This window comes from Triticum urartu, chromosome 5A, assembly GCF_056163025.1.
Source record: "Triticum urartu cultivar PI428250 chromosome 5A, HENAU_Tu73, whole genome shotgun sequence".
Classification (NCBI taxonomy): Eukaryota; Viridiplantae; Streptophyta; class Magnoliopsida; order Poales; family Poaceae; genus Triticum; species Triticum urartu.
In genome coordinates this window covers 19,577,591-19,638,538 of record NC_141877.1, presented here as the reverse complement: position 1 = coordinate 19,638,538, position 60,948 = coordinate 19,577,591, and the positions used below count along the sequence as shown (strand labels likewise).

At 44.1% G+C, this 60,948-nt stretch overlaps 1 protein-coding gene across 2 annotated transcripts; it reads left to right on the top strand.

Moving 5' to 3' along the window:
• Positions 1 to 7,435: 7,435 nt before the first annotated feature.
• Positions 7,436 to 11,452, top strand: LOC125507047 (dihydroceramide fatty acyl 2-hydroxylase FAH1). 2 transcript variants are annotated; one of them, XM_048671744.2, is made up of 8 exons: positions 7,436 to 7,592; positions 9,069 to 9,143; positions 9,822 to 9,914; positions 9,994 to 10,190; positions 10,271 to 10,376; positions 10,640 to 10,786; positions 10,872 to 11,025; positions 11,153 to 11,452. In XM_048671744.2, exons 2-7 carry the CDS (start codon positions 9,093 to 9,095, stop codon positions 10,989 to 10,991), a joined length of 714 nt encoding a protein of 237 aa, XP_048527701.1. In that variant the 5' UTR covers positions 7,436 to 7,592; positions 9,069 to 9,092; the 3' UTR covers positions 10,992 to 11,025; positions 11,153 to 11,452. The 2 variants fall into 2 exon arrangements, with proteins under 2 accessions (XP_048527701.1, XP_048527702.1); XM_048671745.2 differs by having other exon boundaries at positions 7,446 to 7,592; positions 9,075 to 9,143.
• Positions 11,453 to 60,948: the final 49,496 nt, after the last annotated feature.

The window sequence follows — 60,948 nt, the reverse complement described above, 5'->3', positions numbered from 1 at the left end:
CTCATGGTGATCTTTTAGTATCCCATAATGAGCTAAAGATAGCTCATGAGGCCATGATTTCTAAGGTAATATCTAGTGAGCCTCATGTGGATACTAGCACTACTTCTAGTCAAAATGCTATATTGCCATGTGCTAGTCCTTGTAATTCATCTACTCACAATGTTGGTACATCTTGTGATGAATTACTTTCCTTGCCTTGTTGCTCTAACAATGAAGCTTATACTTCCTCTAGTACTTGTGTTGAGACTAACCATGTAGAGGAAATCAAAGAACTCAAGGCCCAAGTCACTTCTTTGAAGAAAGACTTGGAAAAGAGTCATGAAGGGAAATCCACACTCAACAATATCTTGAGTGTGCAAAAATCCCCCAATGACAAAGGTGGACTTGGATTCAACTCCAACAAGAAGAAGAAGTCCAAGGTGAAAAAAAGAAGGGCCAAGAACAAGTCAAGAATTCGGCCAAGATTGTTTGCTTCAAGTGCAAAGTAGAAGGGCATCATGTTAGATCTTGCCCATTGAAGAAGAAGCCCATTAGTGACAAGCAACAAGGGAAGCGGCCACAAGTGCATTCGCATGCTCAACCTCAAGTTGAAGAAAGGCATCTTCCCAAGAAGACTCAAGCTAATGCTTCTCAAGTTGAGAAATCAAGTGAGAAGAAAGTGAAGAGTAGACGTTGCTACCTATGTCGTGAGAAAGGTCACCTCGCTTCTTCATGCACTAGTGGTAACTTATCCAACCCAATTATTATTGAGGATGTCTATTCTCTTGGGAAGGATAAGGTTGGCAATGTGGTTGCCAAGTTTGTTGGTACTCAAAGTGGTTTGAAGCAAAGAACCATTTGGGTAGCCAAGCCTATTGTGACTAACCTCTTAGGACCCAACTTGGTTGGGGACCAAATAGCTCATAATTGATCAATAGGTGTTGTTGGAGGTCATTGGAGACTTGGCTACATTATGAAGAATTAAGGGGACTTCATCATTCTTATTGTCTCAAGCCAAGTCATTCGGATTATCAAGTTTCTATCTTATATCCAATGGTCCTCCTTGTGGTAACTCGTGCTTAAATTGTTTACATTTAAAGTTACTTGCCCCTTTGCATGTTTGGCTTTGTTCCTTGCATGTGTTTGTATATGTTGTGCTTCCAACTTGATTATCTTGAGCAATCAAGTATGTGTGTGTTGGTTTGCACATCATGTACATGTGTGTCGTTAGTTGAGCCTTTGTGCATCTTGGTCATATCTTAGTTGGCTCTTGTGAGAGATTAATGCAATATCCCATTGTGGGGGAGTGATGTGCTTTGTGCACCTCACAATCCTATAAATGTGTGTACATGAGGAATACCATCTAGTATTGATATTACAAGATTATCTAGTCGCTATGTGGTATGTCTTCTCATGAGAAATTCAAATTCTAAGTAGTTCATTAATTATCTCTTGTTGGATCCTTTAATTGCCTCTTGTCTATCTTTAATTGATATCACATTATGGGGGAGTAATATGCTATGTGTATATTACTAGCCTAGAAAATTTGTATATTTGAGATATTGTCACCTAGAATTGATATTGTAAATTATCTTGTTCCTAGGTGGCATCTTAGCTCTACAAGATGCAATTTGCTTTTTGTTTGGTGTGAAGATGATGTCAGATGTCCTTGCTATCTACCACTGGGAACTATTTCCTTTTACTTCTTGTCTTTTGACAATTGGTACTCACTTTTGTGGTAGAATTTTTTGATCATCTTTACATTGGCTTTTGCTTTTTATTTGCCCTTTCTCTTGCCAAGGATTGTTTCAACTTCCTTTTGTCTTTCATTCCACTTGTGGATCTTGTTAATTTCTTGACCTTGTCTAGTGTTTTCTAGATATAGTGAAAGTGATGATCCCACCTCGTGCATTTTGTATTCAAATGCAATTTCTTTTTAATGCACTAGTCTTGGGGGAGCTATCCTATTCTCTATAAAACATTCATCTTGTGATCCTTATCAAGTGTGTGTTTGTGGAAGGCAAGCCGTTTCTTTTTGGTACTTTGTGCCATCATGAAACTTTGTAGAGGGCTTGGTTTGTTTGGAACCATTCTCTCTTTTGGGAGTTTGACATCCTTCTTTTAGTGTGTATCAATGGACATCCCAGTCCTTGATGTATCTTTTTGGATATCCTCCAAGTGATGATTTATTCATTTCGTATCTTTTCTTCGCTTGGTATTTCTTTCTCTTTTGATCTCGGTTCTTGAAATTCTTGAGCATGCATATTAACTTCATGTAGTATCTTTGGCATGCTTTCTTTCTTCGACCCAATATATAGGGGAAACTCCACCAAGTCTCAAATTGGATGAGATGTGCATGAATTTCATTTCCTTTTCTATATGCACATATTTATGTGGAGTTTGTCCTATGTATTGTTGGTGTTTCTAACTCTTTGGTCCCAATGAGTTTGGGTACCATTTTGTTTGTGTTGTTGTTCTAGGAACAATTGGAGATACATTGGATGCCCGGCTCACTCACAAGGAAGGTGTTGTCATCATGTGCTTATTGGAGTCGAGCTAGGATGATCAATGAACTACTATCTACCTCCAATTGGTATCTACTACATCCTTCCAATGTTAACTCGGTAACAAGTATCTTCATATTCTTCATGCACACATTTCTTGCATCAACCTCGTGTAGGTTGTATCATGGCATGTTATTCATTCTCTTTTGTGTTACTTGTTTCCTTTCTCAAAGCATCCCAACAATCATGTCTTGTTGCTAGTTGTGATGTCTTTGATGTTCGTGTGGTTGGAATTCATTTATATGCAATAAGACCATATCTAGCCTTGTGCCATGCTCTCAAGCAAATATCTTATTGGTATATGTATGACTTCCTTTTGGATATCTTGTTCCTTCATGTTGTAACTATTTCGGGTGTACATCCTTCTTTGTAGATATATATCATCATGATTTCGTCTACTTAGAACCTTATACACTTGAGAGAAATTACATCTCTAGATGATATCCTTTATTTCACGTCCACCTTGTCTTTCTTATGTTTTTTCTTTGGTGGCTTCGTGAAAGCTTTTCCCTTGAGTGCGTGTCTTATCTCGTTGCATCTTGATGCACTCTTGTGTGGTGAAGATTACTTTCCTCATGCTTATCTTTATGAGGCTTTTGCCATCTTAATTGGTATCCCTCGTCTTGATGAGGCTTTCATCTTCTATCTTCACCGCGGGTTGTCACAAGCATAGGTTCTCTATATGCTTATTAGTAAGCTTGTGAACCCATTTGCTAGTTGTGTGTGGGAATGATAGGCCTTGCACCGTGTGCCTCATTCTTTCAAGACTTTATTGATGCTTAATGCTCATCCGTACATTAGTCTTCTCAAGTGCATTGCCTTGACTCTCACACATCATTTTGGTTGAGCCCATTCTTAAGTTGCCTCTTTCACTTGTTGCTCAACCATGTGTTAGTTGCAAGTACTAGGCTTAGTTTCCTATATGCTCACTTGCTCTTGTTGTAAGTTTCTATTGATTTTGGGGGAGCTATGATCCTATTTTGTGCACTTTGTATCCAAATACAAAAATTCTTGATGTGCACAAATCATGGGGAGCTTCTCTAGGTTCTTTAGAACACTCCTCTGCTCATATCATAATATCTTTCTTTCTTGTGGCTCGTAGGATCATTGGCCTAGTTGGTTCAATTGGTATCTTTTGATAGCTTGCTTCAATTGGTATCTTTTGATCGCTTGATTGCTTGTGTCTCTGTCGATTATGTCTTTGTGGCATATCTTCCTTTAGCAATCTTTGGGCCTCAATATAGTTTGTCTTCCTCCAAGTATTTACCGTTGGTTTATGTGTATTGCTTTCCACTCTCTTGTTGAGAAATACACAACTTCTGGAGAAACTCAATCTATATTGGCGTTCTAAGTTTTTCGCCCATTTTGGCAATCGATGCCAATGGGGGAGAAGTTTCAGAGAGTTTTGTGGAGGTTTCAGAGAGTTTTGTGGAGAAGTCTTTAGAGTTTTCTCCTTGCTTTGGTTTTGTTCCTAAGCATTTGCATCTCATACGCATGCATTATTGGTTGTTACATTGCATGGTGATGCATAATTCCTTGTATTAAACTCTCTTGAAAGTAATTGTCATCAATTACCAAAATGGAGAAGATTGAAAGAACATGCGGTGCCCCCATGTTTGGTTTTGGTCATTGATGACAATCTCTATGGACTAATGGTTGCCTTGAGTTATATTTGAAGGTTTTTGTTCATAGGCTTTTCTTGGAGTACATGTGTTGGTTTCAAGGAGAGTTTATGTCGACCAAGGTGCTATTCAAGGAATTACCTAAAGAGTGGTCTTGTGAGAAGTTGATCAAGACTAAATCAAAGAGTGAATCAAGTTGACCAACCCACAAAGCATAGAGGATGTACCGAGAGGGATCAAGTGATCCCATGGTATGGTAAGTATTGTCAATTACGCTTTGTGTACTAACCCATGGTCTTCGTGAGGGTTCTTTGTGGGGTTAGGTTACGGTGTGCAAGTTCAAGTGGAGCATCACAAAGAGATCAAATACTTGAAGCTTGCCGTCCTTTGTGGTAACAATGGACTTGTGAAGATGTGCGGAAGAGTGGCTCACCCATAGTGGAGTATGTGGGAGCAATCAACTAGTCTTCATCAAGTCAACACAATCAAGAAAGGTTGCGGTGTGCAAGTTCAAGTGGAGCATCACGAAGGGATCAAATGCTTGAAGCTTGTCGTCCTTTGTGGTGACAATGGACTTGTGAAGATGTGCGAAAGAGTGGCTCACCCATAGTGGAGTATGGGGGAGCAATCAACTAGTCTTCATCGAGTCAACCCAATCAAGAAAGGTGGTCCAACTTGAGGGAGTCAAGATCGTCATCATCTAGCTCAAGTGGACCATGTGCAAGGCAAATGTTTGCCCTTGATAGGTTTTCTATTTTACCGGTCTCATGATGGTAGTTGGGAGACCGGGTTATAGGATCGATTGCCATACTATCAAGGGGGGCTCTCGATGAGTAGCTTGATCGTATCGTTCGCTGAGAGCTCAAACCATTGCATCCTTGCATCATATTTCTTGGTTCTTGTTTGGTTCTCTTTGAGAGTCTTAGAGCTTATGGTCATCTTGTTGACAAGCTTGAGTTCACCGAAAACGGAGTTCGCATGCTTCTTCTATGATGTTTTCGTTGTTAGAGGTTTTGCCGATTCTTCTCGGTTGGAGGTTTCTCTCCTTTTTTTGTTAGGCATACTTCCCCTGCCTCTTCTTACTATAACCAGTCGCTGTTTTGACGCTACTCGTCATCTTGTTTCCAACAAGTTTGAGTTTGCTCAATTCGGAGCTCATATGCAGAAGTTATGGCAGTTCTTGTTTTCTTGAGTGTGGTTTTGTCAGGGTCCCAGCGGTAGTACCGTGGTATCCAGCGGTAGTACCGCTGAGGGGTCACAAGCGGCAGTACCGCTCCGCAGCGGTAGTACCGGCGGTGACTCCGCAGCAGTACTACCGCTGGCTTATCAGATCCCTACCGCGTCGATTTGAGGGGTCTTTTTCTGTGTCGGATTGTGCGGTACCTCACTGCGGCAGTAGTGCGGCAGTACCGCCCTTCCTCCGCGGTAGTACCGCCCGGTTCCCTCTTTCTCTTTACCCTTCGTTCTGCGCAGCAGTACCGCCGAAGGGAGCGGTAGTACCGCTTAACCCATCGGTAGTACCGCTGTCTCCTGCGGTACTACCGCCCTAAGGTTCATGTTTTGTTGCTCCTTTTCCCTGTTTCTTCCACCTAAGCGGTAGTACCGCTCGTGTGCGGGCTGAGCACATAACGGTTGGATTTTTCCCCACCTATAAAAGGGGGTCTTCTTCCCCAATGAACCTTATCCTTTGAGCTCGTGTTCTTCCCCCATTGTTGACCTTCTTCGAGCTTGCTAACTCTCAATCCCTACATGGATTCTTGCTAGTTTTTGAGGGAGAAGAGAGAGGAGATGTAGATCCACATTTCCACCAATCACTTTCTCCTCTATGTGAGGGGAACCCCTTGGATCTAGATATTGGAGTTCTTGGTGTTCTCTTTCTTGTTCTTCCTCTCATTTTCCTCTCTGGCGTTAGTTGCTTGAGTGGGATTTGAGAGAGAAGGACTTGGGCACTCCGTGTGCCCTTGCCATTGCATTTGGTGCATCGATTTGAGTTCTCCACGGTGATACATGGAAGTTACAAGTTGAGAATCTTATTACTCTTGGGTGCTTGGTACCCTTGAGCTTGTTCCTCTTGGGTGCTTGGGCGCCCTAGACGGTTGTTGGTGTTCGGAGCTCAATCATTGTGGTGCAAAGCTCTGGGCAAGCGTCGGGGTCTCCAATTAGGTTGTGGAGATCGCCCCGAGCAATTTGACGGGTTTCGGTGACCGCCCCCAAGGGTTGCCAAAGTGTACGGGTTCGGTGACCGCCCCCAAGGGTTGCCATTTGTACGGGTTTGGTGACCGCCCTCAAGGGTCCCTTAGTGGAATCACGGCATCTTGCATTGTGCGAGGGCGTGAGGAGATTACGGTGGCCCTAGTGGCTTCTTGGGGAGCATTGTGCCTCCACACCGCTTCAAACGGAGATTAGCATCCGCAAGGGTGTGAACTTCGGGATACATCGTCGTCTCCGCGTGCCTCGGTTATCTCTTACCCGAACTCTTTACTTATGCACTTTACTTTGTGATAGCCATATTGTTTCTTGTCATATATCTTGCTATCACCTAGTAGTTTATCTTGCTTAGCATAAGTTGTTGGTGCACATAGGTGAGCCTAGTTGTTGTAGGTTTTGTGCTTGACAAATTAACCGCTAGGTTTATTCCGCATTTGTTCAAGCCTAAACCGTAATTATTTTAAAAGCGCCTATTCATCCCCCCTCTAGGCGACATCCACGATCTTTCAGTTGTGCTTTCGCGAGACGCACGGCCGTGCCTCCTTGGAAACGGAAAAAATATGCGTTTTCTTTTTTTCTTATTTCGTGAAAGGCATGATTTGCTTTCGCAAGAGGCACGGTTGTGATTTCGCGAGAGGCACGTCGTGCCTTTTTCGGAAAGGGGAAAAACACGTGCTCCCGGTTCGGTTTTTTTTTGAAAAAATTTCATCGAAATCTATCAATATGGGATTTAGTTTTGAAGACTCGACGCGAGAAATCCAACGATGAAAGCGATTTAAGATTTGAACGCACGGTTTAAGAAATGAAATATTTTGAATAAACAAATGTATAAAAAAAGAGAAAACTCTCAGATTACAATGAGTACTCGAAACTTATGGATTAACTAATTTTAAGAGCGGGCCAGCTCCGCCCAGCCCCAGCGGACCACCATGACGACAGGACCAACCTACAAAACCGCTAAAGCCCAGGGAGCGATCTACAAAAAGCCAAACACCAGCAGCAGACCAGCACACCACACCATGCCAAGTCGTCTCCGCTATAACTAAAGCGCATCCCGCCTTCGGCCTTCCTCCCCTCCCCTCCGAGCGAGCTCCCGAGCAGCAGCGGCGGCCGGCCTCCCTCCCCCCTCCCTCGCGCGCGCCCCAGCCGCTCGCGCCGGTCCGCCCCCCGCCGCCCCTCCCCCTCCAGCGGCGTCGGCGGAAGGCATTTCGCCGAGCAGGTTCGTTCGTCCCCCCTGTCCCGCCGTCTCTTTCTTGGACTTCCACTAGGCGCTAGATCCGGGCGTAAACGGCGGTTAGATCCGCCGCATTACTCGGCCGGCCGCCCTTCGCCGGAAAGCCAGCGTCTTTAGCGGCCTCTCCGAGCCTAGTAGGGCGCGCGTCCAGTGCGGAGCTGCTGACGCATCTGGGAATTTTCTTTTCGGCCGACAGCGCCTGGCCGCGGGCAAGAATCTGTCTGTTCATGCTTGCTTTGGCTGTAGACGACGGCGACGGTGGTTTAGCATTGGGAGCTCTCGAGCATAGCATATTTCTCTTTGCGTGTGTGTGGCTGTGGCCGGATAGCGACCTCTGATTCTTTGCTTCGCCCCTAAGCTTATAACAGTCAAAGGGCCCGTCGGCATTCAGATTCTCGTGAAATTCGCAATGGGCGGCCGACGACCCATCATTGCTACGACGAGTGTCCACTCTTGGGAAATTTACGTTGGGTGAGCGAGGACCAGCCAGGCAGAGAGTTGCCCAAATCATGCTTGCCGTAGTCCGGGATGATGCGTGCGTGAGCATGACCACATTTTTTGTACAAGCCACGGAATCGATGCGGCGACAATTAATCTCGGTCGCGTAGTGAGATGCCTGCTTGATTATGCTCTTTATTTAGCTGGCCAACTGTTGGAACGAGCGATGTCACGTCCCAGTTTAGGCTAAACTGGCCACCCATCATAAGTTTTCTAATTATGGGGGTTGTGATTAAGCAATCCCCCAGCCGGCACACAGCTTTTCCCCTTGGATTCCAGTGGGGGCGTGAGATGCCATACAGCCGGGTTCTGAGCTGTGCCTCTCTTGTATTCTTGCACAGCTTTATTAGAATATGCCCTGGAGTCAAATTGCCATGAATTTTTGTAACATGGCAAAAAGGCTTGGCCCCCATGTGCACCTGTCTCTGAACTGGAATTTCAGTTTTCTTTTTTCCTTTTTTTGTAATGAATGGACTCAAAAAACCAGATCATGTGATCTGGACGATCTGAGGATATTCTCAGTCTGTGGTGCTGTGCCACGCCCTGAGACCAAGGCCTGATTCGGCCCTTGGGCCCAAGGTCCTCATAGAATAGTGATGCCAGGGCGGCATGGCCACTTGCTCCTCTGTTTGTTTAAATGTTCAATCGGTTGGCTGAGAACAGCTGCTCAAATTGTTAAATATCGGGGGCACTGAGAGCTGGCTGGTGGGTCCATATCATGAAAGAAATGTGGGAGCATGGTGGTATGCTGTCACTCGAGTGTCAATTAAAAATTACCCAACTTAGACAGTAAAAATTCAGAAGATAGTACAGACTGCGAACGTTGCACAGTAGCAGTCACACACCGGTAGTGATCCCATTAGTTCATCTTGCCCTGCATGGATTTGTAATATCATTTATTTGTTCGACATTTCATGACCTTTTGTATGAAATACCTCTATTCTTACTTTTTCTTATGTACAGTAACAGTCATCACAGTCCAAGACAATGGTTGCACAAGCCTTTACCGTCGATTTGGACAAGCCTCTTGTATTTCAGGTAAATGTGCCCATATTTAATTTTGCACTGTTTTTTCAACTCTGAGTGCCTATTTGGCATATTGGCTTTATGTTTTAATAAAAGAATTGTGGTATAAGTGGATTTTCCAATGGAATAAGTCAGTGTAGAGTACAGATGACCAAGAGTTTGTAGCTACAGGTGCTGTTAGTTCTTAAAGCACATTATTTGCTCATCCCCAAGATGTAGAGTACATATTTTTATGTATTAGTAAATGTAATTTATGATAGTTAAATTGGGATGCTGTAGAATTCCTTTGCTCATCCCCAAGATGTAGAGTACATATTTTTATGCATTAGTAAATGTAATTTATGATAGGTAAATTGGAATGCTGTAGAATTCCTTTGCTCATCCCCAGGATGTAGAGTACATATTTTTATGTATTAGTAAATGTAATTTATGATAGTTAAATTGGGATGCTGTAGAATTCCTTTGCTCATCCCCAAGATGTAGAGTAAATATTTTTATGTAGTACTAAATGTAATTTATGATAGTTAAATTGGGATGCTGTAGAATTCCTTTGCTCATCCCCAAATGTATCAGTAATCTTTATCATGACTGTTGCCTAATTCTTCTGTTCAAGCTTTGGTGTTTGGGTGCAGTTGAAATCCAGGCCTGCTCTTTGATTCTGTATTCAAATATTTGGGTGTCATTTTTCAGGTTGGTCATCTGGAGGAACAGTATCAAGACTGGGTTCACCAGCCAATTGTTAGCAAGGAGGGGCCACGGTTTTTTGCCAATGATGTATTGGAGGTGAACATTCTGTTTTTTCTGTTGCACTTCATCTATCTGAAATTTCGGACATTATGTTCTGATGAATGGCTCATTTCAGTTCTTAACACGTACGAAATGGTGGGCAGTTCCTCTCATTTGGTTGCCTGTTGTTTGCTGGTGCCTGAATACATCGATCCAAATGGGCCACACAGTTCCAGAAGTAGCGCTGATGGTTGTGGCAGGAATATTTATCTGGACACTGGTTGAATACGTGCTACATCGGTACCTGTTCCACATAGATACTAAAAGTTACTGGTAAGTTGTGCTCCCATTTACTGCTTAAGTCTAACAGATGAGACGACCATCTCCTGATCATAGCTGTTTTGGCATGGCAGGACAAACACGGCTCATTATCTTCTGCATGGATGCCATCACAAGCATCCAATGGATGGGCTTCGACTTGTATTTCCACCAACTGCCGCAGCCATCTTGTGCTATCCGGTAAATATAATCTTCCTTATTGTTAAAATATCAGGACTACACTGTTAGTGGCACCCAACAACTGAAGCATGGCAACACTTTTCCACGCTTGTTCTATACCGCTTTAGCCTTTTAGTTCCTGCCTGTACATGAAAGAGTGTTAGCCATTTGAACCGAGTTGGATGCCCTCTGTAGGATTGTGAAAGAACATGTATTTAACTTGCCATTTTGTTCTACCATGCTGTATTTATTTTTAATGTTGTTCTTGTGCTCTGTCCATCCAGTTCTGGAATTTTGTCAAGCTCTTCACAACTACAACTACCACTCCTGGCGTGTTTGGAGGTGGCCTGTTGGGTTACGTGATCTATGATTGCACACACTACTACCTGCATCACGCCCACCCTTCATTCGATCCAGCAAAATATCTCAAGGTGCTTATTATCTCATCCTGAAGCTTATCAAAGCACTCCCATCTCTTTGTACACTGACTAACATATTGTTTGTGCTGCACATCAGAAATACCATCTGAACCATCACTTCAGAATCCAAAACAAGGGCTTTGGAATAACATCGACCCTGTGGGACCATGTGTTTGGAACGCTGCCTTCAACGAAAACCGCCGGCAAGAGCTCTTGAGTTGTTGTACCGCCTTGCAGTGCCAGATATCAAGGTCAGGCTCGCACCCCATTCCCATGTTTCTACTCCCCTCATGCTACATTCCCATTCCATCACCGACCTCAGCCCGTGTGTCGACACAAGGTAGAGGAAGACTAATAAATACCACGTTGCTCATGCAGACTGTCCAATGGTTGATGACGGATTGAACGGACGGATGAACAAACAATTAATCGGAGACGTCACTGAAGTGCTTACATCCTTGATGATGTGTCGCGAATAGAGTGGTTCCAGACTTGAGCATATGTTGTCATGTGTACAGAGGTTTTTCTATCTAAATAGTATAGCACCAGCGTCGTTCATTTGTGGCTGTTGGTGGCCAGTATAATTTTTGGGACAAATTAAGTAATTGCATTGCTTGATATATTTGTAAGTTTCACCAGCTTTGCTAGTATTCAGCGAACCATTCGGTTTTCTTTCCATTGCCGGCCTTGTCTCGGTAGGGTTAGTTTGTTCTGTTACATTTCCCTCGGTTAAATTTTGTCTGAATTCAAACGGTTCAAGTGACTTGGTTAAACTTCGCACCTTCTTTTCAAGCACTGGAGGGTGTAACCGAGATCTTTTAGTCTATGTGAGCCGTTGGGTCTCTACTGAACCGGACCATTTAAAATGAAAAATTTAACTGAAACTCATCGATGAGAATGAACAAGAGCTCCAACACAGCAAACCAAACTCGGCAGGAATGATCGAGGAGTGGCATTGGTGGCTGGACAAGGTCATCTTCAGGCAGGAAGTACACTTCAAGCTGAAGCTTGAGCTCTTCTCCAGGTGGTGCAAATCACCTCAACAATGGGCTGTAAGTAAGGCGGTGCAAATCACCCCAACAAATGGAGTGTAAACAGGTGATTTTCGGAGATAGATTCAATGACGGTTCTGAAGAAATGTATTACATCAAGTGATTATGATCTAGCGCCGCTAGCTGTTTTATTTAAGAAATAAAGGCCGTCAGGGGTAGCTTTTGAAAACTTCAGAATATCCGTTGTATCAACATCATGTAGCACATGAACTAGCTGCGCGTGACACCATAGGTGATGGCGGTCGTCAGGGGGTGCCCGTTAGTTGCTTTTGGAAAAGGGAGCACAACCCCCCCCCCCCCCCCCCACCCCCACCCCCTCCCCACTCCCCGCTAGCCCGGCCCAATTTACCCATTTTTCTATTCAAATGAAAAAAATGGTCGAGAGATGTGATTTGAACCAAAGACTTCATCATTCAGTGCAAGCTGCACTAATCAACCAACCAGCTCAATTGGTGTGATTACTTGCATCTGTTTTTTCTTTCTTCTTTCTTCTTTCTTCTTTCTTCTTTTCTTTTCTCTCTGCTCCTTTTTTCTTTTTTTCCCTTCAAAATGCGTGAACCTTTTCTTTTCAAATTTATGGATTTTTTCTTCAAAATATATGAACTTTTTCCAATTTTGTGTTTTTTTTCAAAATTGATGAACTTTTTCCAATTCTGTGAATTTTTTACAAATTTAATGAATCTTTCTTAAAAAAGTGATGAACTTTTTTTCAAAATTGACATTTTCTAAAAAAACACAATGACCTTTTTTAAAAATTTGCGAACTTTTTAAAAAATTTGATGATTTTTTAAATCGTTAAACTTTTTTTTATTCTGTGAACTTTTTTGAATTCATTAATTTTTAGAAATTTTTTATATTTTTTGTAAAAGTTTTATTCAAAAAGTAAATGGTCCGCGATGAACCGGTCAACCGCAACTAGCAAACCAGGTCCCGATCAAGCGTTCGGCTCATTCTGTGGGCCGCCGGCCCATGAGAGGGTTCACGTGAGCACCATAGTCCTTAACTTTGTCTGAAAAAAAAGAGGTCCCAGTATTTATGCTAACTAGGTGGATGGATACCCAGCGGGACATGTAGTAGGATTCTACGAAGTGCTAAATGGCTCGGTCTCAACTGTTAAACACACGTGATAGGAGGTCACGCACCCACGCACGGTCGATCAAGTCTTGCACCGAAGGTAGCTAGCTAGGTTGTTAGGATTCCTATCTATCTCTATAACTTGAATATCTTTCCCTAGCTTATCCCTTGTTTTGCAAGATGTAATTTGAACCGATGTACGCGATCAGGGAGTCGCGCCCCTGTGCTATAAACTCGTAGCCGTCGCCCAGGAAGGGGTACGACGTTCGAACCCTAATTCTCACATGGTATATGGAGTCTAACTCTTCCATTTTATCTAGCCACCACCAGCCTTTCGCCGTGGCTTCATCCTTCACCTCCAACACCGCCCTCTCTGGCCAAATTACCGAGAAACTCACCCGCACCAACTTCATCCTCTGGCGGGCACATATCATGCCACAGCTTTGCGGTGCAGGCTCCTTCGGCTATGTTGATGGCAAAATACCGGAGCCGGCCAGGGTCGTCGTCACCAAGGACAAAGACGGGAAGGAGGAGACCACACCCAATCCCCTTCATCCGATCTGGTTCCGGGAAGATCAACAGGTACTTGGCTACCTTCTAAATAATCTTTCCAAGGAGGTGCTCATGCAGGTGACATCGATCGCCCATGCTTAGAAGCTGTGGACGGCAGTGGCGAACATGTTCTCGTCACAATCGCCGTCACGCATCAACAACATCCGTATCGCGCTCACTAATACGCAGAAGGGGACTTAGTCTATCGCGGAATACTTCACGCATATGCGCTCCCTCCTCGACGAGCTGGTCGCGGCGGGCAAGCCGCTCCAGGAAGACGAGCTCATCTCCCACATCCTCGTCGGCCTCGACATGGAGTACCAACCTCTCGTCTCCGCCCTCGACGCCCGCACTCAACTAGTCACCCTTGACGAACTCTTTGATTAGATAAGTAATTTTGATCAAAGGGTGGCCTTGTTCCAGGGAGCGAACTTTGGCGGCGGTTTCAGATCCTCCGCCAACACCGCCATGCATATCCGCAATGGTGGCTCATGCCATCGAGGGCTACCGCGCGGCAAGGGAAAAGGCACTGGCGGTGGCAACAACAACACCAACACCCGCGGTGATGCTCGCGGGAACAGCGGCAACAACGGCGACGGCGGTCGGCCCTCCTACTACAACAGGGGCCGCCGCTCCAACTCCAACAAGTGACTCGATGCCATCCGATGCCAAATCTGTGGCAAGCCTGGCCACTCGGCTAAGGATTGCTGGTATCGTTTTGATGGTGATCACGAATCATCTCAAGACGAGAGGGTGGCGGGCGTAGCTAATGGCTCATACGGCGTGGACACAAACTGGTATGTGGACAATGGTGCCACGAACCATATCACCGGTGAGCTCGAGAAGGTTACCATGTGGGAAAAATACCGCGGGCAAGGTCACATCCACACTGCTAGTGGAGAAGGTATGAAGATCAGTCATATCGGTCACAGAGTTATTAAAACTCCTCATAGAAAAATCCATCTTCAATTTGTTTTGCATGTCCCTAGTGCTTCAAAGGATCTTCTCTTTGTTCATCGTATTGCCATTGATAACCATGTCTTTCTTGAGTTTCGCCCTTTCTTCTATTTGATCAAGGATCATGCAACAAAGAATGTGCTGTATCGAGGTAGATGCGTTCGTGGGCTTTACCCTTTGATCCTGGAGATTAGAAGATTCAATAAACAAATTTTTAGTGCCACCAAACTATGGCCTACACGGTGGCATGATCATTTAGGCCATGCATCCTTCTCATTAGTTGAGAAATTGCTTAGGAAAAATAAGCTCCCTTATGTTCGGGAGCGTGATGTTGAAGCAATTTATGATTCATGTCAGAAAGCTAAGAGTCATCAATTACTTTATCCCGTGTCTACTAGTATTTCTACCAAGCCATTGCAACTCATTTTTTCTGATGTTTGGGGACCTGCACCCTCTTCTGTTGGTAGGCATACATATTACGTGAGTTTTATTGATGACTATAGCAAGTACTCATGAATCTATCTTCTCAAGAAGCGATTCGGTGTATTCCAAGTTTTTCGCAATTTCCAAGCTCTCGTTGAACGCAAGTTTGATAGCAAAATCATAGCCCTCCAATTGGATTAGGGAGGTGAGTATGAAAAATTAAATTCCTTTTTTCAAGAACTTGGCGTCTCTCACCATGTTTCTTGTCCTAATGCTCACCAGCAAAACGGGTCTGCTGAGCGCAAACACAGACACATCGTAGAAGTTGGTCTTGCTCTTTTGGCTGGTTCATCTATGTCTCTTAAGTTTTGGGATGAGGTGTTTCTCACCGTAGTTCACCTCATAAACATTCTTCCCAGTCGTGTTATCAACAATGAAACACCAACTGAAAGACTTCTCCAGGTTAAACCAGACTACCACTGGTACGCGTCAGTTCTATACAAACGGTTTTTAACCCTTTTGCACGACGACATTTGGAACCGCCGCCTAGTGAGCGACGTCTATAGAGGGGTCCTTCCCACATGACCCAGAAACTATCGGGGATATGCCCTCCTGGTATACACGCTCGGCAAAATGAATTCGTGTGTGACCGCGAGCGCTCAAATACGGAAATATGTACAATAAAGCTAAAAAAATACAATTATACTGGCGAAATTGTTTCTGGTCGCAAGTACATCCCACACAGTCAGTCCCCGCTAAACGTTTTCGTTCGTATGTACATCCCACACAGTCACTCTAAGGAAAACGTTTCCGTTCACAGTTACATCACACACAATTTTTCCTGTCAAATCGTTTGTGATAGCGTTGTCATTGCAGACGATATTAACAATTTTATCGTTTGCGTTATTGAATGCATCACGCATGGTCCGTACAAGAAACTGTGTGACAAAAGTTGTCCATCACACACAATTTCTATGTGGTAAACTTTTGCGCAAGGTGGGCTAGCGCAAACAGTTTTTAAGAGAAAGTCTTATGTGATTGTTCATTGATCCAACACGGTTTATTCCTTGAAATTGTGTGCGTTGCCTGAGGTCATCGCCCACGGTATTTTTCAATAACTGTTTGCAATAGCAAAACCCAATTAGCAGGCTAATTGCCCTATCATTAATAATCCATTTATTAATCTAATTACCATTCATATTAAGCACATAATATATTTCATTTCCATATTAAGGAAGCAAAATTTTATAATTGAAATACATCAGAGTTCAACATGATATAATTTCAGCACTCAGCTACCCCATTACACAACTGCAACAGCACTAAGTTTCACATGCAACATGTAGAACCTTTTGAAATTAGCATCATAGACGGTATATAGACAGATGCATCTCATCTGGAAAACTGCTGAAGCGGAAGGCGAATATTGATCCTTCATTCATGTTGAAGGTCTTTGCAACTTTAGGCCAGTGCCTGTGGAATTGACCGTCCATCCTTCGTCCTCTTCATAAACACTTCAATATTGAACCATGGGTGTTGTATGAAAACCTTCCCCGCCTCCTGACCATAGAGGTGGTTTGAGAGGTAATCATCAGTGAACTACTTTGGAAAGGCCTAAAAACAAGGATGTGCATAAATTTCTTCTCTATATTGGAAATGAGGCAAAGGAATAAAAAAAGGCAAGGTATAATAGTTAGTACCATCTTGTAGTGAACTGATGTATTCCTCATTGTGCAGACAAAGATCTTGTTGTTTTTTGTCGCTAATTTCATTATCCTAACAATCTTTCTGAGTTTCTTGACTTGATTGATATTCATGGACAACTCATTTCCCCATATGCAAAAATGATCGAACAGTGGGTCAATACCTCTGACAGTAGGACCTACATGTGCACGACCAAATTGTTAAAAACCTAAATATTAGAATGGTTCCTGCAAGTGCACAATAATGTGCTATTAGATAGCGGGCCATGCACGTGCAGTTAACTAAACACCACAACAAATGAACCAAACGTTAACTGAACACCACATTGCATAATATAACATACTCCTAATAGAAAATCAGACAGTTAACCAAATCAAGCATGCTTAACAACTTGGAATTATAGCAATTGTATTTGTTTCTCATGTATTTAGTATAGCCAAATTCGATTTATTTCTCACATGGTATACAATAACAGAATGCACCCACAACAATTCAACATCGCATTGCAGAATTGAACCAAACAGTTAACTAAACACCACAATAAATGAACCAAAAGTTAACTGAGCACCACATTGCATAATATAACATACTCCTAACAGAAGATCGGACAGTTAAGCAAACCAAGCATGCTGGACAACTTGGAAAATTGCACCCTGAAGAATTGAACATCACATTTGCAGAATTGAACCAAATAGTTAACTGAACACCATATTGCATGACATATAGAACATATACTCTAGAGCAGAAGATTGCATGATAAAAGTAGATAGCACAATTCACTACAATTTCTTAAGGAAAGGCAGTAGCTAGCAAACTGAACATGAGTCCTTATAGTGAGCTAATAAGACAAGCTACTCCTCATTGTTAGAGATATTGATGATGATTGGCTCCTTGGACATGGAAGAGGGCGATGCCTCCGCTTCATGGGTGCCCTCGTCGTAGTGGTGAGTTGCCTGAGCCGCTCCGGGAACCAACCCGCTGGCTCTCGAGATGAGGCAAGCACGTGCATGCTGAGAAAACACCTCGTAGTCTTTGTCGAAGGCACCGACGATGGCCTCGAGAAAACATCACGGACTATCATTCAAAGCAGCCAACCGCGTCGCGGCGTCGGCGCGCGAGGTGTCGACGGTGGCCTCGATGGCGAGGTGCTCCTCCAAGATCTGGGGGTCAGCACGAATGGCAGCCATCGCGACCTCATCCGCGCGTGTGGCTGCGATTTGCTTCTCCGCTGCCAAATGCTCCTTGAGATCCTGGCTATACTGCGTGCACCATGGCTTAGGGCGGCACCATAAATATCTCATTGAATGTGTTCAAGGAAATCAAGTGGCTCATCCTTTAATTTCACATAAGATGGCCTTGTGATCAATTTCCCAGTTGCACATGTCGTGCATACAAAATCCGATGATTTTGTGAACTTTCTATCCATTATGTTGTGTCCAACAGAACCATCAATAATTTTTCTCATCATCCCAATACCAGGATGACCTAGGTGACCATGCCAAATCTTGAACTTATCAAGATCCCGAAAAACTATCTTGTACGCCATATGTGTCTCTGGTTTAATGTATGTATAATACAACCCAGAAGATAGAGAAGGAAAATTCTCAAGGACTTCTTTTCGAAATCCCTTTTGCTGAGTTATGAGTAGGCATTCAACCCCACTCTCTTCATTAGTTTCCACATGGAAACCATTTTTGCAGATATCCTTAAAACTCAGCATGGTACGAGTAGAATCAAGATATAGTAGAGCATCTGAAATTATTAATTTAGTACCCATAGGGAGTGTAATTGTGGCTTGGCTAGAACCAACAATTATGGTGTATCGACCAGCAATTGCCATGAAAGTTCCATTACTTTTTTTGAGTGTCTGAAAATACTTCATCTCCCTAAGTATTGTGTTAGTAGATCCACTATCCACTGAACACATTTTCTTAGATATGAGTCTACTTAACACGAACATGATGCCTATATTCATGATCATTGCCTTAGATATCGTCATAACTTTGCGCTTTTCTATCAATTGCTCGGCAGTAATTTGTTCACCCACCATAATATTTTCTATCTTGAGAGAAGCCTCTAGTGAAACCTATGGCCCCTGGGTCTATTTTCCATCATACAAGTTTCCGATCTACAATTCTAGTTTCCAATTTACTTCCTTTGCAATCTTTTACTTTCCGATCTATAAACCAAAAATACCAAAAATATTTACTTTACCGTTTATCTATCTCTATCAGATCTCACTTTTGCAAGTAACCGTGAAGAGATTGACAACCCCTTTATCACGTTGGGTGCAAGTCGTTGTTTGTTTGTGCAGGTATTCGGTGACTTGTGCGTTGTCTCCTACTATATTGATACCTTGGTTCTCAAAACCAAGGGAAATACTTACTCTACTTTGCTGCATCACCCTTTCCTCTTCAAGGGAAAAACCAACGCAAGCTCAAGAGGTAGCACCGGCCACGTGGATGGGATTTAGTCCTGGGTCGTGGCAAACTAGGACTGAAGGGTGGGGGCCTTTAGTCCCGATTTATTAGTCCAGGTTGGTGACCCGGGACTAAAGGCCTTTCCCAACCGTAACTAATGCCCGATCGTCTACTAGTGTACATCTCCAAGAACATCGAGGAGAACGTTGTATTGAAGATCAAAGAGAGAAAAGAAGTCATCTAGCTACTAGCTGTGGACCCATAAGTCGGTAAAATATGCACGCACCATCGAAAGGGCAGCAAGATTGACGTAGAAGCCCTTCGTGATCGATTCTCCCTCCGGCAGAGTACCGAAGAAGGACTCCAGAAGGGATCATGGAAGAATAGAGGCTTGCGGCGGTGGAAAAGGTGTTTCGGGTGGCTCTCTGATGTATTGGAATATTTGGGAATTTATAGAGCTAGAATTAGTTCAATATGTGCCACGAGGGGCCCACAAGCCTAGGGGTGCCCCTGGCAGCCTTGTCGCTCCCTCGTGACTCTTTAGGTCTTCTCCCAAAGCTTCTAGGTTCCCTTCTGGTCTAGGATAAATCGTCAAAAAGTTTCATAGCGTTTGGACTCCATTTGGTACAGATTTTCTGAAAAGGCAAAAACAAGCAACAAAACAGCAATTGACACTAGGTACAAGGTTAATATGTGAGTCCCAAAAAATGATATATAATTGCATAATAAACATCCAAGATTGATACTATAATAGCATTATACAATGAAAAATTATAAATACATTGGAGACATATCAGCCTCCCTCATCCCTCTAACCTATATATACATGAGGATTTGTGCTCTTTTGATATACAAGTTTTGGAGCTTCCTCTAGTTCTTCGAGTTCTAATTTTAGTTCTAATTGGTCCTAGTTAATTAATTAGTTCTAAGCTAATCCTCTTATCCTCATAATTAGAAGCCCTATGTGGTTCTAATCTTATCCCTCTAATTCTCGAGCGACGATTAGCTCTGGACAGCGAAGAGTTGCCGGATCGTTAAGGTTGCACGCTCGCAACCAAGTAGAGAGGCCGTGCTTTCGATCTTCGGTTTGTGGGTGGTACAAGGGATCGTTCATCGACGGTTCGAGAGACTCGTACGATCCACACCGACACGTTCTTCCTACAAACTTTTCTGTCGACTGGAGCAACTCATCAATTTTAAAATCTGAAATAATGCATCGCGGAATGGGGTTATCATTTACAAGCAAGTATAATTGTGGCTAGTGAAAATAATATATGTTCTTATAAATGAATTATTATTATAGAACATATTCCCGTGCGTTGCAATGGGAGAGATAATTGACGTGTCCACTAAAATATCCGTTAGCACGGCCCAACAGCATCTGAATTGAGCCCGGCCATGCCAAAGAGGCGCACACTGAGGTCTAGCAGAAATTAATATCAGTAGTGCATTAAGAAGCATGCATGCAATATTTTTAGCACGGTTTTTATGACTGATCTGACATTAAAGAGCCTAATTTTCAACAAAATTCATACCTAGGCATTATTTTACACTCCTATATGTTCATTGAAACTTATCAGCCATACTCCCTGCGATTAATATATATATATATATATATATATATATATATATATATATATATATATATATATAGGCCCTCCTAACATACTATATATATATATAAGATATATTGTGTGTTAGCATTTTCCAAAATACACCATAGCTATTAATTAGGTTAATTAAGGTTATGCCCTAAACACAGTTTTAGAGTGGTTCACAAGAAAGTCCATGCAAGGCAACTGCACCAAGCCACCACACGACCGAGACGGCCAAGAGGCTCATTCCGTCGACGAGGCGCCCATGAAGGCGGGTACACTAGCATCCTTTATAGGAGTAACTTTTGTTTAACTATAACTAGAAACCACCATTAAGATATTTGTGAAATCATACGATAAAGAGATATATAGCATGATATTTGACAATATAAAATATCATGAACACATTCACAAAATAAAAATCACATTGCAAAATGTATACAATTATCACAGGCTAATGCATGGATGACTTTGTTACAACATAGATTTTCTAATTTTGAGCAATCCAAATAATTCAGTGATAGACATTATAATTCTATATCAAATAACAATATAATTAACATTTAGCAGCATCCATATGTAGTTATCTATGCTTAGAAAGTAACAGAAAAATATATTTCTTAAGGTTGTAGTATCATAGAATATAGTTTTTAAATAAGTAAAAAAGTTTCGTATAAATTGTATTTAGCATGTAGACATATATATATGCTTATAGTGAGTTAGTTTGAGATGTGCTCTTTCAACAGGGAACAAAAAGAAATAGCTTATAATGGTTTGTAATGGACAAAAACAAAAGCGGAGGGCTGGAAATCAAGAAGGAAGGTGAGAAAATTTACAATTTTGGATCCTGACGAGCATGAAGATAGTGCTCAATAGCATGTTCTGCCTCCTGTAGGTTCTGAAATAGCCCACCAACATGAGGAGAAGCATATTAGTATCTCGCATTGTCGATCCTGATATAGAAGTCAATACCCCACTCACATTGTTTCCGGCACAGGAAAGGTGGCCTAGAGGTGGGATAAGACGGTGCCCTAGTGGCCTCTGAGGGTACTGGGAATGTTGCCAGGCAGGATGGGAAGGGCAGGGTCATGGTGGTATCTACTGAGGGCACCATGGTTGGTGCAGAGAGGGTGATTAGTAAGAGGCAGCGATAGGCGATTCCCCGCATGTTGCAAAGCCAGGCATATCAGGTTAGAGGACAAGACATCCTGTTGTGCCACTACCGATGTGTTAGGGGGCACATGCTCCTTCTCCACATACCCGAAACAGAATAAGCATGCTGATGAGTAGAACTGTATAGTTTGTCTTATCATATATTTTAGGAGATGAATGAAATAATCAACATTTGCATGGTGCTATGGCAAGTTGATGTGGAAGAAGGAAGCTTTTCATTTATTCTTTTGGTGTTAGAAAATTTGTAATTAAATTTATGGACTAAAATATTACACTCTGTCTATAGTAGGTTTATGATTAATAAACCCAAAGGAGGAAACTCAGTCCTACGAAAAGCAAAAATTCAGAATACACTATACAGATTGTCCAGTTCATTCCGATGCCCAACCAATGGACATGACTAACATGAAGCAGTTATGATATTAGATAAGAAATAAACTTCTTCAACAGACACTTTTTTCATTTTTCTTTTTATTGTGAGGATGTCAGTGTCCCTGCCTGGTGTATAAGAAGATGTCCCTGCCTAGTGTATAAGAAGATCAACAATTATGGCAACAAAAGTGCAAAGAGGTGGGAGTTGGCTTGTGCGGCTCTAACTGCATGGCAAATTGAATTAATGAGAGAAAATAAGATTTTAGGAAATCAAAGTGCTATAGCTGCTTGCTACTACTGTCTGGGAATTAGTGAGTGCTAATTTTAGCCTCCTGATGATGGAGTCTTTTCATGAGTATTCTTAAATCTTTTTTTGTACAGGCGATGTGTTGTTGACACTATCGGATTTCCCCTTTTTCATTTGCTCTTTGTTTATGCAACAGCTGAACACCTGCTACTTAGAGTAAAAAAAGTTGATTTTGAGGAAGAAGAACCAACAGATCAAGTTCCAGCAGTCAGGTCAAGCAAGCAACCTACTTTATGTTAATAATGTGGCTGATCTACAGTTAGATCATATATACATAACCCAAGGGAAAGGATTGATGCAGGAGCATCATAGATCGATACACAAACCAACTCGATTTCCACCATGCCCCTATCTATCTATCTATCTATCCGTCAGTAGAAGAAACAACAAAGGAAGCGACAGCGGTGCTCATACCCTGGCGGCAGTGGAGGCTGGTGGGGGGAGAATTCCACGACGCTCCCGGGCGGGACGAAATCGCCTATCGTGGTTCCTTCCTCGGGAACATAGACGTAGGGGATGTGCCGATGGATGGTGGGTACTTGGGTAGGGGGCGGCACCTTGGGAGACCAGGGTCGCCGATGACCTGCGGATACATGGGTGGCTGGTGTCGCCTCCGGCGACGGCGACGAGGGTTTGCTGCGGGTGCGAGAGGAGAAGGGGGGAAGAAACGATGCGGCTTGTGTGTGTTTCGTGGCCTTCGCCTTTTCTTTTCCTTTCTAAAGCAAACAAACTCTACGCTGCACCTTGGTAACGTCGGTTTGCATCGTGTTGGGACTTCAACCGTTGGATGCGTCCCCCCGCCACATCTTGACCGTTGGCTTTCGCTATTTCTATCTCTCCCTTGGTTTTCCACATGCTCCTTTCTTTTCCTCCTCAAACCAGGTTGTTCTTGTGTTAAATGCAGCTTCCTTACCACAAGTTCCAAAATCATATTGTCAGAGCTCAGAACAAATGACGAGTTTATCAAAGTCTAGCATATTTTTCAGTCCTAATACACCAGCTACTTCTAGGACTGAAATATGTCAACTCTTACACATTGACACGGAGGCACTGTCTCGGTCTCCCTTCTATGTTGGGAGCAGGCATGAGTGATTACTTTAGACACTTCTGTGAAAGAATAAAAGAAAAGATACTTTTGTGAAAGAATGAAAGAAAGACTCACGGGTTGTTCATGGGTGGTACGGAGATCTTATTAAAATCTGTGGCTCATGCTATTCCAACTTTTTACATTCCAATTTTCAGCTTACCAGTGAGAATTTGCAAGGAAATCACCCATTGAATTCAACAGTTTTAGTGTGAAGACGGTGAGGAAAACAAAAAAAATGCATTAGATATATTGGTGGAAGTTATGGTATTTGAAAAGTGAAGGTGGCATGGGGTTTAGGGATTTTCAATCCTTCAACCTAGCAATGCTTGCGAAACAATGTTAGAGTTTCAAGTCATTCTGAAATGTTAAAATATTTGTTTATTTTGACATTGCTCAATTTAATGTTGTTGGTTCTGTTCTAATGATGTTAAGGGCATTTTAATAGTTCATTGACGCTGGTTCCATCATGACAATTAATTAGGCAATATTTACAATAACACCAACAATTTTTATTGTTTTTAACTATAATAATTTGACTTACAATTAGAATTTGAATTTGAGTTTGGTTTGAGACAAGTGGCATTCATTACCGCAAAACATGATGACATGGAAATCATTAGGGGGAGATCATTGTAGCTCAATTATAGGGGCATTACACCTTGGCTCTATCTCTTAGAAAAAATGGAAAAAGTTTCAATTTAACAATATCATTATCTAGATCTTTAATTTTTTGCATATTAGTAACTGAACAAAGGTATTAAGTGTTGGGGAACGCAGTATTTCAAATTTTTTCTTACGATCACGCAAGATCTATCTAGGAGATGCATAGCAACGAGAGGGGAAGAGTATGTCTACGTACCCTCATAGACCGAAAGCGTTAAGTAACGCGATTGATGTAGTCGAATGTCTTTGCGATCCAACCGATCAAGTACCGAACGCACGACACCTCCGCGATCTGCACACGTCTAGCTCGGTGATGTCCCTCGAACTCTAGATCCAGCTGAGGCCGAGGGAGAGTTTCGTTAGCACGACGGCGTGTTGACGGTGATGATGAAGTTACCGACGCAGGACTTCGCCTAAGCACTACAACGATATGACCGAGGTGGAAATCTGTGGAGGGGGCACCGCACACGGTTAAGATCAACTTATATGTGTTCTAGGGTGCCCCCCTCCCCATATATAAAGGAGGGAGGGGGAGGCCGGCCGGCCCACATAGGCACGCCAAGGGGGGAGGAATCCTCCTCCTACTAGGAGTAGGCCTCCCCCTTTTCCTAGTCCTACTAGGAGAAGAAGGAAGGAGGGGGCGCCGTCCCTCCCCCTAGTCCAATTTGGATTAGGCCCATGGGGGTTGGGGGTGCGGCCAGCCCTTGGCAGCCCCTCTCTCTCTCCCCCAGGCCCAATGTAACACCCCGGTGTAATGATGCTACAGTAACCCCTGGGGTTCAGTTAATTATTTTGCTAAACAAGTGCTTGATCATCTTTGTCTCCTCTCTCTTTCAAATTCTAGTTGAATTCAAATTCAAATTTTGTGTGGAATTCAAAATGCTCAAACATGAAAACTAAAATGTTCATCATGTGGGAAGTATTCTTCTGGTAATATTGGTGGTGAACCAACATTTTTTTAAAATGTGAAGGTGGCCTAAAATAGCTAAAACAGAAAAGCAAAAAAAAAGAAAAGAAAAAGGAAAAGGGAAAAGGAAAGGAGAGAGAGGGAAGTGCCCATGCCCCACTGGGGCCAAGCCCACCTGGGCCGGCCCACCATTGCCCACCCGAGCCAGCCCAGACCCCCTGCCCGTCCCCTTCCCTGTTCCCCCGACTGGGGTCGGAACAGGGGCGTAGCCCCGCTGAACCCACTCGCCGTCGCCGACGAGAGAGGGATAAGACCCCCCGACGCCTCGGGCTCCCTCCCCACTCGCCCACTTGCTCTCTCTGCCTCTCCCTCTCCCCACCAGAGCCCCCACTCGCTTCCTCTCCCCCGGTTCCCCATCCACGCCCGAACGCGCCTGTCGTCGTCCACCTTGCTCCGACGTGGCCAGCGGCCACCACTGTCCCCGTCCCTCTCCGACGAGTCCCCGAGCGCCGTCGTGCCCCGCGACGTCTCCCTCGACCACCGGGCCAAGCCAGGAGCCCCCACAACGAGCGCGGCTACCTCTTCTTCCTCCTCCGCTCCGACGAACGCCAGCGTCGAATTCGGCCACCTCGCACCTTCCCCGAGCCCACCGATGCACATCTGCAGGCTCACTATGAGCTACGCTCCTCCCCCCTCTCTTTTGCTCCCGTACGCGCCCGCAGCGGCTGGACCCGCCATGGCCGAGCCGAGCTCCGCCATTGAGCTCATTGCCGTCGACCTGATGCCCCTCGCGCCGCGCTAACACCACCACCGAGCTCCTGGAGCTCCTAGCTGCTCAACGCGCCCCTCCACCACCCTTGGCGTGCCCTGGACGCTACACTCCATCGACGCCCGAACTCCGGCGCCGCTCCGGTCAGCGCTGCCGTGGCTCTAGGCCATCCCAGCACGCGGGACCGCCGACGTTGGATGCGTGCGGCTCCCCTCATTCGAACGCGCGTCACAGCGCTCATTTGAACCGCCCGTAGGCTTTTCCCGACGCACTCCCGAATAGCACCACCATGTCCACTCGTCGCCGGCGCCATTCCCGGCCAACTCCGGCGAAGCCAGCACCACCGTTCGACTCGCGGGCGAGGACTCGTCCGAACGCAGCCAACCACGCGGCAAATGGTGCCCTCTAGCGCCTTTCCGGGCTACTCCGCCGCGCGCCGCCGTGCTTTGGGTCGCTGGAGAAGCTTCGTCGATGCGTTCGACGTGGCGCCAGCGTGGCCATGGGCCCCACGCGTTGGGCCGCTGACCGCTGGGCCCCGCGGGCCCAGTTGACCAAGTCAACTGCCCACGTGGCAGCTCTGGCTTGCTGACATGTGGGTCCCGCTAGTAAAACGTTTTTTTTAAATAAATAAAACGATTAATTAAAACATTAGTTAAATTAGTTAGTTAATTAGTACTAACTAGTCACTGACTGCTGGGGCCCACGCCCCCTAACTAACCCTGTTAGTTTAGTTAAGCCTCTGTTAGACAGAGAGGCTGACAGGTGGGTCCCACCTGTCAGTTTGACTGGTCAGCAGAGCTGACGCAGTGCTGACGTCACTGCTGACGCAATAAACCTTTTCTACTTTTAAAATAATTCAAAATTTGGTTTAAATTTCGAAATTCCGTAACTTTTAAACCATAGCTCGGATCGTAAAAGTTTATATATGAAAAACGCCCAGAAAAACGAGACAAATCCGAATACGCGGTCCATTCATCTGTCACGTGCCCCTAGCATGCTGAACATGGAACATTCCCCCTCCGGTCATCTGTCTGATATAGGTCCAGAACCGGGAAATACATTTCCGGTTGAATTTCCCCTTCTCCTATCTCGTGTAGTACTACGTTAGGGCAACCCTAGCTCTGCCTTTCGTCATGTTATGCCTTGTGATGCATTGTTTGCTCCGTATTTACTATTTCTTCCCCCTCTTCTCTCCGGTAGACACCGAGGCCGATGATGCCGCTGTGATCGTCTACGTCACCGACGACCCCTCCTTCTTGTCTGAGCAACCAGGCAAGCAAACCCTCCTTGAGCATTCCGATATCGCCCATTTCTTTCCCTCTCATGCTTGCATTAGAACTGCTACTACTTTCTGTATGATCCTACTCTAATGCATAGCCTGTTTTGTTACCTGTTTTCATACCTTACCTGCTTATCCTAAACTGCTTAGTATAGGTTGGTTAGTGATCCATCAGTGACCCCCACCTTGTCCCAGTTGCCTCGCTTTATGTTCGATGACTCGATCAATGTGATCGACGTCCAGGCCCCGACACAGCACATCACCCCCTAGTTGTATGACTCTGCAGAGTTACCATCGAGTGCCGAGGGTGGAACCTCTTACCTCACTCCCGATGAGATCCCCGTAGTGTAGCTATACAGTCGAGGTCATCAAGGGTGATTTCCTCCTTAACCACTTCCGTTACGGCTCTGTCATGCAACCCATCAAATGTGAACCTCGAGGGTGGATCCTCTTACGTTCACCTTGATGACAACATCGAGTGGAATTCACCAGGGGTGATTCCTCAGGTTTTCCCTTTGGTGTTAGACACACAGTTACTATGGTTACTATGACTTTACACTGAACCATGTTACTAAAGACGGGTCGACCCTGAGGGGTACCCGCGCGAGCTTAATAGCGAGTGATGTGGAGTCGGGATGACCTGGAAGGTGCCCGCGAGATACTTACGAGGCGTGGCCGGGCATTCTTAGCCCTTGCCGCAAGTACTCGAGACGGGGCAACGGGGTCACATCGATCGTGAGTCTCTGCTTGTTACCGCGTGCTCCTAATCCACTATGGTTTGGATATTTGATCCGAGGGGTCTTTGGCCTGATAGCACTAACCATCACGTGGGCATAGTATGGGCGTTCTGCGTCGTATGCATCAGTCGAAGCTTAATAGACGTCAGCGACTGAGCGGCGCGCGCAGGGTTGGACTGCGTAAGCTCCTGCCTTGTTGAAGGAGGTAGCTAGGTCTGCTCACCGGCCGCGTTCGCAACGTGCAGGAGTTTCCGGGGAGATGGCCCATGACCCCTGGGGGCATAGGTTTAGTCCGGTGTGTTGGCCTCTCTATTTAAGCCTAGGTCGGGTTGCGGCGTATTGTTTGGCCGAGGCCGGGCATGACCCAGGAAAGTGTGTCCGGCCGGAGTTAATCGAGCGTGGTGGGTAAGTTGGTGCACCCCTGCAGGGAAGAAAACATCCATCGATAGCCTGTCCTACGGTAACGGACACTTGGAGTTGTATCCCGATCGATACAACTAGAACTGGATACTTGAGATGATACGTGGAGATGAGACTTGGATATGAGATGATAACTGGATAGTATGGCTATGGGATTGCTTTCTCGCAGGGAGTCGAGAACGGATCTCTGGCCGAGGTTGATAGCACTTCTACTACTTTACTTTATGCTACTCTACTCCCTCCTATTGCTGCAACATGGTGGTTTCCAGAAGATGCTAGTCTTCGATAGGCTAGGTTTTCCCCTTCCCTTCTGGCATTCTGCAGTTTAGTCCATAGATACAACCCATTCCTTAGATACAGATGCATACTTAATTTAGATCTGATGTAAGTCTTGCGAGTACTTTGGATGAATACTCATGGTTGCTTTGCTACCTCTTTTCCCCCATACCCGATTGTTGCGACCAGATGACGGATCCCAGGAGCCAGACGACACCACTGATGAATACTTCTACCCCGAGGGTCCCTACTACTACGTGACGGCCGCTGACGACTTGGAGTAGTTAGGAGGCTCCCAGGCAGGAGGCCTTGCCTTTTCGATTGTTTTTGATTTTGTGCTAGCCTTCTTAAGGCAAACTTGTTTAACTTATGTCTGTACTCAGATATTGTTGCTTTCGCTGACTCTTGTGTACTCGAGCTTATGTATTCGAGCCCTCGAGGCCCCTGGCTTGTAATATAAAGCTTGTATTATTTTGATTTGTGTCTAGAGTTGTGTTGTGATATCTTCCCGTGAGTCCTTGATCTTGATCGTACACATTTGCGTGTATGATTAGTGTACGATTGAATCGAGGGCGTCACACCCAATAAGGCCCATTACTTCTCCGGTGGTTTCGATAACCCTTCTGGTACTCCGATATATATCCGGTGACCCCCGAAACTCATCTGGTTTCTGAATATAGTCCTCCAATATATCAATCTTTATGTCTCGACCATTTCGAGACTCCTCGGCATGTTCGTGATCACATCCAGGACTCGGAACAACCTTCGGTACATCAAAACACATAAACTCATAATACTGATCGTCATCGAACGTTAAGCGTGCGGACCCTATGGGTTCGAGAACTATGTAGACATGACTGAGACTCATCTCCGGTCAATAACCAATAGCGGAACCTGGATGCTCATATTGGCTCCCACATATTCTACGAATATCTTTATCGGTCAAACCGCATAACAACATACGTTGTTCCCTTTGTCATCGGTATGTTACTTACCCGAGATTCAATCGTCGGTATCTCAATACCTAGTTCAATCTCGTTACCGGCAAGTCTCTTTATTCGTTCCGTAATGCATCATCCCGCAACTAACTCATTAGTCACATTGCTTGCAAGGCTTATAATCATGTGCATTACCGAGAGGGCCCAGAGATACCTCTCCGACAATCGGAGTGACAAATCCTAATCTCGATCTATGCCAACTCAACAAACACCATCAGAGACACCTGTAGAGCATCTTTATAATCACCTAGTTACGTTGTGACGTTTGATAGCACACTAAGTGTTTCTCTGGTATTCGGGAGTTTCATAATCTCATAGTCATAGGAACATGTATAAGTTTTGAAGAAAGCAATAGCAATAAACTAAACGATCATAGTGCTAAGCTAACGGATGGGTCAAGTCAATCACATCATTCTCTAATGATGTGATCCCGTTCATAAAATGACAACTCTTGTCCATGGCTAGGAAACTTAACCATCTTTGATTAACGAGCTAGTCAAGTAGAGGCATACTAGTGTCACTCATTTTGTCTATGCATTCACACATGTACTAAGTTTCCGGTTAATACAATTATAGCATGAATAATAAACATTTATCATGATATAAGAAAATATAAATAAAAACTTTATTATTGCCTCTAGGGCATAATTCCTTCAGTCTCCCACTTGCACTAGAGTCAATAATCTAGTTCACATCATCATGTGATTTCACACCAATAGTTCACATCTTTATGTGATTAGTTCACGTCTTCATGTGACTAATACCCAAAGGGTTTACTAGAGTCAATAATCTAGTTCACATCGCTATGTGATTAACACCCAAAGAGTGATCATGTTTTGCTTGTGAGAGAAGCTTAGTCTACGGGTCTGCAACATTCAGATCCGTAAGTATTTTGCAAATTTCTATGTCAACAATGCTCTGCACAGAGCTACTCTAGCTAATTTCTCCCACTTTCAATATGTATCTAGATCAAGACTTAGAGTCATCTAGATCGGTGTAAAAAGCTTGCATCGATGTAACTCTTTACGACGAACTCTTTTATCACCTCTATAACCGAGAAATATTTCCTTAGTCCTCTAAGGATAATTTTGATCGCTGTCCTGTGATCTACTCCTAGATCACTATTGTACTCCCTTGCCAAATTCATGCTATGGTATACAATAGGTCTGATACACAACATAGCATATTTTATAGAACCTATGACTGAGGCATAGGGAATTACTTTTCATTCTCTTTCTATTTTGTGCCGTGGCCGGGTTTTGAGTCTTTACTCAACTTCACACCTTGCAACACACGCAAGAACTCCTTCTTTGACTGTTCCATTTTGAACTACTTCAAAAACTTGTCAAGGTATGTACTTATTGAAAAATTTATCAAGCGTCTTGATTTATCTCTATATATCTTGATGCCCAATATGTAAGCAGCTTCACCGAGGTCTTTCATTGAAAAATTCTTATTCAAGTATCCTTTTATGCTATCCAGAAATTCAGTATCATTTCCGATCAACAATATGTTATCCACATATAATATCAGAAATGCTACAGAGCTTCCACTCACTTTCTTGTAAATACAGGCTTCTCCTAAAGTCTGTATAAAACTATATGCTTTGATCAACTCATCAAAGCGTATATTCCAACTCCGAGATGCTTGCACTAGTCCATAGATGGATCGCTGGAGCTTGCACACTTTGTTAGCACCTTTAGGATTGACAAAACCTTCTGGTTGCATCATATACAACTCTTCTTTAATAAATCCATTAAGTAATGTAGTTTTGATATCCATTTGCTAGATTTCATAAAATGCGGCAACTGCTAACATGATTCGGACAGACTTAAGTATCGCTACGAGTGAGAAAATCTCATCGTAGTCAACATCTTGAACTTGTCGAAAACCTTTTGTGACAATTTGAGCTTTGTATATAGTAATACTACTATCAGCGTCTGTCTTCCTCTTGAAGATCCATTTATTCTGAATGGCTTGCCAATCATTGGGCATGTCAACCAAAGTCCACACTTTGTTCTCATACATGGATCCCATCTCAGATTTCATGGCCTCAAGCCATTTTGCGGAATCTGGGCTCATCATCGCTCCCTCATAGTTCGTAGGTTTGTCATGGTCAAGTAACATGACCTCCAGAACAGGATTACCGTACCAATCTGGTGCGGATCTTACTCTGGTTGACCTACGAGGTTCGGTAGTAACTTGATCAGAAGTTTCATGATCATCATCATTAGCTTCCTCACTAATTGGTGTAGGAATCACTGGAACTGATTTCTGTGATGAACTACTTTCCAATAAGGGAGAAGCTATAGTTACCTCATCAAGTTCTACTTTCCTCCCACTCTCTTCTTTCGAGAGAAACTCCTTATCTAGAAAGTACCCCATTCTTAGGAACAAATATCTTGCCTTTGGATCTGTGATAGAAGGTGTACCCAACAGTCTCCTTTGGGTATCCTATGAAGACACATTTCTCCGATTTGGGTTCGAGCTTATCAGGTTGAAGCTTTTTCACATAAGCATCACAGCCCCAAACTTTAAGAAATGACAACTTGGGTTTCTTGCCAAACCAGAGTGTTGTCATCAGATTTAGATGGTGCCCTTTTTAACGTGAATGCAGCTGTCTCTAATGCATAACCCCAAAATGATAGTGGTAAATCGGTAAGAGACATCATAGATTGCACCATATCTGATAAAGTACGGTTACGACGTTCGGACACACCATTATGCTATGGTGTTCCAGGTGGCGTGAGTTGCGAAACTATTCCACATTGTTTCAAATGAAGACCAAACTCGTAACTCAAATATTCTCCTCCACGATGAGATCGTAGAAACTTTATTTTCTTGTTATGATGATTTTCCACTTCACTCTGAAATTCTTTGAACTTTTCAAATGTTTCAGACTTATGTTTCATCAAGTAGATATACCTATATCTGCTCAAATCATCTGTGAATGTCAGAAAATAACGATACCCGCCGCGAGCCTCTACACTCATCGAATTGCATACATCGGTATGTATTATTTCCAATAAGTCAGTTGCTCGCTCCATTGTTCCGGAGAACGGAGTCTTAGTCATCTTGCCCATGAGGCATGGTTCGCAAGCATCAAGTGATTTCAAAAGCCCATCAGCATGGAGTTTCTTCATGCGCTTTACACCAATATGACCTAAACGGCAGTGCCACAAATATGTTGCACTATCATTATCAACTTTGCATCTTTTGGCATCAATATTATGAATATGTGTATCAACACGATCGAGATTCAATAAACCATTTATTTTGAGTGTATGACTATAGAAGGTTTTATTCATGTAAATAGAACAACAATTATTCTTTGACTTAAATGAATAATCATATTGCAATAAACATGATCCAATCATATTCATGCTCAACACAAACACCAAATAACATTTATTTTAGGTTCAGCACTAATCCCGAAGGTAAAGGGAGTGTCCGATGGTGATCTTATCATCCTTGGAATCATTTCCAACACACATCGTCACCTCACCCTTAACTAGTCTCTGTTTATTTTGCAACTTCTGTTTCGAGTTACTAATCATAGCAACTGAACCAGTATCAAATACCCTGTGGTTACTATGAACACTAGTTAAGTACACATCAATAATATGTATATCAAATATACTTTTGTTCACTTTGCCATCCTTCTTATCCTCTAGGTATTTGGGGTAGTTCCGCTTCCAGTGACCATTCCCTTTGTAGTAGAAGTACTCAGATTCAGGCTTAGGTCTAGCTTTGGGCTTCTTCACGGGAGTGGCAACTTGCTTGCCATTCTTCTTGAAGTTCTCTTTCTTTCCCTTGCACTTTTACTTGAAACTAGTGGTATTGTCAACCATTAACACTTGATACTTTTTCTTGATTACTACCTTTGCCAATTTCAGCATCGCGAAGAGCTTGGGAATCGTTTCCGTTATCCCTTGCATATTATAGTTCATCACGAAGTTCTAGTAACTTGGTGATAGTGACTAGAGAACTCTATCAATCACTATCTTATTTGGAAAATTAACTCCCACTTGATTCAAGTGATTGTAGTACTCAGACATTTTGAACACATGGTCACTAGTTGAGCTATTCTCCTCCATCTTGTAGGCAAAATACTTGTCAGAGGTCTCATACCTCTTGACTCGGGCATTGATGTCTACTACACAACCTTCTTCTTGTAGACGTTGTTGGGCCTCCAAGTGCAGAGGTTTGTAGGAAAGTAGCAAATTTCCCTCAAGTGGATGACCTAAGGTTTATCAATCCGTAGGAGGCGTAGGATGAAGATGGTCTCTCTCAAGCAACCCTGCAACCAAATAACAAAGAGTCTCTTGTGTCCCCAACACACCCAATACAATGGTAAATTGTATAGGTGCACCAGTTCGGCGAAGTGATGGTGATACAAGTGCAATATGGATAGTAGATAATAGTTTTTGTAATCTGAAAATATAAAAACAGCAAGGTAACTAGTGGTAAAAGTGAGCGTAAACGGTATTGCAATGTGTTGAAACAAGGCCTAGGGTTCATACTTTCACTAGTGCAAGTCCTCTCAACAATAATAACATAATTGGATCACATAACTATCCCTCAACATGCAACAAAGAGTCACTCCAAAGTCACTAATAGCACCTTAAGACACAAATCAACCAAAACCCTAATGTCACCTAGATACTCCAATGTCACCTCAAGTATCCGTGGGTATGATTATACGATATGCATCACACAATCTCAGATTCATCTATTCAACCAACACATGGAACCTCAAAGAGTGCCCCAAAGTTTCTACCGGAGAATCACGACGAAAACGTGTGCCAACCCCTATGCATAGGTTCATGGGTGGAACCCGCAAGTTGATCACCAAAACATACATCAAGTGAATCACGTGATATCCCATTGTCACCACAGATATCCACGGCAAGACATACATCAAGTGTTCTCAAATCTTTAAAGACTCAATCTGATAAGATTACTTCAAAGGGGAAACTCAATCCATTACAAGAGAGTAGAGGGGGAGGAGAAACATAAGATCCAACTATAATAGCAAAGCTCGCGATACATCAAGATCGTGCCAAATCAAGAACACGAGAGAGAGAGATCAAACACATAGCTACTGGTACATACCCTCAGCCCCGAGGGAGAACTACTCCCTCCTCGTCATGGAGAGCACCAGGATGATGAAGATGGCCACCGGAGAGGGATTGCCCCCCCCGACAGGGTGCCGGAACGGGTCTAGATTGGTTTTCGGTGGCTATGGAGGCTTTTGGCGGCGGAACTCCCGATCTATTCTCCGTTTTGGAAGTTTTAGGGTACGTGGGTATATATGGGTGAAAGGAGTACGTCGGTGGACCGAAGGGGGGCCACGAGGCAGGGGGCGTGCCCCAGGAGGTGGGCGCGCCCCCTACCCTCGTGAGCTCCTCCTTCATCTTCTGACGTAGGGTCCAAGTCTATCCGGTAGGTTTCCTTCCAAAAATAACTTCTCCAGTTGATTTCGTTCCGTTTCGACTCCGTTTGATATTCCTTTTCTTCGAAACACTGAAATAGGCATAAAACAAAAAATCTGGGCTGGGCCTCCGGTTAATAGGTTAGTCCCAAAAATAATATAAAAGTGGAAAATAAAGCCCAATATTGCCCAAAACAGTAGATAATATAGCATGGAGCAATCAAAAATTATAGATATGTTGGAGACGTATCAGGCATGAGTCTGAAATACCAATTTCAGCTCTTGGAACATCTTATATTCTCCGTGGCATTCAAAATGTTTTTAAAGTCCCGGTTCTAAGCCGTAAAGCATGGCGCACTAAACTATAAAGTAGTCATCATACCGAGCTTGCCAAACATTCATAATGTCTGTATCTGCTCCAGCAATAGGTCCTTCACCTAGCGGTGCATCAAGGACATAATTGTTCTATGGAGCAATGAGGATAATCCTCAGATCATGGAGCTAGTCCGCATCATTGCTACTAACATCTTTCAACATAGTTTTCTCTAGGAACATATCATAAATAAAACGGGGAAGCTATACACAAGCAATTGATCTACAACATAGATATGCAAATACTATTAGGACTAAGTTCATGATAAATTAAAGTTCAATTTAATCATATTACTTAAGAACTCCCACTTAGACAGACATCCCTCTAATCATCTAAGTGATCACGTGATCCATATCAACTAAACCATGTCCGATCATCACGTGAGATGGAGTAATTTTCAATGGTGAACATCTTATGTTGATCATATCTACTATATTATCACATCCCTAGTTCTGGTCTGCCTAGTGCTAGCATCTAGTGTTGCATCATGTTTACATCACCCAGAAAGTTGAAATGGGGATGACAGAAACCCCAGCACCACTTAAACCAACTAGGGTTTACTAAAATCCTTTTCAATGAACCTGAAATGCCCTTCTAAAATGTTCATCATCTTTGCCTTGGTCTAGAACCTCTGACAAAAATGGTGCACAATTTTCTAGGATAGCATAAGGTCACTAGATCAAATCATACTCTATTTGCATTTGGGCATTAAATACTATAAAATATTTTAAATGTCCAAATAATCATAAACTAAAATGTTTACTGTTGGAAATATTCCAAACAGTGGGCATGAGAAGTTCATGATTTTTGAGTTAGTTTTAGTATTTTTAATAAAGCTCTAAAGTTGTAGAAAAATAGAAAAACATAAACAAATTAGTAAAGAGCCCCTACCTGAGAGGCTCCACCGAAGCAAAATAGAGTTTTATTCCAAACAAATTAGTAAAGAACTCCTAGGGTGCGCCCCCTGCCTCGTGGGCCCCTCGAAGCTCCACCGACGTACTTCTTCCTCCTATATATATCCACGTACCCCAAACGATCGGGGACGGAGCCAAAACCCTAATTCCTCCGCCGCAACTTTCTGTATCCACGAGATCCCATCTTGGGGCCTGTTCCGGAGCTCCGCCGGAGGGGGCATCGATCACGGAGGGCTTCTACATCATCATCCAAGCCCCTCCGATGAAGTGTGAGTAGTTTACTTTAGACCTACGGGTCCATAGCTAGTAGCTAGATGGCTTCTTCTCTCTTTTTGGATCTCAATACAATGTTCTCCCCCTCTCTTGTGGAGATCTATTCGATGTAATCTTCTCTTTGCGATGTGTTTGTTGAGACCGATGAATTGCGTGTTTATGATCAAGTCTATCTATTAATAATATTTGAATCTTCTTTGAATTCTTTTATGTATGATTGGTTATCTTTGCAAGTCTCTTCGAATTATCAGTTTGGTTTGGCCTACTAGATTGGTTGTTCTTGCCATGGGAGAAGTGCTTAGCTTTGGGTTCAATCTTGCGGTGTCCTTTCCCAGTGACAGAAGGGGCAGCAAGGCACGTATTGTATTGTTGCCATCGAGGATAACAAGATGGTTTTTTTTATCATATTGCATGAAACTATCCCTCTACATCATGCCATCTTGCTTAAGGCGTTACTCTATTTTTAACTTAATACTCTAGATGCATGCTGGATAGCGGTCGATGAGTGGAGTAATAGTAGTAGATGCAGAATCGTTTCGGTCTACTTGTCTCGGGCGTGATGCCTATATACATGATCATGCCTAGATATTCTCATAACTATGCTCAATTCTGTCAATTGCTCAATAGTAATTTGTTCACCCACCGTAGAATACTTATGCTCTTGAGAGAAGCCACTAGTGAAACCTATGGCCCCCGGGTCTCTTTCTCATCATATCAATCTCCATCACTTTATTATTGCTTTGCTTTTACTTTATTTACTTTGCATATTTATACCAAAAATATTATTTATCATCTCTATCAGATCTCACTTTTGTAAGTGACCATGAAGGGATTGACAACCCCTAAGCGCATTGGTTGCGTTGAGCTATTGTTTTTGTGTAGGTACGAGGGACTCGAGCGTAGCCTCCTACTAGATTGATACCTTGGTTCTCAAAAACTTAGGGAAATACTTACGCTACTTTGCTGCATCATCCCTTCGTCTTCGGGGAAATCCAACACAGTGCTCAAGAGGTAGCAAGAAGAATTTCTGGCGCCGTTGCCGGGGAGTGTGCGCAAAAGTCAACATACCAAGTACCCATCACAATCCCTATCTCCCACATTACATTATTCACCATTTGCCTCTCGTTTTCCTCTCCCCCACTTCACCCTTGACGTTTTATTCGCCCTCTCTCTCTCCTTCCTCCCTCTCTTTATCCGTTTGCCTTTTTGCCCGTTTGCTTTTTGTTTGCTCGTGTATTAGTTGCTTGTTTGTCGCGATGGCTCAAGACAATACTAATTGTGTGACTTCACCAATACCAACAATAATTATTTCCTTAGCACTCCGATTGCTCCTCTTACCGATGCTAAATCTTGCGAAATTAATATTGCTTTGTTGAATCTTTTCATGAAAGATCCGTTCTCCGGCCTTCCTAGTGAAGATGCCGCTACCCATCTTAATAGCTTCGTTGATTTGTGTGACATGCAAAAGAAGAAAGATGTCGAAAATGATATTGTTAAATTGAAGCTATTTCCTTTTTCGCTTAGAGATCGTGCTAAAGCTTGGTTTTCATATTTGCCTAAAAATAGTATTGATTCTTGGAACAAGTGCAAAGATGCTTTTATCTCTAAGTATTTTCCTCCCGCTAAGATCATCTCTCTTACAAACGATATTATGAATTTTAAACAACTTGATCATGAACATTTTGCACAAGCTTGGGAGAGATGAAATTAATGATACGCAATTGCCCTACTCATGGTTTAAATTTGTGGATGATTGTTCAGAATTTTTATGCCAGATTGAATTTTGCTTCTAGAAATCTTTTAGATTCGGCTGTGGGAGGCACTTTTATGGAAATCACTTTAGGAGAAGCTACTAAACTCCTAGATAATATTATGGTAAATTATTCTCAATGGCATACTGAAAGATCTACTAAAAAGGTGCATGCGATAGAAGAAATTAATGTTTTGAGTGGAAAGATGGATGAACTTATGAAATTATTTGCTAATAAGAGTGTTTCTTCTAATCCTAATGATGTGCACTTGTCTACTTTGATTGAGAATAATAATGAATCTATGGATGTGAAATTTTTTGGTAGGAACAATTTTGGTAACAACGCGTATAGAGGAAATTTCAATCCTAGGCCTTATCCTAGTAATTCCTCTAATAATTATGGTAATTACTACAACAATTCTTATGGAAATTATAATAAGATGCCCTCTGATTTTGAATCTAATATTAAATAATTTATTTCTTCGCAAAAGAATTTTAATGCTATGATTGAAGAAAAATTGCTTAAGATTGATGATTTGGCTAGGAACGTTGATAGAATTGCTCTTGATGTTGATTCTTTGAAACTTAGATCTATTCCACCTAAGCATGATATCAATGAGTCTATCAAAGCCATGAGAATTTCCATTGACGAGTGCAAAGAAAGAACCGCTAGGATGCGTGCTAAGAAAGATGCCTTTATAAAAAGCGTGTTCTTCTAGTTCCTATGAAAATAATGATGAAGATCTAAAAGTTATTGATGTGTCCCCTATTAAATCTTTGTTTTGCAATATTAATCTTGATAATGATGGGACTGAATATGATCCACCTTTACCTAGAAGGCGTTCTAAGAATTCGGAATTTGTTGATCTTGATGCTAAATTTGATAAAAGTAGGATCGGAGAAATTAAAACCCTAGATGTTGATAAACCCACTATTATGGATTTCAAGGAATTTAACTATGAAAATTGCTCATTGATTGATTGTATTTCCTTGTTGCAATCCGTGCTAAAATCTCCTCACGCTTATAGTCAAAATAAAGCGTTTACTAAACATATCGTTGATGCCTTGATGCAATCTTATGAAGAAAAACTTGAATAGGAAGTTTTTATCCCTAGAAAACTTTATGATGAGTGGGAACCAACTATTAAAATTAAAATTAAAAATTATGAGTTTTATGCTTTGTGTGATTTGGGTGCTAGTGTCTCTACTATTCCCAAAACTTTGTGTGATTTACTAGATTTCCGTGATTTTGATGATTGCTCTCTAAACTTGCATCTTGCGGATTCCACTATTAAGAAACCTATGGGAAGAATTAATGATGTTCTTATTGTTGCAAATAGGAATTATGTGCCCGTAGATTTTATCGTTCTTGATATAGATTGAAATCCTTCTTGCCCTATTATTCTCGGTAGACCTTTCCTTAGAACGGTTGGTGCAATTATTGATATGAAGGAAGGGAATATTAGATTTCAATTTCCATTAAAAAAGGGAATGGAACACTTCCCTAGAAATAAAATAAAATTACCATATGAATCTATCTTGAGAGCCACTTATGGATTGCCTACCAAAGATGGCAATACCTAGATCAATTCTTGCTTGTTATGCCTAGCTTGGGGCGTTAAACGATAGCGCTTGTTGGGAGGCAACCCAATTTTATTTTTATTCCTTGCTTTTTTCTCCTGTTTAGTAATAAATAAATTATTTAGCCTCTGTTTTGTTTGTGTTTTTTGTGTTTAATTAGTGTTTGTGCCAAGTAGAACCGTTGGGAAGACTTGGGGAAAGTCTTGTTGAACTTGCTGTAAAAAACAGAAACTTTAGCGCTCACGAGAACTGCTGTCATTTTTATTTGGAAAGTGATATTTAGTTAATTCTTTTTGAATATGATTAATAGATAAATTCCTCACGTCCAGAAATTTATTTTAGAATTTTTGGGGTTCCATATCTTGCGCCAGCTACAGATTACTACAGACTGTTCTATTTTTGACAGATTCTGTTTTTCGTGTGTTGTTTGCTTATTTTGATGAATCTATGGCTAGTAAAATAGTTTATAATCCATAGAGAAGTTGGAATACAGTAGATATAACACCCATATAAATAAATAATGAGTTCATTACAGTACCTTGAAGTGGTCTTTTGTTTTCTTTCGCTAACGGAGCTCATGAGATTTTCTATTTTAAGTTTTGTGTTGTGAAGTTTTCAAGTTTTGGGTAAAGATTTGATGGATTATGGAACAAGAAGTGGCAAGAACCTAAGCTTGGGGATTCCCATGGAACCCCCAAGATAATCTAAGTACACCTAAAAGCCAAAGCTTGGGGATGCCCCGGAAGGCATCCCCTCTTTCGTCTACTTCTATCGGCAACTTTACTTGGAGCTATATTTTTATTCACCACATGATATGTGTTTTGCTTGGAGCGTCTTTTATGATTTGAGTATTTGCATGTTAGTATACCACAATCATCCTTGCTGTACACACATTTTGAGAGAGCCATACATGATTTGTAATTTGATAGAATACTCTATGTGCTTCACTTATATCTTTTGAGCTTTATAGTTTTGCTCTAGTGCTCCACTTATATCTTTTAGAGCACGGTGGTGGATTTGTTTTATAGAAACTATTGATCTCTCATGCTTCACTTAGATTATTTTGAGAGTCTTAATAGCATGGTAATTTTCTTAAAATCCTAATATTCTTGGTATGCAAGATTAATAATAAAACTTTCTTATGAGTGTGTTGAAAACTAAGAAAAGTTTGATGCTTGATGATTGTTTTGAGATATGGAGGTAATAATATCAAAGTCATGCTAGTTGAGTAGTTGTGAAATTGAGAAATACTTGTGTTGAGGTTTGTAAGCCCCGTAGAATGCACGTATGGTAAACGTTATGCAACAAATTTGAAGCATGAAGTGTTATTTGATTGTCTTCCTTATGAGTGGCGGTCGGGGACGAGCGATGGTCTTTTCCTACCAATCTATCCCCCTAGGAGCATGCGCGTAGTGCCGAGGTTTTTGATGACTTGTAGATTTTCACAATAAGTATGTGAGTTCTTTATGACTAATGTTGAGTCCATGGATTATACGCACTCTCACCCTTCCATCCTTGCTAGCCTCTTCGGTACCGTGCATTGCCCTTTCTCACATTGAGAGTTGGCGCAAACTTCGCCGGTGCATCCAAACCCCGTGATATGGTACGCTCTTTCACACATAAACCTCCTTATATCTTCCTCAAAACAGCCACCATACCTACCTATTATGGCATTTTCATAGCCATTCCGAGATATATTGCCATGCAACTTTCCATCATTCCGTTCATCATGACACATTCATCATTGTCATATTGCTTAGCATGATCATGTAGTTGACATAGTATTTGTGGCAAAGCCACCTTTCGTAATTCTTTCATACATGTCACTCTTGGTTCATTGCATATCCCGGTACACCACCGGAGGCATTCACATAGAGTCATCTTTGTTCTAGTATCGAGTTATAATCATTGAGTTGTAAATAAATAGAAGTGTGATGATCATCATTATTAGAGCATTGTCCCAAGTGAGGAAAAAAAGAGAAATGCCATAAAAAAGAGAGAAGGCCCAAAAAAAAGAGAAAGACCATAAAAAAAGAAGGCCCAAAAAAATGAGAGAAAAAGAGAGAAGGGACAATGTTACTATCCTTTTACCACACTTGTGCTTCAATGTAGCACCATGATCTTCATAGTAGAGAGTCTCTCATGTTATCACTTTCATATACTAGTGGGAATTTTTCATTATAGAACTTGGCTTGTATATTCCAACAATGGGCCTCCTCAAGTGCCCTAGGTCTTCATGAGCAAGCAAGTTGGATGCACACCCACTAGTTTCTTTTGTTGAGCTTTCATACATTTATAGCTCTAGTGCATCCATTGCATGGCAATCCCTACTCCTTGCATTAACATCAATCGGTGGGCATCTCCATAGCCCATTGATTAGCCTCGTTGATGTGATACTTTCTCCTTTTTTGTCTTCTCCACATAACCCCCCTCATTATATTCAGAAAATCTCCTGCATCCTGGAAGCCCCACTCCAGATTCTGGCAGGTTAACTGTCGAGAGGAAAGACACTGAAGGTGGCTTCGATCGCTCGCTTCTCTTCTCCCGCTCGAAGTCCAATGACGCTCCAATCACAAAGGGGGCGGCATACCAAATCTCTGCACCAAGAAGCCCTCGCGAAAGCTCCTGCAAGGCGACGCTGCTTAGCCCGGTCACCCCTCTGGAGCTGGGTGGATCGCCAGCTAAACCATGGAAGAAGCTCAAGGTGGTGCCCGTTACAGACGTGGCGAAGGAAATGGTGTCGCTGGGGACTGCATAATGCGGCGCGCTAACTGCAAAAGTGGAGGAAATCTAGTCTCCAGGAAGAAAAGGGAGGGGAGAGAGATGTTGGTTATTACAGACTTGTGCGCAAAAATGTAATAATGAAAAATGCTGTTTAGACTTCTTTGGTAGAGCTGATCTGCTATCTTTCAGCTGATTAGCAGTCTTTGTAGTGGTGTTACTTTCCTAAACATGCTTTCCATGACTGTAATGGTGTTACTTTCCTGGTCTCATCTATAAAAATGGGGCCGGGGGGCTCAAAACCCCCTTTTCTCTAAAATTATATTCTATTCCACCCATAGTGCTATGTCCATGGCTCGCGATCATATATTGCTTGAAAGTTTATAGGTTTGAGATTACTTAAGTATGAAACAATTGCTTGGCTTGTCATCGGGGTTGTGCATGATGATAGCATTCTTGTGTGACGAAAATGAAACATGACTAAACCATATGATTTTGTAGGGATGAACTTTCTTTGGCCATGTTATTTTGAGAAGACATAATTGCTTAGTTAGTATGCTTGAAGTATTATCATTTTTATGTCAATATGAACTTTTGTCTTGAATCTTTCGGATCTGAATATTCATACCACAATTAAGAAGAATTACATTCAAATTATGCCAAGTAGCACTCCGCACCAAAAATTCTGTTTTTATCATTTACCTACTCGAGGACGAGCAGTAATTAAGCTTGGGGATGCTTGATACGTCTCCAACGTATCTATAATTTTTGATTTCTCCATGCTATATTATCTACTGTTTTAGACATTATTGGGCTTTATTATCCACTTTTATATTATTTTTGGGACTAACCTATTAACCGGAGGCCCAGCCCAGAATTGCTGTTTTTTGCCTGTTTTAGGGTTTCGAAGAAAGGGAATATCAAACAGAGTCCAAACGGAATGAAACCTTCGGAAAGATGATTTTCTCATCAGATAAGATCCAGGAGACTTGGACCCTCCGTCAAGGAATCCACGAGGTGGTCACGAGGGTAGGGGGCGCCCTCCCTAGGGCGCGCCCCCTGCCTCGTGGGCCCCTCGAAGCTCTACCGACGTACTTCTTCCTCCTATACATATCCACGTACCCCCAAACGATCGGGGACGGAGCCAAAACCCTAATTCCACCACCGCAACTTTCTGTATCCACGAGATCCCATCTTGGGGCCTGTTCCGGAGCTCCGCCGGAGGGGGCATCGATCACGGAGGGCTTCTACATCATCATCCAAGCCCCTCGATGAAGTGTGAGTAGTTTACTTCAGACCTACAGGTCCATAGCTAGTAGCTAGATGGCTTCTTCTCTCTTTTTGGATCTCAATACAATGTTCTCCCCCTCTCTTGTGGAGATCTATTCAATGTAATCTTCTTTTTTGTGGTGTGTTTGTTGAGATCGATGAATTGTGGGCTTATGATCAAGTCTATCTATGAATAATATTTGAATCTTCTCCGAATTCTTTTATGTATGATTGGTTATCTTTGCAAGTCTCTTCGAATTATCAGTTTGGTTTGGCCTACTACATTGGTTCTTCTTGCCATGGGAGAAGTGCTTAGCTTTGGGTTCAATCTTGCGGTGTCCTTTCCCAATGACAGAAGGGGCAGCAAGGCACGTATTGTATTGTTGCCATCGAGGATAACAAGATGGGGTTTTTTATCATATTGCATGAAACTATCCCTCTACATCATGTCATCTTGCTTAAGGCGTTACTCTATTTTTAACTTAATACTCTAGATGCATGCTGGATAGCGGTCGATGAGTGGAGTAATAGTAGTAGATGCAGAATCGTTTCAGTCTACTTGTCTCGGACGTGATGCCTATATACATGATCATGCCTAGATATTCTCATAACTATGCTCAATTCTGTCAATTGCTCAACAGTAATTTGTTCACCCACCGTAGAATACTTATGCTCTTGAGAGAAGCCACTAGTGAAACCTATGGCCCCCGGGTCTCTTTCTCATCATATCAATCTCCATCACTTTATTATTGCTTTGCTTTTACTTTATTTACTTTGCATCTTTATACCAAAAATACCAAAAATATTATTTATCATCTCTATCATATCTCACTTTCGTAAGTGACCGTGAAGGGATTGACAACCCCTAAGCGCGTTGGTTGAGTTGAGCTATTGTGTTTGTGTAGGTACGAGGGACTCGAGCGTAGCCTCCTACTGGATTGATACCTTGGTTCTCAAAAACTGAGGGAAATACTTATGCTACTTTGCTGCATCATCCCTTCCTCTTCAGGGAAATCCAACGCGGTGCTCAAGAGGTAGCACACCTCAGTAGAGAAAGCCGAAAACTGACTGCATGATGGGGCGAGAGCTGGTCGCTGTTCAAGAGGTCTCAAATCCTTAAAGATTTTTTCCGCTTCGGGCGAGGAGTCGGCCTTGTCTGACTTAGGCGTACATAGCGCCCCAAGTTCGGCCTTCCGAATACTAGGGGCTTCGCCAAAATTTAAAATTGTAGACTTCTATAACTAAGTGAGAGTGATAAAGCTTTATAGTCCGATTGCCTGGTTCGTTGCACTGAACACCTCCTTCGAAGGACCCAAAACTGGCATAAAGAGTGATCAGGTTTATCCCGAACACCTCAGTACTAGTTACATGGGGGCAGAAGCCGATGACTGGCCAACTCTCAAATCTTATAAACGGCCCACAGAAGGTAATATTTTAAATTAACAAGCGTTACATAGCATACATGAACTCGTTTCACATTACAGGATCACACGAGTACATTCATTCAAATATTACATCCTTAGCACATTCGTCCGCCACAAGGCGAGCACCCTTCAGGACACTGTCATAATACTTTTCGGGGTGGCGATGCTCCTTGCCCTCCGGCGGCCCCTCCTTCACCAGCTTTTCGGCGTCCATCTTCGCCCAGTGCACTTTCGCCCGGGCAAACTCCCTGCGCGCACCCTCAATGCAGACAGACCGCTTTATGACTTCAAACCAGGGGCATGAGTTCACAAGCCGCCTTACTAGGCCGAAATAGCTGCCAGGCAGGGGCTCACCAGGCCACATCTGGACTATGAGGCCCTTCATGGCCAGTTCGGCCGCCTTGCGAAGCTCGACCATTTGCTTCAACTGGTCGCTCAAGGGCATCGGATGTTCGGTCCCAGTATACTGAGACCAGAACAACTTCTCCGTCGAGCTCCCTTCCTCGGCCCAGTAGATTCGGGTAAGTAAAAGGAAAGTTTCCTTCACATGCTTGCTTTGCATAATGAATGCCTTACCCACCGCTATCTTCTTGACCGCCTAAATTTCCTGGAGGGCCTTTTGGGCTTCGGCCTTGGCATTTTGTGCGTTCTCAAGGGCCTTCACAAGCTCGGACCCTTGCGTCTTAGAGTCATGCTCCAAGGACTCATACTTTTCGACAAACTCCTGGAGCTCTTACCGAACCTCGCCGACTCGGGCCTCTTGCTTCTCTCGCTCGGCGCGCTCCTTGGCCGCTTTGCCCTCGGCCTCGGACAGCGCCTTCTTCAAGGCCGCCACTTCGGTCATGGCCCCTAGCAAGATTCATGACGATCCTGTGATCTAACAACCAGTTTCCTTTTTCTTTATCAATAAACAGACAAGGTATTACTTACCTTTGTTCTCTTCGAGCTGCCTCTTGGTAAGGCCGAGCTCTTCCTTGGACCGCTCAAGGTCCCGCTTCAGTGCGGAGACCTCCGCCGTATGAGCGGCAGCGGCCAGCAGTGAAGCTTGCTTATTCACATAGACATATTCTGATTAGACCCCTATGATTGTTATTTGATCCTCTGTTCGGCCTTTCTTTGCGAACACCAAACAGAGCATCAGGGGCTACTGTCTATGCTGTAACATTTTCTCATAATTTGATTACTTACCTCAAAGCCTGTTAGGAGGCTGGCACAGGCTTTAGTCAGCCCGCTTTTGGCGGACTGAACCTTCTTGACCACCGCACTCATGATAGTGCGGTGCTCTTCGTCAATGGAAGTGCCGCGAAGCGCTTCCAGCAAATTGTCCGATGCCTCTGGATGGGCAGAGGCCATCGGCACAGACGGCTTGCCCCCCCTTGGCGAGGGGTCGCGTGACAGAACCCGGAACCACTGGAGGTTCCGGCGTAGTATTCTGCTGGGGGCTAGACTTGCTGCCCCCGGCATTAGAGCTCATGGGAGTCTTGCCCCGCGTGCACCCAGCGCCCGGAGTGTCGCCTTGGGGCGCCTCCGGAACTGTCTCCCCTTGGTTTAGTACCCTTTGAGACAACACCTCGACATCGTCCGTAGGGCGGGGGGAGGAGGCGGTCGGGAGTGAATCGCTATTCATCTCCGACAGGCCCAAAGACTCATCCGATGAGGATACGTCGATATGGGCTTTGGATGGGCTGCATGATCATGTTCGGCATGATAAGAAGCAATAACATAAAACATACCAAGAACTATTATGGTATCCAGATACTTACGACTTCGCCAGGGGCTTGTCCCTGGGTAACCACTCCTCATCGCTAAAAGTGGCCGCCGTGGAGCAGTCCGGAAGGAGAGTCCTTCCCTTCTTGGACCCTTCAGCCTCCCATGATGGGGCGGCCTTCCTTTTCTTGTCTCCCCCGGCTAGGGGGGGGGGGAGAACTTTCCTCTTCCTCCTCCTCGCTTTCGTGGGAGGAGGGCGCCTCGGTGTTATCGGACGATGATTCCGATACGACCTTGCGCCGGAGACATTTCCTGGTCCCTGTGGCCTTATTCTTGGCCTTCTTCTCCGGTGCCTCGTAGGGCGCCGGAACCAGCATCTCCGTTAAGAGAGCCCTTGCTGGATCTTCGAGCAGTGGGGCCGGACAATCGATCCGCTCCACTGTCGCGACCCATTCCTGTTAAATGATGTGGAGGCTCAGATCCCTCACATGATTATACTAGGGAAAGGAACCTCGTATGAGATATAAAGCGCTTACCGGATTGGCAGGGCGCTTTGCGTTGAGTCTGTGATCCTCTGTAAGGGGAGGAGGTACCTCGGCGGCCTTGAACAACACCCTCCAAATGTCTTGGTGCGTCGTGTCGAAAAGCTCTCCCAGCGTCTGGTGCTTGGCCGGGTCGAACTCCCACATATTGAATGCCCGTCTTTGACACGGGAGGATCCGGCGGAAGAGCATGACCTGGACCACGTTGACGAGCTTGATTTTCTTGCTTATCATATTTTTTACACAGTTCTGGAGTCCGATCAGCTCTACCGATGAACCCCAGGATAGGCCCTTCTCTTTCCAGGAGGTGAGCCGCGTGGGGACGCCGGATCGAAATTCGGGGGCCGCCGCCCAGTTGGTGTCGTGCGGCTCGGTGATGTAGAACCACCCCGATTGCCACCCCTTCACGGTCTCCACATAGGAGCCTTCGAGCCAGGTGACGTTGGGCATTTTGCCCACCATGGCGCCTCCGCACTCCGCTTGCTGGACGACCACCACCTTTGGTTTCACGTTGAATATCTTCAGCCACAGGCGGAAGTGGGGCTTGATGCGGAGGAAGGCCTCGCACACGACGATAAACACCGAGATGTTGAGGATGAAGTTGGGGGCCAGAACATGGAAGTCCGGCCCGTAGTAGCACATGAGCCCGCGGACGAATGGGTGGAGGGGAAATCCCAGCCCGCGGACGAAGTGGGGGAGGAATACAACCCTCTCATGGGGTTCTGGAGTAGGGACGATCTGCCCCGCATCTGGGAGCCGGTGCGCGATATCTGCGGCCAGGTATCCGGCTTCCCGGAGCTTCGTAATGTTCTCCTCTGTGACAGAGGAGACCATCCACTTGCCTCCCGCTCTGGACATGTTTGGAGTGGTTTTGCAAAGAAAATGCGAACTTGGGTGCTGTAGCTCGAGTGCGCAAGAATGGATGGGCAGGGAAGAAGAAGGCGTGGGTGAAAAGGAGTAGTCCTTATCCTTTTATAAGGGCGGAAGAAACTATGCGCCTCCCCACCTGCCTGGTAAACTCGCTTGTTCCCCAAGCGCCGTGATTGATGGCGCAGTTGGGTTACCCACGCCCATATTGATGAGAATCCCGTGATAAGGGGACACGATCTCTGATTCGACAAGATGTGCCAAGAAAACCGCCTCGCAATATGTGAAGTGGATGGTTGAGAAAAACAGTTTGAATAATGACCAGGCCATGGCATGATGTCACGTTATGAAAAGTTGTCAGCATATTAGATTTGTGGAAATATTATACTCTCTACGGTGGTATGTGGAATTTGTTTTGTAGGGCCGGACACTATCCTGGTGTTTGAAATCTTCTATGGAGTATTCGGTGGAGGAACCCGCCTTGCAATGCCGAAGACAATCTGTGCGCCGGACTCATCGTCATTGAAGCCTGTTTCAGGGGCTACTGAGGGAGTCCTGGATTAGGGGGTCCTCGGACAGCTGGACTATATACTTTGGCCGAACTGTTGGACTATGAAGATACAAGATTGAAGACTTCGTCCCGTGTCCGGGTAGGACTCTCCTTTGCATGGAAGGCAAGCTTGGCAATTCGGATATGCAGATCTCCTCCCTTGTAACCGACTTTGTGTAACCCTAGCCCCCTCCGGTGTCTATATAAACCGGAGGGTTTAGTCCGTAGGACAAGAACAATCATAATCATAGGCTAGCTTCTAGGGTTTAGCCTCTACAATCTCGTGGTAGATCAACTCTTGTAATACTCATATCATCAAGATCAATCAAGCAGGAAGTAGGGTATTACCTCCATCGAGAGGGCCCGAACCTGGGTAAACATCATGTCCCCCGCCTCCTGTTACCATCCACCTTAGACGCACAGTTCGGGACCCCCTACCTGAGATCCACCGGTTTTGACACCGACAGTCGCTGCGCTCGCGCCAGCTCCTGCTTCCACTATGACGCCCGACTCTTCTGAATGCGCCATGGAGATGCCCAGAGACCTATCGCCCTCCCCCTCACTCGCTGCGCTCTCTCCCCTCCTCTGTTTCTCTCGCACGCAGCCACCGAGCGGAGCTCGTCGCCCCGTCCACCGCCACCGCGGCACTGGCCCTCCCTAGTCAAGTCTGTTGGAAATATGCCCTAGAGGCAATAAGAAAAGGATTATTATTATATTTCCTTGTTCATGATAATTTTCTTTTATTCATGCTATAATTGTGTTATCCGGAAATCGTAATACATGTGTGAATACTTAGACACCAACATGTCCCTAGTAAGCCTCTAGTTGACTAGCTCGTTGATCAATAGATAGTCATGGTTTCCTGACTATGGACATTGGATGTCATTGATAACGAGATCACATCATTAGGAGAATGATGTGATGGACAAGACCCAATCCTAAACATAGCACAAGATCATATAGTTCGTTTGCTAGAGTTTTCCAATGTCAAGTATCCTTTCCTTAGACCATGAGATCGTGTAACTCCCGGATACCGTAGGAGTGCTTTGGGTGTACCAAACGTCACAACGTAACTGGGTGACTATAAAGGTATACTACGGGTATCTCCGAAAGTGTCTGTTGGGTTGACACGGATCAAGACTGGGATTTGTCACTCCGTATGACGGAGAGGTATCACTGGGCCCACTCGGTAATGCATCATCATTATGAGCTCAAAGTGACCAAGTGTCTGGTCACGAGAAAATGCATTACGGTACGAGTAAAGTGACTTGCCGGTAACGAGATTGAACGAGGTATTGGGATACCGACGATCGAATCTCGGGCAAGTAACATACCGATTGACAAAGGGAATTGTATACGGGGTTGCGTGAATCCTCGACATCATGGTTCATTCGATGAGATCATCGAGGAGTATGTGGGAGCCAACATGGGTATCCAGATCCCGCTGTTGGTTATTGACCGGAGAGACGTCTCGGTCATGTCTACATGTCTCCCGAACCCGTAGGGTCTACACACTTAAGGTTCGGTGATGCTAGGGTTGTAGGGATATGTATATGCAGTAACCCGAATGTTGTTCGGAGTCCCGGATGAGACCCCAGACGTCACGGGGAGTTCCGGAATGGTCCGGAGGTAAAGAATTATATATAGGAAGTGCTATTTCGGCCATCGGGACAAGTTTCGGGGTCACCGGTATTGTACCGGGACCATCGGAAGGGTCCCGGAGGTCCACCGGGTGGGGCCACCTATCCCGGAGGGCCCCATGGGCTGAAGTGGGAAGGGATCCAGCCCAAAGTGGGCTGGGGCGCCACTTCCCCCTAGGGCCCATGTGCCTAGGGTGGGGAAACCCTAAAGGGGGGGCGCCCCCTTGCTTGGGGGGCAAGCATCCACCCCTTGGCCGCCGCCCCCCTAGGAGATTGCATCTCCTAGGGCCGGCGCCCCCCCTAGGCCCCCTATATATAGTGGGGGGAAGGGAGGGCCTCTCACCTACGCCTTTGGCGCCTCCCTCTCCCTCTCCAACACCTCCTCCTCCTCCATAGAGCTTGGCGAAGCCCTGCTAGAGTACTGCAACTCCACCACCACCACGCTGTCGTGCTGCTGCTGGAGCCATCTTCCTCAACCTCTCCTTCCCCATTGCTGGATCAAGAAGGAGGAGACGTCACGCTGACCGTACGTGTGTTGAACGCGGAGGTGCCGTCCGTTCGGCGCTAGGATCTCCGGTGATTTGGATCACGTCGAGTATGACTTCCTCATCCCCGTTCTTTGAACGCTTCCGCGCGTGATCTACAAAGGTATGTAGATGCAATCCGATCACTCGTTGCTAGATGAACTCCTAGATGGATCTTGGTGAAACCGTAGGAAATTTTTTGTTTTCTGCAACGTTCCCCAACAGTGGTATCAGAGCTAGGTCTATGCGTAGTTCTTTTGCACGAGTAGAACACAATTTGTTGTGGGCGTAGATGTTGTCAACTTTCTTGCCGCTACTAGTCTTATTTTGCTTCGACTGTATTGTGGGATGAAGCGGCCCGGACCAACCTTACACGCACGCTTACGTGAGACCGGTTCCACCGACTGACATGCACTAGTTGCATAAGGTGGCTGGCGGGTGTTTGTCTCTCCCACTTTAGTTGGAGCGGATTCGATGAAAAGGGTCCTTATGAAGGGTACATAGAAGTTGACAAATCACGTTGTGGCTTTCACGTAGGTAAGAAAACGTTCTTGCTAGAACCCTTTTGCAGCCACGTAAAACTTGCAACAACAATTAGAGGACGTCTAACTTGTTTTTGTAGCAAGTGTTTTGTGATGTGATATGGCCAAAGTTGTGATGAATGATATATATGTGATGTATGAGATGTTCATGCTATTGTAATAGGAATCACGACTTGCATGTCGATGAGTATGACAACCGGCAGGAGCCATAGGAGTTGTCTTTATTTTTTGTATGACCTGCGTGTCATGGAAAAACGCCATGTAAATTACTTTACTTGATTGCTAAACGTGCTAGCCATAGTAGTAGAAGTAATAGTTGGCGAGCAACTTCATGGAGACATGATGATGGAGATCATGATGATGGAGATCATGGTGTCAAGCCGGTGAAAAGATGATCATGGAGCCCCAAGATGGAGATCAAAGGAGCTATGTGATATTGGCCATATCATGTCACTATTATTATTTGATTGCATGTGATGTTTATCATGTTTTCGCATCTTGTTTACTTAGAACGATGGTAGTAAATAAGATGATCCCTCATAATAATTTCAAGAAAGTGTTCCCCCTAACTGTGCACCGTTGCGACAGTTCATTGTTTCGAAGCACCACGTGATGATCGGGTGTGATAGATTCTAACGTTCACATACAACGGGTGTAAGACAGATTTACACATGCAAACACTTAGGTTGACTTGATGAGCCTAGCATGTACAGACATGGCCTCGGAACACAGAAGACCGAAAGGTCGATCATGAGTCGTATAGAAGATACGATCAACATGAAGACGTTCACCGATGTTGACTAGTCCATCTCACGTGATGATCGGACATGGCCTAGTTAACTCGGATCATGTTATACTTAGATAACTGGAGGGATGTCTATCTAAGTGGGAGTTCATTGAATAATTTGATTTAGATGAACTTAATTATCATGAACTTAGTCTAAAATATTTACAATATGTCTTGTAGATCAAATGGCCAACGTAGTCCTCAACTTCAACGCGTTCCTAGAGAAAACCAAGCTAAAAGACGATGGCAGCAACTACACGGACTGGGTCCGGAACCTGAGGATCATCCTCATAGCTGCCAAGAAAGATTATGTCCTAGAAGCTCCGCTAGGTGACGCACCCGTCCCGCAGAACCAAGACGTTATGAACGCTTGGCAGACACGTGCTGATGATTACTCCCTCGTTCAGTGCGGCATGCTTTACAGCTTAGAACCGGGGCTCCAAAAGCGTTTTGAGCAACACGGAGCATATGAGATGTTCGAAGAGCTGAAAATGGTTTTCCAAGCTCATGCCCGGGTCGAGAGATATGAAGTCTCCGACAAGTTCTTCAGTTGTAAGATGGAGGAAAATAGTTCTGTCAGTGAGCACATACTCACAATGTCTGGGTTACATAACCGATTGACTCAGCTGGGAGTTAATCTCCCGGATGACGCGGTCATTGACAGAATCCTCCAGTCGCTTCCACCAAGCTACACGAGCTTTGTGATGAACTTCAATATGCAGGGGATGGAAAAGACCATTCCTGAGGTATTTGCAATGCTGAAATCAGCAGAGGTAGAAGTCAAAAAGGAACATCAAGTGTTGATGGTGAATAAAACCACTAAGTTCAAGAAAGGCAAGGGTAAGAAGAACTTCAAGAAGGACGGCAAGGGAGTTGCCGCGCCCGGTAAGCAAGCTGCCGGGAAGAAGCCAAAGAATGGACCCAAGCCCGAGACTGCGTGTTTTTATTGCAAGGGAAGTGGTCACTGGAAGAGGAACTTCCCCAAATACTTAGCGGACAAGAAGGCCGGCAAAATGAAAGGTATATGTGATATACATGTAATTGATGTGTACCTTACCAGTATTCGTAGTAGCTCCTGGGTATTTGATACCGGTGCGGTTGCTCACATTTGAAACTCAAAGCAGGAGCTGCGGAATAAGCGGAGACTGGCGAAGGACGAGGTGACGATGCACGTCGGGAATGGTTCCAAGGTCGATGTGATCGCCGTCGGCACGCTACCTCTACATTTACCTACGGGATTAGTTTTAAACCTCAATAATTGTTATTTAGTACCAGCTTTGAGCATGAACATTGTATCAGGATCTCGTTTAATTCGAGATGGCTACTCATTTAAATCCGAGAATAATGGTTGTTCTATTTATATGAGAGATATGTTTTATGGTCATGCTCCAATGGTGAATGGTTTATTCTTAATGAATCTCGAGCGTAATGCTACACATATCCATAGTGTGAGTACCAAAATATGTAAGGTTGATAATGATAGTCCCACATACTTGTGGCACTGCCGCCTTGGTCACATAGGTGTCAAACGCATGAAGAAGCTCCATGAAGATGGACTTTTAGAGTCTCTTGATTACGAATCATTTGACACATGCGAACCATGCCTCATGGGTAAAATGACCAAGACTCCGTTCTCAGGAACAATGGAGCGAGCAACCAACTTATTGGAAATCATACATATTGATGTGTGCGGTCCAATGAGTGTTGAGGCTCGCGGTGGCTATCGTTATGTTCTCACCCTCACTGATGACTTGAGTAGATATGGGTATGTCTACTTAATGAAACACAAGTCTGAGACCTTTGAAAAGTTCAAGGAATTTCAGAGTGAGGTTGAGAATCAACGTGACAGGAAAATCAAGTTCCTGTGATCAGATCGTGGGGGAGAATACTTGAGTCATGAATTTGGCACACACTTAAGAAAATGTGGAATAGTTTCACAACTCACGCCGCCTGGAACACCTCAGCGTAATGGTGTGTCCGTACGTCGTAATCGCACTCTATTAGATATGGTGCGGTCTATGATGTCTCTTACCGATTTACCGCTATCTTTTTGGGGCTATGCTTTAGAGACTGCCGCATTTACTTTAAATAGGGCTCCGTCGAAATCCGTTGAGACGACACCGTATGAATTATGGTTTGGGAAGAAACCTAAGCTGTCGTTTCTAAAAGTTTGGGGATGCGATGCTTCTGTCAAGAAACTTCAACTTGAAAAGCTCGAACCCAAGTCGGAAAAATGCGTCTTCATAGGATACCCTAAAGAAACTATTGGGTATACCTTCTACCTCAGATCCGAAGGCAAGATCTTTGTTGCCAAGAATGGATCCTTTCTAGAGAAGGAGTTTCTCTCGAAAGAAGTAAGTGTGAGGAAAGTAGAACTTGATGAAGTATTACCTCTTGAACCGGAAAGTGGCGCAACTCAGGAAAATGTTCCTGTGGTGCCTGCACCAATTAGAGAGGAAGTTAATGATGATGATCAAGATACTTCTGATCGAGCTCCTACTGAACTTCGAAGGTCCACAAGGACACGTTCCGCACCAGAGTGGTACGGCAACCCTGTCTTGGAAATCATGTTGTTAGACAACGGTGAACCTTCGAACTATGAAGAAGCGATGGCGGGCCCGGATTCCGACAAATGGCTGGAAGCCATGAAATCCGAGATAGGATCCATGTATGAAAACGAATTATGGACTTTGACTGACTTGCCCGATGATCGGCGAGCCATAGAAAATAAATGGATCTTTAAGAAGAAGACAGACGCAGATGGTAATGTGACCATTTATAAAGCTAGGCTTGTCGCTAAGGGTTATTGACAAGTTCAAGGGGTTGACTACGATGAGACTTTCTCTCCCGTAGCAAAGCTGAAGTCCGTCCGAATCATGTTAGCAATTGCCGCATACTATGATTATGAGATATGGCAAATGGACGTCAAAACGGCATTCCTTAACGGTTATCTTAAGGAAGAACTGTATATGATGCAGCCGGAAGGTTTTGTCGATCCTAAGAATGCTGACAAGTTGTGCAAGCTCCAACGCTCGATTTATGGGCTGGTGCAAGCATCTCAGAGTTGGAACATTCACTTTGATGAGATGATCAAAGCATTTGGGTTTATGCAGACTTATGGAGAAGCCTGCGTTTACAAGAAAGTGAGTGGGAGCTCTGTAGCATTTCTCATATTATATGTAGATGACATACTTTTGATGGGAAATGATATAGAGCTTTTGGACAGCATTAAGGCCTACTTGAATAAGAGTTTTTCAATGAAGGACCTTGGAGAAGCTTCTTATATATTAGGCATCAAGATCTATAGAGATAGATCAAGACGCCTCATAGGTCTTTCACAAAGCACATACCTTGATAAGATATTGAAAAAGTTCAATATGGATCAGTCAAAGAAGGGGTTCTTACCTGTGTTGCAAGGTGTGAAATTGAGCTCAGCTCAATGTCCGACCACGGCAGAAGATATAGAAGAGATGAGTGTCATCCTCTATGCCTCAGCCATAGGTTCTATTATGTATGCCATGCTGTGTACCAGACCTGATGTAAGCCTTGCCGTAAGTTTGGTAGGTAGGTACCAAAGTAATCCCGGCAAGGAACACTGGACAGTGGTCAAGAATATCCTGAAGTACCTGAAAAGGACTAAGGATATGTTTCTCGTTTATGGAGGTGACGAAGAGCTCGTCGTAAAAGGTTACGTCGATGCTAGCTTCGACACAGATCTGGATGACTCTAAGTCACAAACCGGATACGCGTATATTTTGAATGGTGGGGCAGTAAGCTGGTGCAGTTGCAAGCAGAGCGTCATGGCGGGATCTACATGTGAAGCGGAGTACATGGCAGCCTCGGAGGCAGCACATGAAGCAATTTGGGTGAAGGAGTTCATCACCGACCTAGGAGTCATACCCAATGCGTCGGGGCCGATCAAGCCCTTCTGTGACAACACTGGAGCTATTGGACTTGCCAAGGAGCCCAGGTTTCACAAGAAGACAAGGCACATCAAGCGTCGCTTCAACTCCATTCGTGAAAATGTTCAAGATGGAGACATAGATATTTGTAAAGTACATACGGACCTGAATGTAGCAGATCCGTTGACTAAACCTCTCCCTAGAGCAAAACATGATCAACACCAGAATTCCATGGGTGTTCGATTCATCACAATGTAACTAGATTATTGACTCTAGTGCAAGTGGGAGACTGTTGGAAATATGCCCTAGAGGCAATAACAAAAGGATTATTATTATATTTCCTTGTTCATGATAATTGTCTTTTATTCATGCTATAATTGTGTTATCCGGAAATCGTAATACATGTGTGAATACTTAGACACCAACATGTCCCTAGTAAGCCTCTAGTTGACTAGCTCGTTGATCAATAGATAGTCATGGTTCCCTGACTATGGACATTGGATGTGATTGATAACGAGATCACATCATTAGGAGAATGATGTGATGGACAAGACCCAATCCTAAACATAGCACAAGATCGTATAGTTCGTTTGCTAGAGTTTTCCAATGTCAAGTATCCTTTCCTTAGACCATGAGATCGTGTAACTCCCGGATACCGTAGGAGTGCTTTGGGTGTACCAAACGTCACAACGGAACTGGGTGACTATAAAGGTATACTACGGGTATCTCCGAAAGTGTCTGTTGGGTTGACACGGATCAAGACTGGGATTTGTCACTCCGTATGACGGAGAGGTATCACTTGGCCCACTCAGTAATGCATCATCATTATGAGCTCAAAGTGACCAAGTGTCTGGTCACGGGATCATGCATTACGGTACAAGTAAAGTGAGTTGCCGGTAACGAGATTGAACGAGGTATTGGGATACTGACGATCGAATCTCGGGCAAGTAACATATCGATTGACAAAGGGAATTGTATACGGGGTTGCGTGAATCCTCGACATCGTGGTTCATCCGATGAGATCATCGAGGAGCATGTGGGAGCCAACATGGGTATCCAGATCCCGCTATTGGTTATTGACCGGAGAGCCGTCTCGGTCATGTCTGCATGTCTCCCGAACACGTAGGGTCTACACACTTAAGGTTCGGTGACGCTAGGGTTGTAGGGATAACTATATGCAGTAACCCGAATGTTGTTCGGAGTCCCGGTTGAGATCCTGGACATCACGGGGAGTTTCAAAATGGTCTGGAGGTAAAGAATTATATATAGGAAGTGCTATTTCGGCCATCGGGACAAGTTTCGGGGTCACCGGTATTGTACCGGGACCACCGGAAGGGTCCCGGGGGTCCACCGGGTGGGGCCACCTATCCCGGAGGGCCCCATGGGCTGAAGTGGGAAGGGATCCAGCCCAAAGTGGGCTGGGGCGCCACTTCCCCTAGGGCCCATGCGCCTAGGGTGGGGAAACCCTAAAGGGGGGCGCCCCCTTGCTTGGGGGGAAAGCCCCCCACCCCTTGGCCGCCGCCCCCCTAGGAGATTGCATCTCCTAGGGCCGGCGCCCCCCCTAGGCCCCTTATATATAGTGGGGGGAAGGGAGGGACTCTCACCTACGCCTTTGGTGCCTCCCTCTCCCTCTCCAACACCTCCTCCTCCTCCATAGAGCTTGGCGAAGCCCTGCTGGAGTACTGCAGCTCCACCACCACGCCGTCGTGCTGCTGCTGGAGCCATCTTCCTCAACCTCTCCTTCCCCCTTGCTGGATCAAGAAGGAGGAGACGTCACGCTGACCGTACGTGTGTTGAACGCGGAGGTGCCGTCCGTTCGGCGCTAGGATCTCCGGTGATTTGGATCACGTCGAGTACGACTTCCTCATCCTCGTTCTTTGAACGCTTCCGCGCGTGATCTACAAAGGTATGTAGATGCAATCCGATCACTCGTTGCTAGATGAACTCCTAGATGGATCTTGGTGAAACCGTAGGAAATTTTTTGTTTTCTGCAACGTTCCCCAACAGTGGTATCAGAGCTAGGTCTATGCGTAGTTCTTTTGCACGAGTAGAACACAATTTGTTGTGGGGGTAGATGTTGTCAACTTTCTTGCCGCTACTAGTCTTATTTTGCTTCGACGGTATTGTGGGATGAAGCGGCCCGGACCAACCTTACACGTACGCTTACGTGAGACCGGTTCCACCGACTGACATGCACTAGTTGCATAAGGTGGCTGGCGGGTGTCTGTCTCTCCCACTTTAGTTGGAGCGGATTCGATGAAAAGGGTCCTTATGAAGGGTAAATAGAAGTTGACAAATCACGTTGTGGCTTTCATGTAGGTAAGAAAATGTTCTTGCTAGAACCCTTTTGCAGCCACGTAAAACTTGCAACAACAATTAGAGGACGTCTAACTTGTTTCTGCAGCAAGTGTTTTGTGATGTGATATGGCCAAAGTTGTGATGAATGATGAATGATATATATGTGATATATAGTTTTTCTCTAGTGCTTCACTTATATATTTTAGAGCATAGTGGTGGATTTGTTTTATAGAAACTATTGATCTCTCATGCTTCACTTAGATTATTTTGAGAGTCTTAATAGCATGGTAATTTGCTTAAAATCCTAATATGCTTGGTATGCAAGATTAATAATAAAACTTTCTTATGAGTGTGTTGAATACTAAGAAAAGTTTGATGCTTGATGATTGTTTTGAGATATGGAGGTAATAATATCAAAGTCATGCTAGTTGAGTAGTTGTGAAATTGAGAAATACTTGTGTTGAGGTTTGCAAGCCCCGTAGAATGCACGTATGGTAAACGTTATGCAACAAATTTGAAGCATGAAGTGTTATTTGATTGTCTTCCTTATGAGTGGCGGTCGGGGACGAGCGATGGTCTTTTCCTACCAATCTATCCCCCTAGGAGCATGCACATAGTGTCGAGGTTTTTGATGACTTGTAGATTTTCGCAATAAGTATGTGAGTTCTTTATGACTAATGTTGAGTCCATGGATTATACGCACTCTCACCCTTCCATCCTTGCTAGCCTCTTCGGTACCATCCATTGCCCTTTCTCACATTGAGAGTTGGCGCAAACTTCGCTGGTGCATCCAAACCTTGTGATATGGTACGCTCTTTAACACATAAACCTCCTTATATCTTCCTCAAAACAGCCACCATACCTACCTATTATGGCATTTCCATAGCCATTCCGAGATATATTGCCATGCAACTTTCCATCATTCCGTTCATCATGACACATTCATCATTGTCATATTGCTTAGCATGATCATGTAGTTGACATAGTATTTGTGGCAAAGCCACCTTTCATAATTCTTTCGTACATGTCACTCTTGGTTCATTGCATATCCCGGCACACCGCCGGAGGCATTCACATAGAGTCATCTTTGTTCTAGTATCGAGTTATAATCATTGAGTTGTAAATAAATAGAAGTGTGATGATCATCATTATTAGAGCATTGTCCCAAGTGAGGAAAAAAAGAGAAATGCCATAAAAAAAGAGAGAAGGCCCAAAAAAAAGAGGAAGGTCATAAAAAAGAAGGCCCAAAAAAATGAGAGAAAAAGAGAGAAGGGACAATGTTACTATCCTTTTACCACACTTGTGCTTCAAAGTAGCACCATGATCTTCATAGTAGAGAGTCTCTCATGTTATCACTTTCATATACTAGTGGGAATTTTTCATTATAGAACTTGGCTTGTATATTCCAACAACGGGCCTCCTCAAGTGCCCTAGGTCTTCATGAGCAAGCAAGTTGGATGCACACCCACTAGTTTCTTTTGTTGAGCTTTCATACATTTATAGCTCTAGTGCATCCATTGCATGGCAATCCCTACTCCTTGCATTAACATCAATCGGTGGGCATCTCCATAGCCCATTGATTAGCCTCGTTGATGTGATACTTTCTCCTTTTTTGTCTTCTCCACATAACCCCCCTCATTATATTCAGAAAATCTCCTGCATCCTGGAAGCCCCACTCCAGATTCTGGCAGGTTAACTGTCGAGACGAAAGACACTGAAGGTGGCTTCGATCACTCGCTTCTCTTCTCCCGCTCGAAGTCCAACAACGCTCCAATCACAAAGGGGGCGGCATACCAAATCTCTCCACCAAGAAGCCCTCGCGAAAGCACCTGCAAGGCGGCGCTGCTCAGCCCGGTCACCCCTTTGGATCTGGGTGGATCGCCAGCTAAACCATGGAAGAAGCTCAAGGTGGTGCCCATTACAGACGTGGCGAAGGAAATGGTGTCGCCGAGGACTGCATAATGTGGCGCGCTAACTGCAAAAGTGGAAGAAATCTGGTCTCCAGGAAGAAAAGGGAGGGGAGAGAGATGTTGGTTATTACAGACTTGTGCACAAAAATGTAATAATGAAAAATGCTGTTTAGAATTCTTTGGTAGAGCTGATCTGCTGTCTTTCAGCTGATTAGCAGTCTTTGTAGTGGTGTTACTTTCCTGAACATGCTTGCCATGACTGTAATGGTGTTACTTTCCTGGTCTCATCTATAAAAATGGGGCCGGGGGGCTCAAAACCCCCTTTTCTCTAAAATTATATTCTATTCCACCCATAGTGCTATGTCCATGGCTCGCGATCATATATTGCGTGAATGTTTATA

Coding starts and splice junctions, on each gene's coding strand:
- LOC125507047 (XM_048671744.2), top strand. CDS start 9,093: ATGGTTGCACAAGCCTTTACCGTCGATTTGGACAAGCCTCTTGTATTT. Junction 9,144..9,821: donor ACAAGCCTCTTGTATTTCAG/GTAAATGTGCCC, acceptor GTCATTTTTCAG/GTTGGTCATCTGGAGGAACA. Junction 10,787..10,871: donor ATCCAGCAAAATATCTCAAG/GTGCTTATTATC, acceptor GCTGCACATCAG/AAATACCATCTGAACCATCA.